The sequence below is a fragment of the Phoca vitulina genome, unplaced genomic scaffold, assembly GCF_004348235.1.
Source record: "Phoca vitulina isolate PV1807 unplaced genomic scaffold, GSC_HSeal_1.0 scaffold104, whole genome shotgun sequence".
Taxonomy (NCBI): domain Eukaryota; kingdom Metazoa; phylum Chordata; class Mammalia; order Carnivora; family Phocidae; genus Phoca; species Phoca vitulina.
In genome coordinates this window covers 701,892-772,223 of record NW_022589807.1, presented here as the reverse complement: position 1 = coordinate 772,223, position 70,332 = coordinate 701,892, and the positions used below count along the sequence as shown (strand labels likewise).

At 51.8% G+C, this 70,332-nt stretch overlaps 1 protein-coding gene across 3 annotated transcripts; it reads left to right on the top strand.

Moving 5' to 3' along the window:
- The first annotated feature begins 18,946 nt into the window (after positions 1-18,946).
- BICD2 (BICD cargo adaptor 2) lies at positions 18,947-58,726 on the top strand. Of its 3 annotated transcripts, none has more exons than XR_004298549.1 (8): positions 18,947-19,267; positions 43,397-43,609; positions 49,635-49,787; positions 51,112-51,546; positions 52,101-53,093; positions 53,209-53,360; positions 54,667-55,140; positions 56,622-58,726. XR_004298549.1 is itself a non-coding variant. In XM_032397806.1 (8 exons), exons 1-8 carry the CDS (start codon positions 19,028-19,030, stop codon positions 56,625-56,627), a joined length of 2,403 nt encoding a protein of 800 aa, XP_032253697.1. In that variant the 5' UTR covers positions 18,947-19,027; the 3' UTR covers positions 56,628-58,726. The 3 variants fall into 3 exon arrangements, 2 of the variants coding, with proteins under 2 accessions (XP_032253697.1, XP_032253695.1); XM_032397806.1 differs by having other exon boundaries at positions 54,667-54,877; XM_032397804.1 differs by having other exon boundaries at positions 54,667-58,726.
- The last annotated feature ends 11,606 nt before the right edge of the window (positions 58,727-70,332 follow it).

The window sequence follows — 70,332 nt, the reverse complement described above, 5'->3', positions numbered from 1 at the left end:
GTTGGGCCCCTGGGGTTCGTTATCATTGCTATCAATATTCTTTTTTTTTTTTTAAGATTTTATTTATTTATTTGACAGAGAGAGACACAGCGAGAGAGGGAACACAAGCAGGGGGAGTGGGAGAGGGAGAAGCAGGCTTCCCACGGAGCAGGGAGCCCGATGCGGGACTCGATCCCAGGACCCTGGGATCATGACCTGAGCCGAAGGCAGACGCTTAACCGACTGAGCCACCCAGGCGCCCCGCTATCAATATTCTTGAGTGTTCCTTCCCAATTAAAAGTTTCATACTTCTCTCTGCTTTCCAAAATCTAGACAGAAGATAACTGGGAAAATGTAGAAAACTAGGTAATTGGGGGACAGAGAGAGCGAGCTCAAACACTATCTGCCCCCCTAAAATGGTCCGGCAGAGACTGCTCATTTGATTTATTTTTGTTTCCTTATTATGTCTGTAGTCTTCAAAAATGAATCATACTCCAGCTGCACTTATTAAAACCGTCACAAAAACACTGCATTTTATTTTAGCTTAAGAGTAAATGTGTAGTTTGGGGCTTTAAAGTAATACAGAATGGAGTCTTGCTTTGTGATGCTCTTCAAAGCCAAGCGTGATGCTCCTGCGCCGCATGAGGCCGGCCATTAGTGCATCATGTGGAACAAGTTCAGTTATGGGCACGTCAGGAAGGAAGGCAGCGAACAGTGTGCATCCCAGAAAGAAGGTGCACACTACTGCAGAATTCATCTAGAATTCTTTTATGGAGGTTCGACATTAAAAATGGGATATATTAACCTGTAGAAAGATGATTGTTCAACCTAAAAATACTCACAATTTATTTCCTATACTAGGGTCTGCCAAAACCTAATTGCACACGCCTCTTGCTCATTTTAGGCATTTAAACAAAAGTACTAAAGCTGTCAGATTTTAAAAGCCATGCCTAATTTTAAAACTGTGCTTAGAACCTAGATCTCTCGGGGCACCTGGGTGACTCAGTCGTTAAGCGTCTGCCTTCGGCTCAGGTCATGGTCCCAGGGTCCTGGGATCGAGCCGCGCATCGGGCTCCCTGCTCGGCGGGAAGCCTGCTTCTCCCTCTCCCGCTCCCCCTGCTTGTGTTCCCTCTCTCACTGTGTTTCTCTCTGTCAAATAAATAAATAAAATCTTAAAAAAAAAAAAGAACCTAGATCTCTCTATATAAATACTTTTATTTTTATTTTATTTTATTTTATTTTTTAAAAGATTTTATTTATTTATTTGACACAGAGAGAGACAGCAAGAGAGGGAACACAAGCAGGGGGAGCGGGAGAGGGAGAAGCAGGCTTCCCGCCCAGCAGGGAGCCCTATGTGGGGCTTGATCCCTGGACTCCAGGATCACGACCTGAGCCGAAGGCAGTCGCTTAACCAACTGAGCCACCCAGGTGCCCCAATACTTTTATTTTTTTTTAAAGATTTTATTTCTTTATTTGAGAGAGAGAGTGAGTGAGAGAGAGAGTGAACGAGAGAGAGAGAGCGCACAAGCAGGGGGCAGAGGGAGAGGGAGAAGCAGACTCCCCACTGAGCAGGGAGCCCGATGCGGGACTTGATCCCAGGACCCCGGGATCATGACCTGAGCCCAAGGCAGATGCTTAACCCACTGAGCCACCCAGGTGCCCCTATATATAAATACTTTGAAAAGTAGAAATATGAAACAGTTTTAAAAAGTCATGTAGAAATTAAAGTTAAATTAAAATTCAGTGTGTAAAGAATGATTTCTGCTTCCAAGATGGAGTAACACAAGAACAGACAAACTGTGAAACAGTTGTTTCTGACACCAGTTCTCGGGTGAAAATCAGCGACTGCAGCGCACTGGGGAGACACCCAGCGTGCCCCCTGGGAGGCAGGTGGTCCACCTGGGTGGGGGCAGCCACTCCCCGGGGGCTCACAGGGTAGAGGGCAGGGAGGGGGAGAGTTCTGAGGATGGAGGGTCACCTGGAGCGCTGAGCTCCGGGTGGCGTGTGAGCAGAGGAGCTGCCGCACGGGAGCCGGGGACCATCACTGAGGTGTGCGGGGCTGGGAGCAGTCCCGCTCCACCAGGCAAAGGAGAAGACATGCTTCTCCCTCGCCGGGCAGGGTGCTGGGAAGGGCATTCCTCGGTGGTGCGGTAGAAGCAGCCCGGGCATAGAGGTGCTCTGGCCCCACAGAGCACTGCTTCAGGGCAAGCCTGGGAAGTTCAGACTGCGTAAGTGACTCAACGGCATCCCCGAAGAAGCCTCACTCATGTTCACGGGAATCCAAGAACAGCCCTCACCCAACAAGGTGAGCCTTACAGTGTCTGGCATGCAGAGAGGCAGGGAAATATGACCCACCATGAGAAAAAAAGTCAGTTAATAAAAAATGTAAAAATTAAAAATAGTAATGACACAGATATCAGAACTAGCAGATAGGAACATTGAATGAATGATCATAACTGTATTCCTTATGTTCAAGAAGGAGCAAGCATGCGAGGAGGGAGAGGGGAACTATAATCAAGACCCAAATCAAACTATTCAAGATGAAAGTACAATGCTTGGGATAAAAAATACACTGGAGGGGTGCCTGGGTAGCTCAGTCATTAGGCGTCTGCCTTCGCCTCAGGTCATGGTCCCAGGGTCCTGGGATCGAGCCCCGCATCGGGCTCCCTGCTCCGTGGGAAGCCTGCTTCTCCCTCTCCCACTCCCCCTGCTTGTGTTCCCTCTCTAGCTGTCTCTCTCTGTCAAATAAATAAATAAAATCCTTTTTTTTTTTTTTTTAAGATTTTATTTATTTATTTGAGACACAGAGAATGAGAGAGAGAGAGAGCACATGAGAGGGGGGAGGGTCAGAGGGAGAAGCAGACTCCCTGCTGAGCAGGGAGCCCGATGTGGGACTCGATCCAGGGACTCCAGGATCATGACCTGAGCCGAAGGCAGTCGCTTAACCAACTGAGCCACCCAGGCGCCCTAAATAAATAAAATCCTTAAAAAAAATACACTGGATGGGATTAATACGAGATTGGACAATACAGAAGAAAAGATGGGTGAACTTGAAGAAACAGAAGTAGAAACTCTCCAAAGTGAAACATGAAGTAGAAGGACTGAGAACCATCAGTGTGGCATGAGAGCCGTGGGGCAGACTTAGTCAGAGTAGAGCATATCCCGTTGGCGTCCCTGAGCGAGAGCAGAGAAGAGGGGAGCATTATGGAAAAAATAACACACCAAATTTTCCAAATCTGATAAAAACTCTAAGCCAGTAGTTTCAACTGGGGATGATTTTGCCCTTGAGAACATTTGGCATGTCTGGGGCAACTAGAAAATAGCATTGGCACCTGTGTTGGTGGGGTGGGCAGGGGGGCTGCAGCTTGCCCTGCAAGGTGTAGACATCCCCAGGCTCCACAATGTCCAGACTGGACCCAGAGGTCTGAGAAGCTCAATCAGCCCCAAGCAGGGGGAAAAAAAAGAGAGAGAGAGAGAGAGAGAAGAGCCCAAGGCATGTCATAATCAGATTGCTCAAATTAGTGACAAAGAGAAATCTTAAAAGCTGTCGGTAGGAAAAATGTGTTATGTACACAAGGATGCAGATAAGAATGACAGAGTACTTCTCCCAGAAACAATGCAAGCCAGACAAGCAGTGCAGCAATCCTCAAAGCCCTGCAGAAGTTTGGGGCTGTCAACCTGCATTTCTACACCAGCAAAAGTATTTTGAAGACGAAGTCAAACCAAACCCTTTTTTGGACATGGTAAAACTGAAAGAATTCATCCCCAGCAGACCTGTGGCACAGGATGTATGGTTTAAAGTTGGTCAGGCACATTTCTGCAAAGAACACATCCAAACGGCCAAAAGACACATGGAAAAGTGCTCAACATCACTTGGCATCAGGGAAATCCAAATCAAAACCTCAGTGAGATACCACCTCACACCAGTCAGAATGGCTAAAATTAACAAGTCAGAAAACAAAAGATGTTGGCGAGGATGCAGAGAAAGGGGAAACCTCCTACACTGTTGGTGGGAATGCAAGCTGGTGCAGCCACTCTGGAAAACTGTGCGGAGGTTCCTCAAAACATTGAAAACAGAGCTACCCTACGACCCAGCAATTGCACTACTGGGTATTTACCCCAAAGATACAAATGCAGTGATCTGAAGGGACACCTGCACCCAATGTTTATAGCACCAGTGTCCACAATAGCCAAACTGTGGAAAGAGCACAGGTGTCCAACGACAGATGAATGGATAAAGAAGATGTGGTGTATATATACAATGGAATATTATGCAGCCATCAAAAAACACGAAATCTTGCCATTTGCAACGATGTGGATGGAACTAGAGGGTGTTATGCTAAGCGAAATAAGTCAATCACAGATAAAGACAAGTATCATATGATCTCACTGATATGAGGAATTTGAGAAACAAGACAGAGGATCATAGGGGAAGGGAGGGAAAAAAATGAACCAAGATGAAACCAGAGAGGGAGACAAACCATAAGAGACTCTTAATCTCAGGAAACAAACTGAGGGTTGCTGGAGTGGTGCCGGGTGGGAGGGATGGGGAGGCTGGGTGATAGACATTGGGGAGGGTATGTGCTATGGTGAGCGCTGTGAATCATAGACCTGTACCCCTGAAACAAATAATACATTATATGTTTAAATAAATAAATAAATAAATAAATAAATAAATAAATAAAGTTGGTCAGGCAGAAGGAAGCCACACAGGATTGAAGTTTACAAGGAGAGAGAGACAAATTGTGATAGTAATCAGGAGTTTCAGCATTCCTGTCCAAACAACCGAGAGAACGGGACAAATCAGGATCAGGGAGGGCACAGAAGACGTGACCAATATTACCGACCCACTCACCCAAGGGATGTTTGTAAGCACTTCCCCAGCAATGGCAGAACTTCTCAGGCGCACATGGAACTTTTACCAAGAGAGACCATATTCTGGGCTATAAAACAAGTCTCAATACATGTAAAATAACTTAAATCATGTGAAGTGTGTTCTCTGATCACAATAGAACTGCATTAGAGATAAATATTAGAAAGATATCTGGAAAATCACCAAATACTTAGAAACTAAATAACGCACTTCTAAAAACAACCTGTGGGTCAAGGAAGAAATGATAAAGGAAAGTATAAAATAGTGTCTTCCCCTACTTGTGCTCTCCCTCTCTCTCTTTCTCTCTCTCTCTCATAAATAAAATCTTAAAAAAAGAATCCCAACAGGGGTTTTTGTAGAAATTAACAAGATGATTCTAAAGTTCAAGAAAATACAAAGGACCTAGAATAACCAAAACAACTTTGAAAACTAATAACAGAAAGGGAAGAGTTTGGCTCAGGTCATGATCCCAGGGTCCTGAAATCGAGCCAACATTGGGCTCCTTGCTCAGCAGGGAGCCTGCTTCTCCCTCTGCCTGCCCCTCCCCCTGCTTGTGCGCTCTCTCTAACAAACAAATAAATAAAATCCTTAAAAAAAATAAGTGACAGTGGGGTGATGATAAGTGGGAGGGCAGACTCCCCTCCTCACCTCACCAACCCATGACTGTAACATTCTAAGCCTGTACCTCAGTTTCCTCATCTGAAAAATGGGGATAATAGGTAGCCCATAGGCTTTTGTAAGGATTAAATAAGATAAATGCTCGTAGTTTAAAGATAACCTAGAACAAAGTAGATGCCCAACAAATGATCGCTAATTATTATGAAAACAGTAATAGTACAAAGGCGTCGGCGTGTGGCCCATCACATGCAGTCAGGGCGTGGGGGAGTTAGGAGCCCATTGTTAAACTTGCAGGAACACTGCAGCCTGTTGTCACACTTAGCCTCCATTAAATGTTCAATTATATCCAATTACAACCTAATAGATTATATTAAATGCACAAGACTCATCACTTTCTAATTACTTTGTATATTAAGATTCTGTGATTTTGCACTCTAAATACGACCCCCGCAGCCAGTTTCAGGCTACTGATGGCAACTATACTAATGAGCCCCGGGAAGAGATGAGCGGCAGCAACCGTTAACGCAGCTTCCCCACACAATAAATACACACAAATAACCTCGAGAGCACAGTAATGCTAAAAAGTAGCGAAGTAATTAGTAGTATTTAGAGTGCAAAAATCACAAAATCCTACAAACCAGGGCTTTCCTTTCTAACAGGAGAGCACGTTGGTAAATATCTACCAGCATACCACCTGATAATCTAAATTTTTTAATTTTTAAAAAACTTTTTGAGATAAAATTAATATAAAAAATTTGTACATATTTAATATGTACATTTTGATGAGTTTGGACATAGGCACACACCTGGGATATGATCACTGCAAACAAGGTAATAAACACATCCATCACCTCCAAAAGATTTCTTGTCCTCTTGCTTTTTGGGGGGAATTAGTGTTTTTTTTTACTTTTTAAAATTTAAATTCAATTAATTAACGTATATTATTAGTTTCAGAGGTAGAGTTCAGTGATTCATCAGTCTTATATAATACCCAGTGTTCATTACACCACGTACCCTCCTTAATGTCCATCACCCGGTTACCCCATCCCGCACCTCTTTCCCCTCCAGCAATCCTCAGTTTGTTTCCTATGATTAAGAGATTCTTGTGGTTTGTTCCCTCTCTGGTTCCGTCTTGTTTTATTTTTCCCTCCCTTCCCCTATGATCCTGTTTTCTTTCTCAAATTCCTCATATCAATGAGATCATATAATTGGCTTCTCTCATATTGACTTATTTCACTTAGCATAATACCCCCTAGTTCCATCCACATCATTGCAAATGGCAAGATTTAGTTTTTTTGATAGCTGCTTGATATTCCATTGTGTATATATATATCACTCTTCTTTATCCATTCATCTGTCGTTGGACACCTGTGCTCTTTCCACAGTTTGGCTATTGTGGACACTGGTGCTATAAACATTGGGGTGCAGGTGCCCCTTCAGATCACTGCATTTGTATCTTTGGGGTAAATACCCAGTAGTGCAATTGCTGGGTCGTAGGGTAGCTCTGTTTTCAACGTTTTGAGGAACCTCTGCACAGTTTTCCAGAGTGGCGGCACCAGCTTGCATTCCCACCAACAGTGTAGGAGTTCCCCTTTCTCTGCATCTTTGCTGACATCTTTCGTTTCCTGACTTGGCCATTCTGACTGGTGTGAGGTGGTATCTCATTGAGGTTTTGATTTGGATTTCCCTGATGCCGAGTGATGTTGAGCACTTTTTCATGTGTCTGTTTGCAATTTGTATGCCTTCTTTGCAGAAATGTCTGTTCGTCTTCTGCCCATTTCTTGACTGGATTATTGTTCTTTGGGTGTTGAGTTTGATAAATTCTTTATAGATTTTGGATACTAGCCCTTTATCTGATAAGACATTTGCAAATATCTTCTCCCATTCTGTCTGTTGTCTTTTGGTTTTGTTGACTGTTTCCTTTGCTGTGCAAAAGCTTTTTATCTTGATGAAGTCCCAATAGTTCCTTTTTGCCTTTGTTTCCCTTGCCTTTGGCGATTTGTCTAGCAAGAAGTTGCTGCGGCTGAGGTCACAGAGGTTGCTGCCTGTGTTCTCCTCTAGGATTTGGATGGATTCCTGTCTCACATTTAGGTCTTTCATCCATTTTGAGTCTATTTTTGTGTATGGTGTAAGGAAATGGTCCAGTTTCATTCTTCTGCATGTGGCTGTCCAATTTTTCCAACAACATTTGTTGAAGAAACTGTCTTTTTTTCCATTGGATATTCTTTCCTGCTTTGTCGAAGATTAGTTGACCACAGGGTTGAGGGTCCATTTCTGGGCTCTCTATTCTGTTCCACTGATCTATGTGTCTGTTTTTGTGCCAGTACCATACTGTCTTGGTGATCACAGCTTTGTAATGAGTTTGAAGTCAGGAATTGTGATGCCACCAGCTTTGATTTTCCTTTTCAACATTCCTTTGACTATTTGGGGTCTTTTCTGCTTCCATACAAATTTTAGGATTATTTGTTCCAGATCTGTGAAAAAAGTTGATGGTATTTTGATAGGGATTGCATTGAATGTATAGAATGTTCTAGGTAGCATAGACATTTTAACAATATTTGTTCTTCCAATCCATGAGCTTGGAGCGTTTTTCCATTTCTTTGTGTCTTCTCAATTTATTCCATGAGTGTTCTATAGTTTCCCGAGTACAGATCTTTTGCCTCTTTGGTTGGGTTTATTCCCATCTATCTTATGGTTTTTGGTGCAATTGCAAATGGGATCGACTCCTTAATTTCTCTTTCTTCTGTCTCATTGTTAGTGTACAGAAATGTAACTGATTTCAGTGCATTGGTTTTATATCCTGCCACTTTACTGAATGCCTGTATGAGTTCTAGCAATTTTGGGGCGGAGTCTTCTGGGTTTTCCATATAAAGTATCATGTCATCTGCAAAGATTTTCACTTCTTCTTTGCTGATTCGGATACATTTTATTTCTTTTTGTTGCCTGATTGCTGAAGCTAGAACTTCTAATACTATGTGGAACAACAGTGGTGAGAATGGACATCCCTGTCATGTTCCTGGCCTTAGGGGAAAAGCTCTCAGTTCTTCCCCATTGAGAATATTTGCTGTGGGCTTTTCATAGATGGCTTTTATGATATTGAGGAATGTTCCCTCTATCCCAACGTTGTTAAAAGTTTTAATCAAAAAAGGATGCTGTACTTTGTCAAATGCTTTTTTTTTTGAGAGGATCATATAGTTCCTGTCCTTTCTTCTATTAATGTAGTGTATCACATTGATTAATTTGTGGTTGTTGAACCAACCTTGCAGCCCAGGAATAAATCCCACTTGGTCGTGGTGAATAATCCTTTTAATGTACTGTTGGATCCTATTGGCTAGTATCTTGGTGAGAATATTTGCATCCATGTTCATCAGGGATATGGGTCTGTAATTCTCCTTTTTTGGTGGGGTCTTTGTCTGGTTTTGGGATCAAGGTAATGCTGGCCTCATAAAATGGGTTTGGAAGTTTTCCTTCCATTTTGAGTTTTTGAAACAGCTTCAGAAGAATTATTAATTCTTCTTTAAATGTTTGGTAGAATTCTCTTGGGAAGCCATCCAGTCCTGGACTCTTGTTTGTTGGGAGGTTTTTGATTACTGCTTCAGTTTCCCTCCTGGTTATGGGTCTGTTCAGTTTTTCTATTTCTTCCTGGTTCAGTTTTGGTTGTTTATATGTCTCTAGGAATGCATCCATTTCTTCCAGAGTGCCTAATTTGTTGGCATATAGTTGCTCCTAATATGTTCTTATAATTGTTTGTATTTCTTGGGTGTTGGTTGTGATCTTGCCTCTTTCATTCATAATGTTATTTATTTGGGTCCTTTCTCTTTTCTATTTGATAAGTCCAGCAGGGGGCTTATCAATCGTATTAATTCTTTCAAAGAACCAGCTCCTAGTTTCGCTGATCTGTTCTACTGTTCTTTGGGTTACTATTTCATTGATTTCTGCTCTAATCTTTATTAATTATCTTCTCCTGCTGGGTTTTGGCTTTATTTGCTGTTCTTTCTCCAGGTCCTTTAGGTGTAAGGTTAGGTTGTGTATTTGAGAACTTTCTTGTTTGCAGAGAAAGGCTTGTATTGCGATATACTTCCCTCTTAGGACCACCTTTGCTGCATCCCAAAGGTTTTGAACAGTTGTATTTTCATTTTCATTTGTGTCCATGAATTTTTTAAATTATTCTTTAATTTCCTGGTTGAAATTAAACTAAAAATTAAATTAAAAAATTAAACCCATTCATTCTTTAGTAGGATGCTCTTTTGCCTCCATGTACTTGAGTTCTTTCCAAATTTCCTCTTGTGATTGAGTTCAAGTTTCAAAGCATTGTAGTCTGAACATATGCAGGGAATGATCCCAGTCTTTTGGTACTGGTTGAGACCTGATTTGTGACCCAGTATGTGATCTATTCTGGAGAATGTTCCATGCGCACTTGAGAAGAATGTATATTCTGTTGCTTTAGGATGAAATGTTCTGAATGTATCTGTGAAGTCCATCTGGTCCAGTGTGTCGTTCAAAGCCCTGTTTCCTTGTTGATCTTCTGCTTAGATGATCTGTGCACTGAAGTTAGTGGGGTGTTAATGTCTCCTACTATTACTGTATTATTATCAATGTGTTTCTTTAATTTTGTTATTAATTGATTTATATAATTGGCTGCTCCCATGTTAGGGGCATAAATATTAACAATTGTTAGATCTTCTTGTTGGATGGACCTTTTAATTATGATATAGTGTCCTTCCTCATCTCTTATTACAGTCTTTGGTTTAAAATATAATTTGTCTGATATAAGGATTGCTACCCCAGCTTTCTTTTGATGTCCATCAGCATGGTAAATGGTTCTCCACTCTGTCACTTTCAATCTGGAGATCTAAATGAGTCTTTTGCAGACAGCATATTGATGGGTCTTGCTTTTTTATCCAATCTGATACCCTGTGTCTTTTGATTGGGGCATTTAGCCCATTTACATTCAGACTAACTATTGAAAGATATGAATTTAGTGCCATTATATTGCCTGTAAGGTGGCTGTTACTGTATATTGTCTCTGTTCCTTTCTGGTCTATGTTACTTTTGGGCTCTCTCTTCGCTTAGAGGATCCCTTTTAATATTTCTTGTAGGGCTGGTTTGGTGATCACAAATTCTTTTAGTTTCTGTTTGTCCTGGAAGCTTTTTATCACTCCATCTATTTTGAATGATATCCTAGCTGGATAAAATATTCTTGGCTGCATATTTTTCTTATTTGGCACCCTGAATATATCATGCTAGTCCTTTCTGGCCTGCCAGGTCTCTGTGGATAGGTCTGCTGCCAATCTAATGTTTCTATCCCTGTAGATTAGAGACCTCTTGTCCTGAACTGTTTTCAGGATTTTCTCTTTGTCTCTGAGATTTGCAAGTTTCACTATTATATGTGAGATGTTGACCTATTTTTATTGATTTCGAGGGGGTTCTCTGTGCCTCCTGGACTTGGATGCCTATTTCTTGCCCCAGATTAGGGAAGTTCTCTGCTATCATTTGCTCCAATGTACCTTCTGCCCCCTCTCTCTTTCCTCTTCTTCTGGGATCCCAATTAATTCTAATATTGTTTTGCTTTATAGTATCACTTATCTCTCGAATTCTCCCCTTATGATCCAGTAGTTGTTTATCTATCTTTTCTCAGCTTCTTTATCCCCAATCATTTTGTCTTCTATATCACTAATTCTTTCTTCTGCCTCATTTATTCTAGCAGTTGGAGCCTCCATTTTTTTATTGCATCTCATTTATAGCCTATTTTATTTCAAATTGATTAGATTTTAGCTCTTTTATTTTTTTATTTGACAGAGAGAGACACAGCGAGAGAGGGAACACAAGCAGGGGGAGTGGGAGAGGGAGAAGCAGGCCTCCTGCCAAGCAGGGAGCCCGATGCGGGGCTCGATCCCAGAACCCTGGCATCATGACCTGAGCTGAAGACAGACGCTTAACGACTGAGCCACCCAGGCACCCCTAGCTCTTTTGTTTCTTTAGAAAGGGATTCTCTAGTGTCTTCTGTGCTTTCTTCAAGCCCAGCTAGTATCTTTATAATCACTATTCTGAACTCTAGTTCTGACTTACATAATTATGTCCATACTGATTAGGGCCCTGGCAGTCAGTACTGACTCTTGTTCTCTTTTTTGAGGTGGGTTTTTCCATCTTGTCATTCAGTCCAGAGAAGAATACATGAATGAGAGAACAAAATACTAAAATGGCAACAATGACCCCAGAGAAATATACACTAAAGAAATCAGGTGAGACCTGAAACCAAATAAAATAAAATAAAATAAAAATTACAAATTAAAAAAAAGAGAGAGAATATAACCAGACAGGTGAACAGAACAGAGCAATACACTGGATCCTGTGTAATTTGGTCTCTTTGTTAGGAAACTAGATCTCAAAATTGTAAAGAAAGAAAAATTTACATATGTACAAAAATAAAATTAAATAAAAGGATAGAATGTAACTGTAAAAATGAAAATTAAGAGTCAAAAAAAGAAGGAAATAAACAGGTGAAGAGAACAAAGCAATACACTAGCTTCTGGATGTATTTTGGTCTGTTTGTTAGAAGAAACTGCATCCCAAAATTGTAAAGAAAGAAAGGCTTATATATAAAAAATAAAATTAAGTACAGTGAAAAGATAGGATGTAACTATAAAAATGAAAATTAAAAAAGACTTTAAAAATAGTTGATAAAATAAGAAATTAGTTGAAAAAGGAAAGAGAAAAAAATTAAAACTGAAAGACTAAGGAATCATGGGGGAAAAAAACATGAATTCTATATACTATTTCCCTCTAGCACTGGAGTTTTGCAGTTCTGTGTGATCGGTAAACTTGGTCTTTGCTGGATGTTCTTGCTGATCTTCTGTGGGAGGGGCCTGCTGCTTTGATTCTCAAGTTGATTTGCCTGAGGTGGAATTGCACTGCCCTTGCCAGGGGGCCAGGCTAAGTAATCTGTTCCAGATTGCTCTATGTGGCTTTTGTTCCCTCAAGGCCTTCTGCGCAACTTCAGAGGAAGAGAATGAAAATGGTGACCTCCCAATCTCTAACCCCAGAGCTGAAAGATCGTGCCCCCTACTCCTCAGTACATCCTTAGGGAAAAAGAGCCAATCATTTCTGTCTCTCTGGTCTCTGTCCCCATTCCATTCTCACCCAGCCTGTGACTGAGCATTTCTATCTCAGGCACGTGACCCCCTTTCCAGTCCCCAAACCTTGCAGGCTCCTGCGGGGTGCACCCATGCCGCTCCTCCCGGGGGAGGAAGGGGAGTCTCACTGTGGTTCTGCTGCTTGCTGGGCCTCTGTTTGGAGAGCGGTCACCAGACTGTGCCGCGGTTCGAGGTTTATGGCAACCCCAAGCTGAGAGCCCACTCCTGGGCTCGCTGATTGCAGCCAGCTTCCCCGCTCCGATACCTGGGAGCTCTGCCACACTCAGGCACCTCTGGTCTTCCTGTGACCCTAAGGATCCTGAGACCACACTGTCCCGGCGAGGGTTCCGCCCTGAGCAACGTCCCTCACCAGAGCCGACTTCTGAAAGTTCCGATTTTGTGCTCTGCTGCTCTATCACTTTCCGGTAGCCTACTTACAGAGCCGCCCTCCCCGCGCCGTTTATTTTCCTATATACCTCCTCGGATTCACTTCTCTGCACCTCTTACCTTGCAGAAAGTGGTCGCTTTTCTGTTTGTAGAGTTGCAGCAATTCTTTTCCTAGGTCTCTGGTTGAGTTCGCAGGTGTTCAGAATGCTTTGCTAGCTATCTAGCTGAGTTCCTGGGACCTGACGAAACTAAGGTCTCCTACCCCTCCTCCATCTTGGACTCCTCTCTATTATTCTTGTTGCTATGGACTGAACTGTTTCCCCCGAAGGTCACATGTCCAAACCTAAACTCTTGGTTTGACAGTAGAGAAGAGCCTAGAGGAAGTGATACAGGTTAAATGAGGTTACTAGGGTGGGGCCCCAATCCAAAAGGGTCAGTGCCTTTAGAAGAAGAGGAGGAGGAAGAAGAAGAGGAAGAAGAGACACCAGAGTTCATCCTCTGCCACACGAGGACACAGGGCGAGCTTGCCACCTACAAGCCAGGAAGAGGCCTCGCCAGAACCCAACCGTGCTGGCACCCTGATCTTGGACAGCCTCTTGGACTGTGAGAAATAAATGTTGTGTGAGCTGCCCAGTCCGTGGTGTGTTGTTCTGGTGGCCCAAGCTGGCGTGGACATTGCTGGTGTTGGGGGCATGCTTAGTAGGGTGCAGTGTTCCCGCAGGAAGATTTCCCCTTTCCCTGCTGCTCTCCCTCCTGGCCCCTCCTCCGGCCCTCCTCCTCCTGCCCCCTGAAAACCCTCCCCCTAGGTGGGTCCCCTGCCAGGTCTGCAGGCGCGGAGCCGCGTGCGGTCAGCAGAGGGCGCCGGCCACCACAGTCCCTAAGGTTGACTTCCAAGTCCACCTACGCTCAGGAGTCCAGAGAGACTTTCTCCCTTCTGTTCTTAATATTGTCCTCAGGAGCACAAATTTAAAATTTGATGTAGTGCACTTTATCTATTTTTTCTTTTTGCTTGTGCTTGTGGTGTCACATCTAAGAAACCAAAGTCACTAAGATTTATACTTAGGTTCTCTTCTAACAGTCATAGCTTTACTCTTCCATTCAGGTATTTAACTTCACATAATAATCCCATTTAATTTCACATCTGGTGTGAGGCGGAGTTCCAACTTCATTCTTTTGTGTGTGGATTTCCTCTTGTCCCTAAAGATCTGCTGAAAATCAATGCACCATAAAAGTGTGGGTTAATTTCTGTACTCTTGATTTTATTCCATTGATCAGTTTCAGAAAAAAAAAAAAGCCAGCTGGCATTTTGATAAGCACTGTGTGAAATCTATAGATCAATTTGAGGAGTATATCAGAGCTTCAAAAGGCAAAAGGGGCCCTGTGGAGGAGCGGAGGTTCTTGCAGACAATCTCCACTGTTGGGTGATAATTCCAATTGGATGCCCCCCATCAGAGCTGTCCTGACTCAAGCAAGAGGACCCCCGCCCCTGGTCACCTGAGAGCAGAGGTGAGGTCCTGGCAGGAAAGCCCAAGGGACAGAGGTGTCCACTCATCAGTCAGAAGCCAGACTGAGAAAGGCGCCCAAAGCAGCTCCAATCCCAGGAGCTATATCAACCGAACAGCCATGGTAATATTAACTCAGCAACTTTTACCAACTGTACTGTCCTCCTTCCAGGAACAAGAAAGTTGTGTAAGTCCTAAAGGTGGGGGAGGATATTTATTGCTACACTGATGTATTTGTAAAAGACCAGAACCAACCTAGTGTCCATCGGTGGAGTGGAAGTATGGCTCACCTACACCACAGAGAAGTATGCAGCCGTAAAAGTGTCTGCTGAGAGGAACCAGTGAGTATCATACACTATCGCTTTGTTTAAATGAGAAAAAATCTATGTCTGTATACCTCCTTGATATACAGGGGCTTACTTTTCTCTGTGTATTTCTTTCATGTACAAATATGTGTAATTTTGATGTCATTAGTTTCTTTTATCTCTTGACAGAAATGAGCGCTTTGGCTTTTTTAAAAAGATTTTATTTATTTATTTGAGAGAGAGTGAGAGAGATCACAGAGGGGGAGGGAGAGGGAGAAGCAGGCTCCCTGCTGAGGCTCGATCCCGGGACCCTGGGATTATGACCTGAGTCGAAGGCAGACGCTTAACCAACTGAGCCACCCAGGTGTCCCAGAAATGAGCACTTTGGATTAAGACTTTGCTCACTGGGGCGCCTGGGTGGCTCAGTTGTTAAGCATCTGCCTTTGGCTCAGGTCATGATCCCAGGGTCCTGGGATCGAGCCCCGTATCGGGCTCCCTGCTCCGCAGGAAGCCTGCTTCTCCCTCTCCCACTCCCCCTGCTTGTGTTCTCTCTCTTGCTCTGTCTCTCTCTGTCAAATAAATAAATAAATAAATAAATAAATAAATAAATACTTTGCTCATCAAATAAAAGCCATACCATATATTCCATTTATATTTCTCAGTTATGTTTCTTCTAACTCTAGTACAATATCACGAAGAGGAGGCTGGTATGGATATGAGCCACCCATCTAATTCAGATCTCACTGGGTTTACATATAGTCACTGAGTGTGTGTTCTGTGCAATTTTATCACATGTGTATATTCATGACACACATCAGAGCAAGATACAGAACATGGCCATGACCACAAGGGTCCCTCATGTTGCCCTTTTATACCCTCACACACCCTCCCCAACCCCGGCAACCACTAATGTGTTCTCCATTTCATTAGTTTTGTCATTTCAAGAGTGTCCTATAAATGGAATCATACATTGCATAACCTTTTGGGATTGGCTTTTTTCACTCAGTGTAATTCTCTGGATATTCACCCAGATTGTTGTGTGTTCCATAGCTCATTCCTTTCATTGCTGAGTAGTATTTCATGGTACAGACGCACCACGGTGTTTTGTTTTGTTTTTTAAGCATTAACCTGATGAAAGATATTTTGGATTGTTTCCGGTTTGGGATTTTTACAAATAAAGCTGCTGTGAACATCTGTGTACACATTTTTATGTGAACACAAGTTCTCATTTCTTTAAGATAAATGTCCCGGAATGGAATTATTGAGTCCTGTGGCAACAGCACATTCAGTTTTATAGGAAAAGGACAAATAGCTTTCTTGAAGGCAGTATGAGTGATTGTTTCTCTGCATCTTTGCCAGCATTTGTTGTCGCCACTGGTTTTTCCCCCCTATTTTAGCCATTCTGATAGGTGTGTAGTTTATGTTCTTTTATTTTGTATATATTTTTTAGATTTAAAAAAATTTTTAAGTAATCTCTACACCCAACATGGGACTCGAACTCACAACCGTGAGATCAAGAGTCGCGTACTCTACCAACTGAGCCAGCCAGGCGCCCCTGCAGTTGTATATTCTTTTAAACGGAAATTCTAAACATGTGCATATTACCTAAAAACCATGACAGCATTTTAAAAAGTAAATTTATGTAGGCAGGCACATGAGAGCAACTGATAAGTGGGATACCAATGGGTTAACTTAAAAGAAGCAGCAGGTCGAAGTATGAGGTCAGAATTCATGTCCACTAGTCATGCATCTATCCCAGTAGGGACAGCCACCTAGAAGTCAAGTGACACTCAGATGGCAGCCTGACACATCAGAGCAGAGACAGGAAAATGATTTTTTTAATGAAGATAATGCCATTCCAACATGGAAACATACAAGAATTTTTATTAAAAGAATTTCAAAATAGATGTAGAAGTCTAGCCCATAATGAGCAGTGTGTGCACCCACTCCACTCTAGCTGCCACCAACAACCACTTCTATCATCAACCTCATTGCCCCTTCTTCTGGAATAAAATAACCTCAAAGCATCCTGTGCTCCACCTGTAAATACTTTGGGATGTATTTATATCCCAAAGGGCATTTTCTTATGTATTAATCACATCTAAAATTAACAATAATTCCTTTTAAAGAATGTTCAAGGAGAAGTAATTCTCCACACTCCCACCACCATTCAAACCACAGTGATTGCACTTCTCTTCCAGGTCTGTGGGCAGTGTGCAAGGTCCTTGCAAGGCCCGGTTCCAGAGTTGAGTGCACCAGGACACTCTGTTTCTTCCCCCACTTAACATTGTATGACGTTCAGTTCCACTTAGCCTCATCTTCTTAACCAGGAGAGCTTGATAATTTTCATATGCCTTTAGGAATACCTTCTTTACAAACCATTTATTTCTTTTGCATATTAATGCAAAAATCTTCAACAAAATACTAATCAACCAAATTCTGCTGCATGTTAAAAGGATTATACACCAGGACCAAATAGGATTTATTCCCACAATGCAAGGATGGTTCAACATATGAAAATCAACCAATATAAGGTGCGCCTCAACCAATATAAGGGTGGCTCAGTTGGTTAAGTGTCTGCCTTTGGCTCAGGTCATGATGGGATCGAGCCCCACATCAGGCTTCCTGCTCAGCAGGGAGTCTGCTTGTCCCTCTCCCTCTGCCCCTCCGCCTACTCATGCTCTCTCTCAAATAAACAAATAAAATCTTAAAAAAAAAGATGGATGGAATTAGAGGGTATTATGCTACGTGAAATAAGTCAATCAGAGAAAGACAATTATATGATCTCACTGATATGAGGAATTTGAGAAACAAGACAGAAGATCATAGGGGAAGGGAGGGAAAAATGAAACAAGACGAAACCAGAGAGGGAGACAAACAATAAGAGACTCTTCATCTCAGGAAACAAACTGAGGGTTGCTGGAGTGGAGGGGGGTGGGAGGGATGGGGGGGCTGGGTGATGGACATTGGGGAGGGTATGTGCTATGGTGAGTGCTGTGAGTTGTGTGAGACTGATGAATCACAGACCTGTACCCCTGAAACAAATAATACATTATATGTTAATAAAAAAGAAAATCAACTAATGTAAGACACTACATTAAAAAATAAAGGGGAAAAAACCCCACATAATCATCTCAATTGATGCAGAAAACCATGTGATAAAGTCCAATACTCCTTTATGATAAAAACACTCAACAGACTAGGAATAGAAGGCAACTTCCTCCATATGATAAAGGCCATATATGAAAAACCCAGTGAACATCACACTCAGTGGTGAAAGACTGAAAGCTTTCTTCCGAAGATCGGGAAGACGACAAGGCTGCCCGCTGTCCCCACTTCTGTTCAACATAGCACTGGAAGTCTAGCCACAGCAATCAGACAAGAAAAAGGAATGAAAGGTATCCAAATTGGACACGGAAAAGTTAAAACTGCAGACGACATGATATTCCATGGAGAAAGCCCTGGGTTCCACACCAAAACCCAAAGAAGCAAATAGAGCTAATAAGCAAGTTAAGCGACCTTGTAGGATAACAAACCAACACTCGGACACTCCGGAGCATTTCCACACACTAACAGTGACCAAGGTGGTGAGGAAATTAAGAAAACAATGCCGTTTACAATAGCATAAAGAAACACTTAAGGATTAAACCAAGGAGGTAAAGGCTTGTAGGCTGAAAATTAAAAAACACTGCTGAAAGAAATGGAAGGAGACACAAATGCGGGGACACAGATTCTGAGTCGCTGGGCCAGCAGGACAGTGGAATGTCAATCGGGCAGCTGGCACCCTGCAGGGGCGAGGGCGGGACTACAGCCCCCACAATACCTCCGGCGGCAGCGACGGAAGCGACGGCGTTGGAGGCCGGCGGCCTAGGCCAGGGCCAATCACCGTCCGGCGGTGTCGCGGGGCACGACGGGTCTTGTAGTGGGCGCGGGGGCGGGACGAAGGCCCTCACAATACCCGCGGAGGCGGTGACGGAGGCAACGGCTTTAGAAGGGGCCCGCCTCGGCGCAGGCCGCAGGCCAATCACGGCCGAGCTGACGGCGCGGGGCACGACGGGCCGTGTAGTCGGCGGGGGCGAGACTACGGCCCCCACAGTGCCTCGCACGGCACGGAGCGCACTGCGGCTGCGCGGGGGCGACCCGGGCGCCGTCGGGCTGGGCGGCGGCGGCGGCGGAGGGGAGCCCGGCCTGAGCCTCGCTGGGAGCAGCGCGAGCCGGCCGCGGGCCACCATGTCGGCGCCGTCGGAGGAGGAGGAGTACGCGCGGCTGGTGATGGAGGCGCAGCCCGAGTGGCTGCGCGCCGAGGTGAAGCGGCTGTCGCACGAGCTGGCCGAGACCACGCGCGAGAAGATCCAGGCGGCCGAGTACGGGCTGGCGGTGCTCGAGGAGAAGCACCAGCTCAAGCTGCAGTTCGAGGAGCTCGAGGTGGACTACGAGGCCATCCGCGGCGAGATGGAACAGCTCAAGGAGGTGAGGGGCAGGGGCGGCGCCGCGCCCCGGCCGAGCCCCGACCCCGGCAGCCAGGCCGGGCGGACCGCCGAGCGGAGCCCTGACCCCGGGCTGGGCAGGTCCCCGGCCAGCCCTGCAGCCGGGCCGGGCCGGGCCAGCACTGCGGCGCCCAGGGTCGGGGCGTCCGGCCCGCCGGGAGGGGCTGCAGCGGCCCGCAGGTGTGGTGGACGGCGCGCGTGCGGGAGTTCGGGCCTCCGCGGGCAGGGGCTGCGGGTGGGGCCGTGTCGCCAGCCTGTCTGCTTCTGGCTGCAGGCCTCGGGCCCAGTGGGATGGTGTCCTCTGCGGTGTTGGGCTTCCCGGGTTGGGGGATGGGGGCGTGGGACGGATGCAGGTAGCCGGCTGGGAGAGGCCCGACCTGGGCCCCCATCACCTCCAGGCAGATGAGCTCTCCTCTCTTCCGTGAGCGCTCTGAGGCTGGGAAAGGGCCTCGACAGGGGCTCGCCTTGAATGTGGTCATCTACGGTAGCTGGCATGCCCCTCGTCTCTCCTAGGCTCAGCTCCGCGACTGCCCCCCCCATTACTTCTCTGGGATGCAGTACTTCTCCCGCCTACTTCCTGTCTTGGTGCCTTGGCTGCCGTCCCGGGGTCGGGTGACAGGTCTGTGGGTGTTTGTCACCGAAGGAGCCTTGGGTCTTCTCTGTGATTTTGGCCCCGGGGTGAGGTGGGACCCCCGGGCTGCCTTCGAGCCTCTCCGGAGAGCTGGGCAGGCCTTCCATGAAGCAGTTCTGGGTGACTTAAACAGCAGCTTCTCTCCCAGGTCTCCCTGACTCCTCAGCCCTGTTGTGCGGGGTGGGCAGGAAGAAGTTGCTTTCTGGGTGGAACATCCAGGTTGGGATCCAGGCCCAGCGCCTTGCTGGTGTGATTGTGGGCTGGAGCCCTAGCTTTTCCTTCTGCAACATTGCCCACCCAGAAAAGACTGGTCTGAGAATGGTATATTAGAAAAGGCCGGGCATGGTCAGGTGTGTGGCCTGTTGGTTTCTCTGACAGCGTGCCCGTTCCCCACCAGACACTTCCCTTGTCCAGGTGGGCTCTTGGCCCTTGGTCTTGGGATCCACCATGCTCGCTGCCTCCCTGACTGCCCACCTCCAGGCTTGTCTGCTCCAGTGGCCTCAGGCAGGTGCCTGTGCTGTTCAGAGCCTCCCTGCCTCACTGGGGACACCAGTAAGGTCCCCTTCTGATAGCGACGAGGAGAGAATGTATTAGCCCGCACAGGTGCTTAGGTCTGTGCTAGGCAGATCAGGTGTTTGGTTAGAATTAGTAAGCCAACCGACGTTGGGGGTGGGGGGCGGGTGGCAACACATGAGACCCGTGGTCCTGTCATCTGCTGGCGGGCCCCATCCAGGTGCGTGGGGTGAGGGGATGCACCTGCAGTGGAGGGAGGCAGGGGGCTGTGAGAATACGGAGCAGGAGTGCCTTTGGCCCCCTTCAGGTCTCTGGTCCTCCCCCCTCCCCTAACTTGCTGAGCACCTCCCCACCCCCTGGCCCAGCAGCAAGCACAGTCCCTTTCTGTGTTGACAAGCTCACACTCATGTCCACTCTAAGAACAGACCAGAACAGACTGTAGCAGAAAGAACCAGTCCCCACTTAGGGGCCTTTCCGTTATCAGCTCTTTACTGTCACAGACACAGATGTTTTGGCCATCATTTTGTGGGGTGTGTCTGGAGGGTGGATCCCAGAGGGAATCAGGAGGATGGTGTGTCAGTCCCCACACGTGTTCTTCAAGTGCCTGCTTGCTTGGTTTGATGTCACCTACCAGCTCCTGCAGGAGCTAGCCCCTTGGTCTTGGACACACAGCCCCACTGTCCTGATCTCTAGCTCCCCCCACTGTGGGTGCGGTGAGTACAGCTGAGCGGAAGCCGAGAAAGGAGCGTCGGAGTCTCAGACACGCTGCGGGAAGGTGGCACCAGGCCACGCACGCCCAGGCCGGCGCAGCCTCTCCTCAACCTCGTTCATCGTAGTCGCCGTCTTACTTGGATATGTTAGCTCTTACTTTATTTAATTTTTATTTATTTTTTTATTTCTTTAAGATTTTATTTATTTGACAAAGATAGAGAACACAAGTAGGCAGAGCGGCAGGCAGGGAGAAGCAGGCTCCCCACTGAGGAAGGAGCCCGATGCGGGGCTCGATCCCAGGGCCCTGGGATCATGACCTGAGCCGAAGGCAGACGCTTAACGACTGAGCCACCCAGGCGCCCCTGTTAACTCTCATTTTAAAAATCAAGATTTAACGAGACATATTTTCTTGGGTCTTTTTTTTCTCTTGTAGAGAGGTGAGCCATTTGTATTCTTTTAACACTTCATTTCTCGAACTAGAGTTGGTTCCGTTGCGGACAAATTGTATTTCAGACAGAGGTGTTTGTGCTCCTGTGCCCAGCCTTTGTAGATGGTCCTGTTTGTGAGGGAGGGAGGCTGGCTGGCTGGTCATAGGTGAGTGGCTTTGTGCCCGGGCCCAGGACGAGTGGGCCCCTGTGGTGGCCTTGCAGCCTTTGTCACTTGGTGCGTGCGTGTCTTGACACCATGGTGTGTGTGTGCATGTGCGTGTGTGTATGGGGCGGTACCCGCTGGCCCTTTTTGCCTAAGCATTTTTGCTAGTGACTGAACCTGGCTTAATAAGGGCCCAATCCATCCCAAGTCCCACTGTGTCCCCTCCCCGCTCTGTGGGGAAGAGAATCGCATGGCCTTTGGTCAGCCAGCCATGTGGTGTCTGCTGTCCTGAGTGGCCACGTCCTCATCCCGCTCTGTACCCTCTGCTGCAGCTTCAGGGGGGCCGGTGTGCTGGGGTCGTAGCTCCTGCCTGCTGGGCCCAGGCAGGTGCCCTGAGTGGGTGGTCCTCGCCTCAGGGATGTGGGGGCTGGAGGGCGTGCCTCAGGCCAGACGGGGGTCCGAGTGTAGGGTCAGCGCCCTCACTGCCTTGGGTACCACCTCGGGATCTTGTTTGCGCGGCGTACTTAGGGCCCGGGAAGCAGCGGGTGGAATCTGGTGAGCTGTGGTGTGTCATGGGCTGGGCACGGTGCCCGCACACAGTAAGTGCTTACTTAGTGCGTGCCAGCTGGTGTCGTCAGCTCCTTCCCTCCACCTCACTCCGGCCTGGCTCCCCTCCCTGCCGTCCCCACAGGAGATTGGGTAGCAGAGCCTGCTGCCTGCGGCCCCGGGCCGGGCTCACCCTGCACTGCGGCCCTGTGTCCGTCTGCCTTCGCTCTCTTGCCAGTCCTGCCTCTCCCAGCTCCCGGAAGGCCCGCCCTCCAGCCCGCGGGCCCTTCGAGGCCTGGGCGCTTCTCGCAGCCACCTCCCCTCCCTCCGGACTTGCCTGAGCCCAGCTCTCAGCGCTGAAGTCCTTCCGGTCCTGCTCAGCCTGAAGGGCCAGGGCAGAGCTGGTGGGGGCTGCTCTGTCTCCTATACTCCCTCCTTCCTTCCCTCCCTCCCTCTCCTACCCTCCTCTCCCAGTGGATGGGGAAACTGAGGTATGGATGGGTGGGGGTGACCACTTAGAACGAGGTCCTCAGGCACCGGGTCCCCTCAAGGTCTTTGCATAGAAGCTACAGCTGTGAGTCAGTTTAGTCCCACAGAGGAGGGTGCTGTGAAGGCCTCCCCATTCGCCACTGACTCCTACAGCCCCCACCCCTACCCTTGGGGCCACCACCTTGTTATGTCCATCCCACAGCTGGGGAAACCGAGGCACAGGGAAGCCGAGTTTTGCTCAAGGCTGTGAGCCTGTCCCTGTTCCTGCCGAGGAGGGAGGGGTGGTTGGAGGCCTCCTCAAGTGTTTTCTTGGGGGTGGGAAGAGCCCCGACTTGGCTAAAGCCTGTGGGGATTGTCCTGGAAGATGGAGCAGAGTCCTTGGGGCTGGAGTCCCCTGGGGGACCCGCGCCTTCCGGGCCGGTGTGCGGCGGTCTGCGGTGGGCGGGAAGGGGCCTGACTTGGGGCGGAAGGTGGGGTCTGGCGGGCCCTGGAGGTGCAGGGGTGGCCGGGCCTGCGGGGTGACAGTTGAGGGAGGCAGCTGCTGGTGAGCAAGGATGGTGACCGGCTGGCTCCCCATGGCTGCACTGCTGGACGCTCCCCACTTTGCTGCCTCGGAACGTGTCGGGCAGGGGTCACAAAGCAAACGTGAGAAATACCAGAGTGTCCTGCGTTGCCTCCATGTCCCCTCCTGTCCCGTCCGTGCTGACTGGCTGTCACGAGATGCTTCCCGAGATGAGCGGCGGCGGGAGCCTGAGAGGTACAGCCCTGGCAGGGAAGGAGGTGCTGCATGAGCCATCCGGGGCCACGGTCTCCACGCTGCCTCCGAGGGTCGTGTGGACCCTGCCTAGCCCTCAGGAGCTGTGTGCCCTGGACCAGCGGTCTGCCCGTCAGGGTCAGGGAGGCTGACTGGCTTTGGGCACCGGGGGCCAGTGCCCCTGGAGCACACGGGCAGGCGGTGGTCAGAGAGAGCAGTGGCCAGGGCCGCACGGAGTCCTGCTGGGCTTCCCTGCCACCTCAGGGACCCGGGCCCCTTGCCGGGAGGGAGGAGATCAGTTTCCCCTTGTCAGTGAGGGGCAGCCGCCCGCAGTGACACTTCCCCACGGTGGTGCACTGGGTGACGTGCCGCTGCAAACATTGGGGGTAGAGAAAGATTGGCTTCTGCTGAGACAGTGAGGTGAAGCTGGCCAGGACCCCGCACGCTCTGATGGGCAAGGCCCTCCGGGGCCCCGGAGCCCTCCCCCGCAGGGTCTGCCGTGGGAGGAGGACCCAGATCCAGGTTGCAGGGTCACGGGGACGCAGGGCCGTCCGGGCTCAGGCAGGTGATAGTATTGAGGAGGTCTGGGGCCCGGCTTCTTGTTTAGATCTTAATACATTTTAAGAATCGTACGTCTGCTTTGGGAGCATCAGAAGCTAGCTGTGCGCGGTACGTGTGCGGGAATTGGGAAGGTGATCGATGGCAAGTACAGCGAGCGGCAGGCTGTTTCTTCTCGCCACCTGTTTTCTTCCCGTGGCCGTAGGGCAGCCGCACAGTACTCCGAAAAGCAGAAAGCAGCAGCTCTGACGGCTTGCGAAGAGACACAGGTTTGTGTTACGCTCTGGGTTGCAGAAAAGCAGGTTTAATTCACGTGAACGGAGACTGGGTTTCCGTGGGTCTGGAAGACGCGGTGCGCTCTGGTCCAGCCACTGTGTTACGTGAAATCACCGTGTGGTTGTGTTTTACGGGTTTGCTTTTTAAAAGGCAGTTTGTCTGCATGGCGCCCCTGCCAAGGGCTTCCACCTTCTTGAGGGGAGGTTTTGAGCAGAACCCAAGCAGGGGGAATCGTGTGGTTGGCGTGTGTCTGCGGCTCCAGCTCGCCTCTTCCTGGGCCTTGCTTCTCTGTAAGCATGACTGTGTGTCGGGCTGAGAAAATAAGGACTCTTTTATGGAATGTAGGTTAAGTGTTTCATAGCATTCACAGCTGAATTTTCCTTGACGTTGTCACGATCCAGTCAGGTCCCGTCAGCATTGGGATTTGCCTGTTTGGCTCAGAAACGTGGCTTCACTGGTGTGTTTGCATCAGGAGCCAAGCAGGGTCCGCTGGGTGCCCCTGGCCAAGGGCCTGTCCTGAGGCCTCCCGCCGTCCTGTCCCCCGCTGGGCCTGGGGCTGCCCTCTCCCACAGGCCCTGCTACTGTCTGTGTGTTCCTTTTTCTTAAAAAGTTGGCAGGACTGCTGCCTTCAGCTGGTCGGTGGCCTGGCTCCTGGGTCGCCCATCCGGCACATTTGTGAGACCAGCCTTCTTGTCCCTCCACTGCCCCCTGGGGCCCCTGATCACCCATCGGGTGTGTCCTGACTGACGCAGAGTGATGCCAGCCCTCTGTGACCCAGGAGAGAGGGGCTGGCCTTGTCCCCGCTCCACAGGTGGGGACCTGGGTCAGAGCGAGGGCTCATGGCCCACGCCGTGTGCCAGCAAGGCTTGATGTGACCCCCAGCAGCCCCCTCCCTGGGCCTCGGTGTCCTCAGGTTAGGCCAGCGCATCCCGGAAGCCCTGGCAGGGATTGTGAGAGGGTGCCCCGGGACCTGTTCTGCAGGCCTCGGTCATTTAGTGCCTGGGGTCCCCTGGGCACGCTCCTCTCTCCATCTCCCTCGCACCCCATCCCGTGTGCACTGGAGCGGTCCAGGCTTGTCCGCCAGCCTGAGGGGCTCCTTGGATGCCCTCGGCTGTGACCCGGGGTGTTCAGAGGCCATGTCGACCCCTGGATGGGGCAGAGCCAGGCAGGCTGTCTGCTGTCACCCTGTCAGCTGGTGCAAAGGCTGGGATTGCAGATGCTCACCGGTTAGGGAGGGCAGACCCCCATAGCAGCCTAGGGGCAAGTTGTCGCCAGCACTGATGTCCCCCGGCTTTGTCGTCGTGGCCAGCCTGGTGAGGCAGTCACTTCTGCTACAATATCTGTTCCAGGAACAGTGGGAGCTGGTCTTGTCCCAGGAAAACAGCAGTCCCAGGACCCCATGTGGGAGCCCACAGGACAGACCTCACGTGTCCTCAGGCTCTTCCTGGATGCGACAGTGTCTCAGACGTTCCGTGTTTGTTTTGGGGAGCACCGGGCAGGTGTTTTGCCAAATGTCCCTCAGTTGGGATTTGTCTCCTGTGTTTCTTGGGCTTGGGGTGGGGTGATGGGTTTTTGGGAGGAGGGTCTCAGCAGTGAAGTGCTCTTCTCCCCACATCCCTGGCTGGGTGTTTGTCCAGGTCTCCTCTGCCAGGGCGTCCCTTCCCCCTTTCCAGACCCTTCTTGGACGGGAGCTTCTACCTACGTTTGGGATTTTTCTGCATGGGAGACCTGTCTCTTCCCCATTTATTTAGTTACCCATCCAGGGGTTTATATTGCTGTTGACTCACAGTTTACATTTGTGTTAGGATCCAATACTGCTTGATTTTGTTGTTCACTTGTTCCAGCTTTGGCCCCTGGTGGCACTTCCATTTGCTCCTGTGGCCCCTTGACATACTCGTAGTCATGATTGTTCCGTCCCTCCTCTTCCTCCCTTCTTCTTTCCCTCCTCCCCTCCTTCCCTCCTTTCTCATCTCGCCTTCTTCATTCCCTCCTTCCTTTCTTCCTTAGCAACTCTGGTGCTGCAAGGCACTCCAGGCTCATCCGTGCCCCAGTGCTGGAATCAGCCACTTCTTCAAGGAGCCTGGCTTCTTTTATCGGAGAGGGTGTTAGAAGCCAAGAACTGGGGGCGCCTGGGTGGCTCAGTCAGTTAAGCGTCCGACTCTTAATTTCGGCTCAGGTCATGATCTCGGGGTCGTGGGATTGAGTGAGCCCTGTGCTCAGCTCTGAGTCTGCTTGAGATTCTCTTTCCCTCTCCCTCTGCCCCTGCCCCCGGCACGCACACACACACTCTCTCTCAAATAAATACATAAGATCTTTAAAAAGCAGCAGCAGCAGCCAGGGTCTGGGTGCTGGGTGCCTGCTGCTGCCGAGCGTCACGGCCTTGACGCCCTCCCAGCCGACTGGGCCAGGAGACAGGTGTGGGTACGGCGGCCCGTGCGCACACACGTCTACAGACATTTCTAGACGGAGCCACCTGTGCGTGTGTCAAGCTGAACGTGGGTTCACGCTGATGTCTCCAGCTCTGGCCCGTCGCCGCGGGCGTCCTTCCGGCTGCCTCCCCTTGCTTATCTGTAACCTCCCTCCAGCAGCGAGACACCTGGCTCCGCCACCCGCCACCCAGCCGTGTGACCGCTCTGTGGGAGCGCAGGCACGCGGGAGGGTCAGAAGTGCGGACCTGTGCCCGTGTCACCTAGAGCGGAGTGCTTCTGTGCCCCGCCTGGTTCCAGATAAGGTGCTTGAGCAAGCACCGTGTTCCCCGTCCCCTTCAGTGAGGTCGCTTCATTCATTTGAAATACAGTTAGACCGCTCAGCACATACTGTGTTCCTTCCTGGGATCCCCCAACTTCTTCAGTGATGTTTTAAAATTTGCCTACATTTTTCTGTGGATATACCCACCCTTTGTTTATCCATTCAGACTGGGCATCTTGGTTGCTTCCAGCTTTGCACGATTATGAATAAAGGTGCTGTAACCATCTGTGTACAGGTGCTTGCGTGGGGTACTTGTACTGGGCGTGGGATCGCTGGATGGAGTTTGTTTAGTTTTGCAAGAAATTCCCAAACTCTCCCGCAGCGGCTGCGCAGGTCTCTGTCCCTGCAGCCTGACTGTGCGTGTCTGCTGCTTGCTGTGCGCATCAGCGTCCGGCGCGGTTGGTGCTCCGGGTTTGGCCTCTCCAGGAAGCGTGAGTGCCATCTTGCTGGCGCCCCCGATGACGTGGAGCAGCTTGTCATGGGCTCGTTTGCTGTCTGTGTCCTTGGTGACGTGTCGGCTCTCATCTGTGGCTCATTTGAAAATTGAGTTGTTTCTTACTGTTTTAGGAGTTCTTGATGTATTTGGGACACAAGTTGTAGTTTGCAAGTAATTCCTCCCCATCTGTGGCTGGTCTCTTCACTCTCGTAGCAGGGTCTTTCACAGAGCGGTTTTAGTTTTCGTGCCATCTTGCTTTTGTGGGTTGTGCTTTTGGTGCTGAGATCTGCATCCCCAAACCCAGGATTGCACCAATTCTTCTGCTGTGTTTCTGTCTGGAAGTTCTGTCATTTTATGTTTAGGTCAGGGCTTGGTTTTGAGTTAGTTTTTGTGAAGGGCATAAAGGTGTGCCCGGACTCACTTTCTTGCATGGGGGTGTCTGGGTGTTGCAGGTTTGTTGAAGAGACTGGACTGTTTTTTGCTCCGTTGTGTCCCCCCCAAGGTCCGTTCACTGTTTATGGGCCGACTGCAGGAGCTCTGTTCTGTCCCGTTGTTCTGTGCAGTTACCCTTTTGATCCTATCCCACTGTCTTGATTGTGTGTTACTGGTTCTACTAGGTTTCCGTCTTTTCATGTGTCCCTCAGCCCCGGGGGTTTTGTTGTGTGACTCTGCTCCTGACAGGGGCCTGCTCCCCAGGTCTTCACCCCTGCGCTGATGAGGTTGGTTGTGGTCACTGACAGCCTGTGATTGTCCTTTTTTAAAATCTTGACAAGAAGTAACAGAATGCACATGGTTAAAAAGAAAAATCACCAGCCCGGTTGGTGAGATTCTTGATAAAAGACCAGTGTGGTACGTCTGTGTCCTTGTGCCCTTGTCCCTGAAGGCGGTCCACAGGGCACGTCTTCATGTGGTTTTCCTTCCCTTGGGGTTCAGCCCAGTGAGGGTTGACTTTATTCCTGATAAACCAGCCCAGTGATCTGCTAAACTTACCAGCCTGTGCATTTGAGTTGTGCATTGAGACCAGCCAGTGGTCAGACCTGAGACCCGGTCCCCATGGGTGTTCCACTGGCTGCCTGCCCCAGGGCCGCTCTGTCTCTCCAGAAGTGTTTGGGTTCAGGTGCCTCCGCTGTCATTTCAGGTACCCACCACCCTCTGGGAACCTCTTTCCAGCCTGTTGGGCCCCTGGGTCTGACCTCTCCCTGTGGCTGCTCCTCGTCGCCGACTTTGGGACAGGTCTGCAGGAACCCACTGGATTTATGGTCGGCCCAGGTGGGGCTCCCACATGCTCTTGCTGCCAAGCACACGTCTTTCTCTGCGCTCTCTCAGTGCCTCCCTTCCACTGCAGGACGCCCTTCTGTGCTGGCACCGGCTGAGGTCTGGAATGCCCCTGTTTTCAGGACCGAGGTGCGGCTGTGAAGCTTGGCCCAGGGCGCAGGGCGGCAGTCGACGGCAGTCTACAGGGTGGCCGCTCACATGACACAGTGCTGGTGCTGTTGTCATGGCCGTGAGGTGGCCCCGGCGGTCTCCACAGGAGGGTGTCCTGGAGCGGAGACGTGGGCCATGTGCACACTGCGTTTGTCACAGCACAGGCGGGCCTGACCGCCCCACCCCTCTGGACAACCTCAGGTGTGCGGGGTGGAGGGGCAAGGCTGGGAGACCAGACAGTGGGAGCCCCTCACGGCAGATGATCCTGCACCGGTTCCTGGGGGGCACCTGGCACTCACCCGGCCAGGGCCAGCAGGACAGGATGCCAGATGTGGGGGCTACTCTGAGACCCACCGTCTCGCCTTGGCCACAGCTGCGGTCACGTCTGTCCCCAAGTTCGCAGGCTCTGGGTCCTGAGGTAGGGTCTCTGGCCACTTGCTGACCATCTGGCTTGCCGGGTGTCCCTTTCCCGCGCGGCTAGTAACAGAGAAGACGTGCTAAGATTAGAGGTGTAGCGAGCCCACACAGGCTGCTGTCCGGGTGAGCCCCGGCCATCGGGGGGCACGGGGCAGATGGGGGCCAGGCAGCCACCCTTTGTGCCGTGGCCTAAGGCTGCTCAGCGGGGCTCGCGGTGGCCGGCCAGCAGTGCGGGAACACAGGGGCTTGCCCCCGGCCCTGGGACTGGCCTCTGGGTCCACCCAGGTCCCTGGGGACCGCCCCAGCCCTGAGGCTCAGCTGGCCAGAAGCCTGCCTGCTGACACTGAGGCAATTAGGGAGTAATCTTCTCTAAATGCACCGATTCTGGCTAAATCCCTCCCGCCCAGGAGTGGATTCCCAGCTTTCTAAAAGCAGCTTAATGTTTGGACGCTGCCCAGGGCAGCTGGGGTGTGTGGTTGGCGATGGGACAAATGTGGGTGGATGGGACGGGCGGGGGTGACAACCATCCTTCGGCAGCTGCATTCTGTTCCCATGTGGGCGTCAGTCCTCAGGTCTGGTTCGTCTGATCCCCACAGCCAGTGTGCAGGTGCTCCGAGGGAAACTGAGGCCAGAAGCCACAGAGTGGGAAGGGTGGGTCAATGGAGGACAGATGTCACACATGGTCCACTTGGGCCTGGGACAGGGATGGGCCCTTGGCACGCTGGTATGATGGGTGAGGGTTGTCAGCTGGGCAGAGTTTGTGTGAGTGTGCCCACAGCCTCCATCTGCCCCCCGTTCCCAGGAGGGGGCCCCCAATGCCAAGAGGAAGTCCCTGTTCCTGGGAGGAGACTCCCAAGTCCACGAGGGGGCTGCCCCCCTTCCCAGGGTAAGTTCCCAATCCAAAGAGGAGGTCTGCTCTCTAGCTGCCTCAGAACCACCCCCCCCACCCCGGAACCCATAGCACCTCAAGCCTTCCCAGCAGACCGCCTAGCCCCCGTGTATTCACTGGACCTGTTGTCCCCACCCACCGACTTCTCGTGTGGGCCCATCACCCCTGCAGGGTCACCATGTCCTCCCTGGCCTCTGGGCCATGCATAGGCATTTACTGAGTATCTGTCACTTGCCAGGCGTGGGCTCGCCTGATCCACTGAGTGGGTGCACACCTGGTGCTAGGTATGGGGTGCCCCGGGCCCACTGGTGTTTGCATTTCCATAGGCCAGGCCTGCCCCGGCCTACACTGTGTATTTAGGGGTTCGGGCCCTTCCTTCCCCAGCTCGACTCTCTGTCTGTGAACCGAAATGGTAAGAGTACTGGTCTTCGGGTGGTGTTGGACTGAGGGAATTCACAGGCTCCTGCTGGCCGTCCCATGTCTCCCACTTGTTGGGATTCACTGTGAGGTGGGGCTGAACCCTTCTTCACGTGGTGGGTTGCATTAATCAGGGTGGGATGGATCTCGAGGGATGGAAGATTCCAGAGCGTCTCTGGCTGCTACCCAGATGATTCTGTCTTGTAAGCAGCCCTCATTTTTGACATGGGTGCGTAACTCATCTATAAGGAGATGAAGAGTTGCTTGTGCTCCCATGGCTGCCCCATCAGGAGGGTCACCAGCAGTTGCCTTTGCACCACCTGGCCGCAAGGGCCCTGCTGGCCTCTGCAGTGATCAGGTTCTCTTGCAGACCTTTGTGTTAATGGTTGGCTTCCTATCTGAGTCGGTGCCAAGTCGGTGCCTGAGTCACCACCCCTCCCCCTTGGGGATGTAGGGGTTACCAGTGTGCAAGGCTCTGTGTGCATCTGCACGCTCGCCTTTCCTGGTGGTTCCCATGAGTGGAACCCATCTGCCCTTGTCCAGGACAGACACGCACAGATAGCCGCCCTGGTCCCCTGGCAAAAAGGCCAGGCCCTCCTCGGGCTCTGCCGCTTCAGTTACCCAGCGCCTGGGGGTGCAGGGCCGTGCGCAGGAGGGAGATAATCTCCGTAAGCCGTGTGAAGTGGGGCTGAGGACCAGCGTGACCAGCCTCAGCCAGATCTGGGGATTAACAGGCACTGCCCCAGTAACCACAACACTCCAGGTCCGACACCCCAAGACGGGGAAGGGCCGCCTAGCAGGTGTGCGTGCACCTGTGAACAGATGTTTCTGGCTCCCCAGGTGATTTTGAGGCAAGGCAGCTAAATAGGGCCAGGTGTTGGTTCTGCCCTCCGATCTCTGCCTCTTTCCTGCCTTCTCTGGCGGCCGTCCCTGGGAGGTGATAGGGAGTCACTTGCTCTCGGAGTCTGGTATCTCTGGCCTGTGCAAGGAGAGCTTTCCCATGAGAGAAGCTAATGGGCTCCCGTTGGCACAGACGGTGAAGTGCTCAGGGCTTAGGTTGCTTCCTGAACCCCCCCCCCCCCCGCGGGGCCTCTCCCGTCTGTGGCATCTCCTCCCTGGACCCCGTCAGAGCTGGAAGGGTGCAGAGGCCTGGTGGGGGCTGGGGGGTTTGGGAGCTGAGCCACCCCGCTGAGCAGGGCTGTGGGCTGGGCCTTGGAGCCGCTCTGTTCCGGGTGCTGCGTGAGCTCCGCTGGTGCCTCGGGGCCTTCCTCGGGGACAGCTGTCCTGTACGCACCCCTTGGTTGCTGGCTCCAGCCCTCTCATGCCCCTCTCATGCAGCCAGTCCTTTGTTGACTGGTCATTTGGAGACACTCCTTTGTGAAGAGCCTGTTCGGGACCGTCACCAGCGTTTCTGGAAGGTGTCTGCCTTTTTCTTACTGATGCATTGGAGTTACCTGGACGGATCCTGCCGTCGTCGGGCAGTGAGTGGTTCTGACGCTGGTGCAGCGGGAGGCGCGGCTGAGGGGCGGGGTGGCCCAGAGCCCCGTGGTGCTCTCCTGGGGACGGCTGAGGCCTCCGCCTCTCAGGGCCTTACTTTCTTCCTCCAAAAAAACGTGAACGCGAATCCTCCTGAGAACTTTGAGACTGGCATTAAGTGAAATGATATGGTGAAGGCACTCATGTGAATGGTGGCCAGTATTGTTACTGTTATGGGTCCTTTAACGGGAGGGGACCTCACACACCCATTGAGACGGCTAATCAAAGACAGCAAGTGTTGATGACGCTTGATGCGGAGAAATCAAAACCCACACTTGGCCGGTGGAAAGTAAGACGGTCAGCTGCCTTGGCAAATGGTGTGGCGGGTCCTCGAAGCGTTAAACACAGAGTCAACACGCGACCTAGCGGTTTGCCCCTGTGTGTATGCCCAGGACACCGAACACAGCGTCCACACAAATGCTCCATGAGTGTTCAGAGTGGCATCGTTCTGAGCAGCCCCGAAGCGAAGTGAAGTGAAGGTACTCGCCACGCGTGGGTGAACCTTGGAACGCGACGCTTCCAAGGGCTTCCAAGAGGCCAGTCACAGCGGTCACATCGTGGGAGGTGCCCCTTCTGTGAAGTGTCCCGAATAGACAGACCTGCAGGCACAGACGTACACTGGTGGTTTTTAGGGTCTGGGGCAGGGGAGCCAGGGAGCGACTGCCGGTGGGGGTGAGGTCTTCTTTTTGGGGTGATGAGAACGTGGCAGTCGTGATAATGGTCGCACCACCCTCTGAATATGCTAAAATCCACTGATTTGTACCCATGGAAAGGGTGAATGTTACGGCATGTGAATTACACCTTTACAGGTTTTTAGGAGGTGAGGGCGAGAGTCTTTCTGCTTGCTAATGGTCGGGATAAATTTCACCGCTGCTCTGCCGTGACCCCAGAGGGTCTGGGGCAGCTGTCTCCAGCCGTGTGGTGGTCCTGCCTGCGTGGCGTGGGGCCCCCCCTCCTGCTCCGGCTCAGTCCTCCCACCAGAGTTGCTGTCCTTTCCTATGACTAAGTCTTGGGGTTCTAGTTAAGGTAGTATCCAAGGGTTACTGTGTTTTGATGTTGCAACGATAAATTGTTTCTTATTACGTCTCCCTACCTAACAACTTACTTTGAGAGGATCGGAGATCTGTCAGCGAGCTTTCTGGAGGTGTTCCTCGTTGCATTTCCTGGGTGAAATCATCACCTCTCGTCCTTTCTTCCGTGTCTCCCAGCCTCTGTGACGTGTGGGCAAGGGTTCCCTTGCCTTGTCCTTTCCAGGGGTGGGACCCCAGGGCTTGTCCGATACTTACTAATGCACTCGCCCTTGGTGAACGCCAGCGCTCATCCGTCGAGATGGACTTACTGGCGCGCAGATGCTCTTGCTATGATGTCAGGAAGAAAGCTCCCACGCCCATTTTGTAGAGCTTTGGCCGAGCAGTGAGGCCGGTCATCGCGGGCGCATCCTCGTGTGGGCGGGGTCCTTGCCTTTCCGCACTTACTCTGTAGGTGGCAGGAGTGAGTGTAGCTGCCTCCCGACACGCTGTCGGGCCAGCTGTGCAGGCTTGCTCACGCTGATCCCTGCCGGGCGCCGAGTCGGTATTGTTAGAACTGCACTGTGTTGGTGCTGCTGGTTTGGCGTTCCCGGTGAAGCGTAGCTCTGTTTCCTGGGGCCTCCCAAGTCTCTGAGCGCGCCTTCGGCGTGGGTACCCTTGGGCCCCCTGTGCAGGGAGGATTGGGGGAGCTCCTGGATGAGCATGTCCACTGAGCCCAGGGTGCCCGCCCCTCTCTCCTGTCTCGTGCTGGGACTGGATGTGGTGGTGAACAGCGAGGCTCTGGGGTCCAGCCCCGGCCCTGCCCCAGCGAACACATCATCTCAGGACTGAGGGGCAGGTGCCCCACGCAGACCACCACCCTGGCTAAAACCATCGCCAGGTGGAAAAAAGACACCAGCTTAGTTGCTTTTGCTTTTTTATTTTGCTTTTGGGCTTTTGCTGTGGCACTTCCCTTTCTGAGACTTTTGTCTGTTTACTTTGTTGAGTCTCTGTGTTTCTTTTTATCACTGAAGTGTATTTTAGCGCATCCCCTTCCCCGGCACAGTACCGTTTTGGCAGTGATCCCCAAGTGCTGACAGGAGATGTTTCTGTTTTTTGTTAACTCGATTTTCTGGTGTCTGTTCTGTGTGGACTCTTTGGTACAGATATTAGTGAAGACATCAGTTTTCATGTGTTGGGGTGCACGCTAATATATTTTTAAATAGACCAGTTTTGGATTTATAGAAAACTTGAGAAGCATCTATTTTTATTCTGCTCTACCCAGGCACACAACATGCATGTGCGACTTTTTCTGTTGAGATCATTATGAGGTCAGCCCATCCTGTCGTCGTACCGTTTCCTTTGGGAAACTCTCTGATTGGAAGGAAGCTTGTGCCTTTCATCCTGCTGTTGCGTCTTCTCGGTGTTGACGCCAGTTCCGATTGACTTGCATAGTGCTAAATGCCCCCAGACTCTGGATCTTTGTCCAGTTGATACGTTCTTGCAGTATTGCGTATTTAGTGCCAGGCTGTTTGCGCCGTGAATGCCGTGTGGATAGGACTGATTGTCTGCAATGGAGACTTTACTCCCTTAGTGTTATAAAATCTTTATGCCGTAACAGCACCACCGGGCTTGTATCTGTACCCAGTTCACGGCCTCAACCCTGCTTGCGTTTAATGAGGCTCCTGTGGGGCTGGTGGGCTTCTGCAGGAGGACCTGACCATGCGGAAGTGCCTGAGTCACAGTGTCGCCCTGGAGTCCCCGGATCCCCGTGACTTGAGTGACTGCAGCAGCACCGTGGCCCACGTGTACCAGTTGTGACGGGAGTCTGTCAGTTGATCCGTATCTGTTGGGCACAGGCTGCTGGCTGGCATTGGACTTGAGTTGCTCTTCTTCCTTGTGGCTCCCACGGCTGCTTGCCCTCCCTCGGGGCAGAAGCAGGTGGCGAAGGCGTGACCCCTCCACCCCCACGTGCTGCTTGGCCTGCGTGACCCACTGGAGGGCTCTGCGGACACACTTGCTCTGAGAAGCTGCTCTCCAGGGCAAGATTCTGGTAGACACCATTTGAATGGAAAAGAGGTGAGGGACACCTTAGGGGCTCCTCACTCTGCTCGAGACCATTGGTGAAGCGAGGGAGTGATTCTGGCCATTCTGAGGTTCCCGGAGTGCCAGGCTCTGGGCCCCCAGCTGGGACAGAGTGGTCTGGGGGCCCGGCAGTGTCTGTTGTCTTCCCAGGCAGACAGTAAGCACGCCAGAGCTGCGGGGAGGGGGGCAGGGGGACAGGTGGCTGGCAGGACTTGGGGGTTCAGCTTAGTGGCCCTTCGGGGAAAGGGGGGTGCGCCATGTATGGGTGAGTCTGGGTCAGCCCAGGAGTTCCAGCACCGGGGGGGGGCTGAGAATCCTAGATCCCAGCCTCACTGTGGAAACGGCTTCCTGGACCTACGCCTTCCCTCCCCTGGTTTTCTCTGGCTTGGCGTGTGCTGCGCCCGCTGCCTCAGACGGCCAGCCTGGTCTGGGAAGAAAGCTCCTCCAGAGCAGCCCCACCTGGAGGCCTGCTTCCCGCTGCCGCTTCTGCCCCGCTGATGCAGGCCCTTGTCCAGGAAGCCAGGCCCCGCCTGGGGTCAGGAGCAGGCTCGTTCTGTCTCTCCGTGCAGACCTGTTTCTGGGCCCCACGTACGCGTGTCAGAAACTAAGGGTCAGCCTCTGTGGCCAGGGCGGATGACCTGCTGCTGATCGTTCTCTTTGGGGGGCAGACGGCGAGGCCACCGCAGAGCAGATGAACTGCCCTCTGGGGCCACATGGGTGGGGGCAGTCCCTTGGGGGGTTGCTCTTCTAGCTCGACGAGTCCTGTTTCTCCCGGGCCTGGTCCCACCAGCTGCCTCAGCACCGGGCCGGGCATGTTGTGCACAGCCCAGTGTGCCATGGGCACCGCCCCGCTCGTGCCCACGCTCCTGCCGGCAGGGGAGGAAGGGGCTTCTTGTCCAGGGCTCCCCCAGGCCTGACCGGCCTCGGGGACAGCCCCTCCAGCATACACTTAGAGTTCTCGTAGAGCAGGCACAGGAAGTGGATGCCAGGTGACGAGGAGGTGCTGGCTCAGACCGGGGGTCCGCAGACAGCTGCCCCAGGGCCACGTGGGGCCACCAGCTGGGGCTCATAAACAAAGTTTCACTCCTTTGTGTTGTTGTGGCTGCTTGCACCCCACAGGACGGAGTAGGGAGTCGTTGCCACAGACCCCACGCCAGTGTGATGGTTAATTCTGTGTCAGTTTGGCTGGGCTAAGGGACACCCAGTTGTTGGGAAACAGGACTTTCGGGTGTGTCTCTCTGGAAGGGGTTAGCATGTGATTCTGTGTGGGCGGGCGTCATCCAGTCCCTCTGGCCCCGTGGAGCAAAAATGGGAAGGGTGAATTCTCTTTCTCCCTGAGCTGGGGCGTCCATCTTCTGTCCTTGGGGCTTCAGACACCCCTTCTGGCTCTCCTGGGTCTGTCTGCGGCTTGCAGACAGCCGACTGGGAGACTTCCCCACTTCTGTAACCGCCTGAGCCAACTCCTGTAATAAATCTCTTGTGTCTGTACCGATGTGTTCTCTGGGGAACCCTGACTGGTACGGATTTGGTACCAAGTGTGGAGCTGCTTGGGGTCTCTTCCTGTTTTCCCCTGTCCCCACCCTCCCATCTTTGTCCCTGTGCTGGATGACCCACCCAGAGGGGCTGCCTGGCTTCTCCCTCCGGGTGGGGCAGGGTCCAAGATTGGGGCCTCTGTAGGGACCTCATATCTCCTCGAGGGGCCTGTGCCCTGAGCTGGGCCGGTTAGGGACAGGCTGACGGAGCCTTTTGCCTGGAAGGTGCACATACCCCCTGCGGGCAGCAGGCTCTCCGTCCCCAGCTGGTTGCTGACCTGTGTGTGGACCTGGGACCCAGGGACCCTCTCTGAGCCCTAGCTCTTGTGCCCATGGCCTCAGCACAGTGGCCCCAGCATCCTACCGGCTGCTTCAGCTTCCCCATTCAGGTGTGTTCCGGTACAACTTCACTTGCAGAACCAGGCCTGGGCAGATGCGGCTGGCTGGGCTGCAGCGTGCTGACCCCGGGCCGGGGGTGCTTCTCAGGGGGTCAGCAAAGCTCTTACCCCACATGGACTCTGCTTCTCTGCCCTGCTTTTGTCTCTGGATCTCAGCCTCATCGGGGTAGTGGGGGCCCGGTGGGGGCCCGGTGGGGGCCGGGTATCTGGGGCCCCCATGTACCAGTGGGGACTGTTGGGGGTCTCGGCATGTTGGTGCCGGCTGGAAATGCTGTGTGTGCGTGTGTGAGAGACGAATCTCAGACTGCAGCACACTGGGACTGGTGTGATTGCAACCAGGCAAGTGAGGAAGGTCTGGCCAGGGACCAGCCTGGAGCTGTCCCCCACCTCCTGTCGCCTTGGCTCCTCTGGGGAGACAGGAGAGTGGGGACACCCCGCGGGCACCCTGAGCTCCTGCCCAGCCCCCTGCGGGAAGCCCTGGGCCAGACTCTCCCCCACCCTGCCCCCCCCCACAGCCCTCTGCCTCCGCTGGGCCTTCCTGCCCAGGCCCTCCCCGCTGGAAAAGCACCGTGGCTCCTAAAGCTTTGGGAAGAGCTTGACACCTCCCGCCCAGGCTGTGCACATGCTGCTTCCTCCGCTCCCCCTGGCCCAGCCCGGGGACCCTCCACACTGGGCAAACCCAGCCCCCTGCCCCTCGCCAAGTCTGGCCCTGACTGCAGGTGTCTGTGGTGTCCACAAGGGCAGGGATGAACTTGAGGTAGGACTGGTTGTGACCTCATGCCTGGGCTTGCGAGGCCATGTTGGGGCTCGCCAGGCTGGGTGTGCCCCAGAACCCATGTCAGGAACAGTGTCGCCCCGCCCGTGGCCAGGGCAGCCCCTGGGGGAACCTCACACCAGCGCTGCTGCTGGTACCTCCAGGGCCACTAGCTCAGAGCCTTGATGTATGTCTTGGGGTCCAGGAGGGCACCACCTTTCTTCCTCAGAGCAGCCAGGGATGTTTGGGGACCCTCCAGTGGACACTGGCCTGGGAGGGGCACGGCAGGGCAGGGGATGCTTTGAGGACGCGCGTGCCCACCGCTGGGCACCGCCGTCCGATGGTGGACGCTGCTGCTCTGTGCGCTTCCTGGGACAGGGAGGCAGGTTTCGAGGTGGTGCACGGAGCGGGAGAGGTTGCTTCGGTCAGAAGAAATCCAGGGCTGAATGACCGGGGGCACGGCCTTCACGTCTCAGACCGCCAGCCTCCCAGCCTGTGAGCTGGGGCAGCGAGCACAGGGTCGGGGTCTCCCCACTGGGGCAGGAGGCCTGCGGGAGGACGGCTTCCAGGAGGTGGCACAGGGAGCGCCTGGATCGGAAGCGCGGTGGGCGTAGGAGCTCCCCCTGCCGGCCTCCCTGCGCCGTTTCAGCGCGGTTTCGCAGCTGCCGCAGGTACTCCTGCCGACTCTGTGTGAAGACCTAGGGGCGGATGGCGTGCCTTCTGTCAGGTGTCTGCTCTACTCTTCATCAGGAAGCTGCCCGGTTGCGCGATCCGCGGCCACACCGTTGTCCTCGCCCGTGGGTGGGCAGTGCGGGCCGGCCACGCATTCTCCTCCCCAGTCCCTGATTCCTGCCCGTGCGCGTCTTGGGGGGGTAGCTGCTCAGTTCCTCTGCTCATGTTTTATGGGGTTGTTTCTCTCACTGAGTTTTGAGAGCTCTTATATTTTGGATGGAAGTCCTTTATCAGATGTGTGATTTGCCTAGATTTTTGTTCAGTCTGTGCCTGGTCTTTGCATTGTCCTTTTTTTTAAAATGAAAAGAGTTCTGGAGATTGTTGCACAACAGTGTGAATGTCATCAACGCTACTGAACTGTCCACTTAAAAATGGTGAAGGCAGTGAATTTTGTGTTGTGTATTTTACCTCAATTTAAAAAAGTTTCCTGATTTTAAACAAAACTTGCTGGTGAATTACTTGTTTTATCATTGTCGTTTGACTTTCTTCCCGGCGGTGCTTTTTGTCTAGGAGGCTCATGTTGTCTGCTGTTGACGTCACCGTGTCAGCTTTCTTACTGTTGCTTGGTGTGTCTGTGTTTGTTTACTTTCAGCTTTCTTTATCCTTATTTCTATTCCGTATATGTATCAGTAGCATATAGCTGGAATTCGTCTGGGGATAGTTTCTTGTATCCAGCTTCAGAATCTTTTTTTAGATTTATTTATTTATTTTAGAGAGAGAGTGGGAGAAGGGCAGAGGGAGAGAGAGACTCTCAAGCTGACTCCGTGCTGAGCGTGGAGCCCTATGCAGGGCTGGAACTCACGACCCTGAGTTCAGGACCTGAGCTGCATCCAAGAGTCGGATGCTTAACTGACTGCGCCACCCAGGCGTCCCTGTTTGGTTTTTTTAATCTGATCACTGTAACATGGGTTCCCAGTGTCTTCAAAAATCACGTGTATTTATTTATGTTTCTCACCGAAGTATGTGAAAATAAAGAATTTAGATTGCCAAAAGTGCTATTATTAATTTTATAAAGACCTTAAAAACTCAATAGAATTACCTTTTTTTGCTTTTTTTTTTTTTAACCCCTTTTACCTATTTCCAGCTCTTTGCCTAACCACTAATAACCACTAATCCATTCTCTGTATCTGTGAGCGTGGCTTTTGGTTTTTCTTAGATTCCACATATAAGAGAGATTGGGCAGTATTTCTTCCTGATTTACTTCACTTTGTCTAATGCCCTCGAGGTCTACCCTTCTCTGGTCTTTCAAGCAGCAGAAATTCTTAGTTTTGAAGTCCAAATTACCAGTTTTTTAAATAGGTCATGTCCAAGGTCACAAATATTTTCTCTTGTTTTCCCGTGGAAGTCTTATACTTTGAATGTTTAAGCTTATGACCCATTTTATTTATTTATTTATTTATTTTAAAGATTTTATTTATTTATTTGACAGAGAGAGACACAGCGAGAGAGGGAACACAAGCAGGGGGAGTGGGAGAGGGAGAAGCAGGCTCCCCGCTGAGCAGGGAGCCCAATGCGGGACTCGATCCCGGGACTCCAGGATCATGACCTGAGCTGAAGGCAGTTGCTTAACCAATTGAGCCACCCAGGCGCCCTTATATTAAGTTTTGAAATAGAGAATTTGAGTATTCCTGCTTTGTTTTCAATATTGTTTTAGCTATTTTGGGCCCCTTGCAATCCCATATGAATTTCCATTTCTGCAAAAAAGGCCATTGGAATTTTGATAGGGATTGCATTGAGTCTCTAGTTAATCTTTAAAAGGACTTAAATAAGGAGAGCAAGTCTTTTATATTTGTTCCATAATTATAATTTTGGTGCTTTTCACTCCTCCTAAATCTGGATTTCCATCTGGTATTGGTTTTCTTCTGCCTGAAGGATTTTATTTAATGTCTGTAATGCAGGTCTGTAGGTGATAAATTTTTCAGCTCTTGTCTGAACTCTGGAGTTTTCACTGGGTGTAGCCCTCTCGTTAATAGGTTTGTTTTGTTTTCTCAGAGTGGTTCCACTGTCTCCTGACTCGTCAGAGAAATCTGCCGTCATCTCATACTTGTTTCTTTTCTCTGGGTGATTTTAGTGTGTCCTTTGCTTCACTGGTTTTAGGCAATTTTGTGATACGCCTTGGTGTAGTTTCTCTCATCGTGCTTGTGCTCAGGGGCGGACGAGCTGCTACCATCTGTAGATTTATAGTTTATATCAAATTTGGAAATTTTTGAGCCATTATGGTTTTCAAGTACTTCGTTTATCCTCACCCTACCTCTTCCCTGGGACCCTAGTTACCCATGTTTGACCCCAGCTCACTCTGCTCTCTCTGGTTTTTCAGTCTTTCTTTTTCTGTGTTTTGTTTTGGGTAGTCTTGGTGCTGTTTCTTCAAGCTTATTAGTCTTCTGTGTTGTGTAACTGGCTGGTAATCCCATCCGTCGCCCCCTCGCGTCACTCCCTGTCCTTCCATGCTGCGTGTCTTCTGGGTCACTGCTCCGCACGGGCCGTGTGTGCTCTGCGTCCTGAGCCTGCTCGTCTCCTGGCTCTGCCGGGGCGATGGTGAGTTCTCCCCATTGTGGTGGACCAGTTTCCCTTCCCTGCTGCCGCCAGTTTCACGGAGTTGGGAGCTGGTGCCTTTATTCCTGTGTGTTCTCAGGCTTTGTTCTGGGACAGTTTGCTGCCGTCGGGTTGGCCCGTCAGCTTTGTTGGTCAGGACCAGGGAGCGCTGACCGGCTCCACGTCCCTGCTCACTGCTGGCGGCTCTCTCCCGGGTTTGCACTGAGTGTGCCCTCTGTCCGCGGTCGGCCCCTCCTGCTGCCCTGTCCAGCGTCTTGCAGCACCGCCTCCTGCCCGAAGGTCTGCTGGCCTGCCCACCATCGTCTCTCTCTCTCAGCACCAGGGCGGGAGGTCCTTCGGTGGGGACGGGGGCTGTCACGAAGCTCACCTGCGCTGCCCCTCACTCTCTGGTGCTTAGTCACACAGAGTTCCCTGTTAATGGTAGCTTTCGCACACAGGAGCCAGACCCAGTCGCTGTGACTGTCTCATTAGCTCAGCAGGAGGGTCACGCCTCGGTGCTCGTGGGCTGGGCTGGGGACTGCACGGAGGTGAAGATTCGGGCTGAGGCTGGCGGGCCTAGACGTGTGTGCGTACGTCTGCGTGTGTCACAGCGTTTAGCCGTCTGGCCTTGGGACAGCCTCTGATGATCGACCCAATGCCTGGTGAGATGTCCGCACTCCAGCCTGGGTTCAGGAGTGTGTTGTGCAGCTGGGGGTCAGGGCTGCCACCCAGGTTGGGCCAGGTCTTGTGTAGACATGAATCTGTGCTTTGTTTGGTCTTTTATTTGGGACCGGGATGGAGGAGGACAGCATCAGGAATCAGAGCTGAGCTGACTTGGTTTGAAAGGAAACTGGCATTTTCATGGAACGGGCCGTGGGGGCAGCTGGGGGCAGACGAGCAAGACCTGTCCTCGGGAAGGAGAGACCCCACTTCATTTACCAGTCCCCTGCTGGCTTTCTACGTTTTGATATATTATATCAGAAATGGTCCTGCTCAGTAACACCCTTATCTTTATGCATATTTTCCTAATTGTTTTCTTGGACGGAATTCCTAGACTTCATATCAAATAGCAAATAAGCGAAAATGCGCTTGTTTCTCTCAAGACCTAAAGACATCAACTACTTTCTTCTTCGGTAGCCCTCCCCGGATTTTGTTTTTCTTCCGTGAGCCGGGAGCCCTGTAGAGAGTCTGCATGGGGTGGCCATTGGGAGGGGGGCCGCTGGGGAGGACACACACAGGCCCATGGGGGTTGCGTCCTGGTGACTGGGGCTGTGCCAGGTGGTCAGATGGGGGCACTGGATGGGGGCCACAACCCGCGCAGGACCTAGCCCGTGGACTGGGTCGGCTGCACCTGCCATGTTGTGCTCACCCATGGGGTCTCCTCCCTGAACCTGGGCGCAGTGCCCCCTTGCCTGTTGCAGCCCAGAGCCCTCCCTGGGTCTAAGGGTGGGGATGGCAGCATCCTCTCCCCTCTTTCTGGTACTTTCTGCTCTCTGCCCAGGCCCTGGTCTGTCGACTGGTTCTGAGTGTCCTGGTTCACGCTCCTGTCCCATCACTCGGCCCAGTCCTGGGCTCACACCCTCCCAGGCCTTCCTGGTCTCAGTGGCCTCCCAGGATGGGTGAGCAGAGGGGTCAAGATCAGGCAGTGGAAGGGTGCATCCCTGAGCCTCGGTTTCTCCATCTGGAGTGGGGCAGGGGGGTGCTGTGTGGGCCTCAGACCTGTCCTGGTGGTAGGGTAGGATTTCCCTGCCTGGCCCCTAGGTCAGCAGCCTGACTCCGGAAAGGGGCTGTGCTGCTGGGGGCCCCATACCCACCTCATCTCTCTGGGCCCCTAGCCAGTCCCTCAGCTGGGCCCAGGTCCTTCCCTGCCTGGCCCTGCTCGGCCATCAGCCCCACCTAGCTCCTCCCTGCCCCTACCTCACCTGACCATTGGCCCTGCAGCCCTGTGTAGCCCTTAGGTGTCCAGTACCCCTCAGTGGCCAGTGGCCCCTGTCCAGCTCCCCCCCGTGTCCAATCATGTCCTTCCTCAATATCCAGCTCCTGTGCACTTGCACGAGCAGTGTCCCCAGAGGGAGTCCTGCCACGGGGCTAGCCAGCGTCGGCCTCCCTCTTACAAGCATCTGGTCTCTGCACAGGCGTTTGGACAGGCACACACGAACCACAAGAAGGTGGCCGCGGACGGCGAGAGCCGCGAGGAGAGCCTGATCCAGGAGTCGGCCTCCAAGGAGCAGTACTACGTGCGCAGGGTGCTAGAGCTGCAGACGGAGCTGAAGCAGCTGCGGAACGTGCTCGCCAACACACAGTCGGAGAATGAGCGTCTGGCCTCCGTGGCGCAGGAGCTGAAGGAGGTAATGGGCACGCCCAGTGGGGAGGGAGGGCAAGCGTCTGCTGCCCTGTGGGGAGGTGGGAGGCTGCGCTGCCGCCCTGAGGTGGGGTGGGCGAGCGACAGGGACAGTGGGTGCAGCCCGGAGCCCGTGTGAGGGAGTCCTGGCCATGGCCTCGGGACCCCTGGGTTGTCATCCAGAAGGGCAGGGGGCCCTGCTCTCTGCCCTCTGTTTACTTGGGGGGCAGAGACAGGTGACCAGAGGGACACATGGTTCTGAGTGCCTCACTTCCGATGGGAGGCTACGGAGCAGTCAGGATCCCATAGGGCTGGTTTGGGACAGAGCCCAGGGGCTGGCAACAGTGGGGAGCAGTCACCCCCCTGGTTGGGGGTCAGAGATCATGAAGGCCTGTGGGTCTGGGAGGAGCTTGGCTTGGATGGGATCGCTGTACGGAGCGGAGCCAGAGTGCATGATTTCACTTCCTCCCACGGGATCACCGGCTTGGGATGGAGGGAGGGGCCGCCGGGGAGGTGGGTGTGAGCTCACTGAGGCGGTCTCAGCCCTGCAGCTTCCAGGCTTGTTCCACTCTCCTCCTCCTCCAGAAGGGCTTGTCTGGGCTGTCGGGAAAGCCCCGGTGACCTGCTGACTCCTGGGTTTGGGCGCCAGGAAATGAGCTCAGCCAGTCCCGTGTGAGAGCAGGTTTGGTGGGGCCGGGATTCCTGCTGTTGGTGCTTCAGGAGGAGACCTGCCGCTCCCCACCCCACGCGCCCTCAGCCGCCTCTTTCTCTCAGGGCCCTGCCTCTTGCCCCACAGGTCCCGCTCAGACCAGGGGCCCAGCAGCGTCCCCGCCCGAGTCAGCCCCATCTGTACCCTGTTCCTGAACTCTGCTGCTGGTCCGGCCTCGGAGGTGGCCATCCCCTCTCCTCCTCGAGGCCGGCACCTAAGGCTCAGGCCTGGCTGAGGAGCCTGAACCCCAAGAACACAGCGCCAAGCACTGTCCCCAAGAAGTGCGGCCCTGTGCCTGCCTTCATGTGACCCGCGCTGCAGGCCGTGCGGGGTCACCCCAGGGGACACTCCGCTTCCGTGAGGATAGCTGTACCCCCCAGGGCCTGGTCCGGCTGCGCTGTGTCCTCTGACCAGACCCCCCGAGACAGGCGGCTTAAGTGTGCACCCCCCATGCCAACTTCCCGGGGCATTGATGGCCTGTCATGTGACCCGTGTAACAGATGTACCCAGCACACGGGACAGCTTCAGCTGCCCCAGAGCTCATCCCTGTGATTCTCTGGGCACCTCACAGGTGGGGAAACCAAGGAGCGTGCCTAGGGTCAGGCCGGCAGCTCTAGGTCCTGACCTCTGACATCAGCACTGTAGTGTGACCTAGTGCAGCCCAGCTAGCATCTGTTCTGGGACGTGGCCTGGAGCCTCATTTTGCAGATGGAAAAGCAGAGGCCCTGGGAGCTGGGCATGGCCGCAGGTGGCTAGAGGCAGTCAGGTCTCGTGCCCACACCGAGGCCTTCCAGAGATTCGCTCTGGGAGGCAGGGTGGGGGCTGCCCTTGAGAGGCGGGACTGGGTTGGTGAGGAGTCAGCCTCATCTGCCCGGTGGGGCCCTGCCCGGTGATTTTTTCGTCCTGGTGGACCCTGTCCTTGCTGCCCTGGTGGACCCTGTGTGTCTTGGGACCTAGAGTCCCAGCAGAATTCTGTGCCCCCTGCCACCTAGGGCAGAAGCCAGGAAAGGCTTGATTGCCCAGTGGTGGTGTCTGGGCTGCCCAGAGCCGGCTGGAAGGAAGCCAGGCGTCTGGTCATGAGCTCAGGCGGGAGCAGCCTTGCCAGGGGCCAGGTGGGCTCTTCAGCGTGGGGTGGCTCCCAAGCCAGGGGATGGAAGGTGGGGGGACTGTCTCATGGGCAGACAGCCTGGAGGCAAGAGGAGGGGACGTGGGTATGTGGACGAGGCAGCAGGGGTGGAGCCCCACACGGGAGGAGGAACTGGGAGGCCTGGGTGGGTCTTGAGGGAATGGACCCCGTGAGGAAGTGCACATCCCTCCTGGGGAGGAGGGCTGGGCCTGACTTGCCCAGGGTGTGACATGCAGCCCCCCAGGAGGTCAGGGGAGTCGGGGAAGTCGTGTCTGCAGAGGGGCAGGTGTTCCCTGGACAGCCTGCACGGGGCGGGGGGGGCCTCACTCCATCCATCCTTGGCCTCTGCGGTTACACACGGAGAAAAAGTACCTGCCCAGGCACTTTGGGGGTCCCTGGACATCCAGGAGAAGGTGCCTCCGGGTCCCAGGCAGGCCCACCTGCCGCCCCGTCCTACCCCGTTTCAGAGCTGGTCCTTCTCCTGGTGACAGCAGCTGTAGGCACGGGCTTCCTAGGGACTCCAGTAAAGGAGGCCCGCCCCGCAGGCTTCTCAGCTGCCATGTGTCCAGCACAGCTTTGGAACCTTCCACGTCCCTGCAGAAGCCACAATGCTTGGCCCATCCCAGGACTCTGGTCAGACCAGCTGCAGTGTCTCCCTCGAGACAGCGGGTCCAGCCTGGGGCGTCGCTTATCACCTCCCTAGAACCCCCTGGGAGAAAGGCAGTGGGAAGTACAGCTGGGGGCCTGGAGGAGAGAGCCCGCACCTGAGAGATCCCTTTGTGTCCCTCTGGCTGGCTTGTATGGTTGTCACAGGCCCCTCAGTGAGGCTGGTCCCTGGGTGCCCTCTCCTGATGCCCCTGCCTGGCTCCTCCTTCCCCTACCAGCCAGAGCTCCTGTGGCCGTGGCCCAGGCTGCAGGACCCAGGGCCCAGGGCATCACCGCTGCTCTGGAACCTTCCAGGCAGAGAGTCTCCCAGCCACGACTGCTCTAGTCTCCCCCCGCCCCCCAACACACACACACACACACCCCTGGGGTGCCTCAGTCCTTCTTGGGGTGGACAGGGAGGGTGGGCAGAGCCCTGGCTGGAAGGACAGACGCCTGGCTCAGCCCTGACCTGCCGGTGCCCCCTGCCCTGACAGCGCTTCTCTGTCCATGTGAGGACAGCCATCTGGTCCAGAGTGAGTCCCGTCTGCGGTTCCTCCATGGCCTCTGCGGGGCTTCCTCACTGAAGGGGGGTGTGCTGGCTGGCTGGGCTGGGGGCTCTGAGGGGCATGGAGAGGGTTTGCCAACAAGGAACCTGAGGTCTGGGGTCCCCGGGCGTCCACCTTCTCCACCTGGCCTGCACCCTGTCGGTGCCCATCATCAGGGCTGCCGTCGACGGGCTGCCTGGGAGAAGATGCTTACTTTGGGGAAAACCAAACCACATGGTGGCCCGTTGGAGCTTGTTTGAGCCCTGCTAGGCGGAGGTGCCAGGTCTGCTATGGGACCAAAATGCAGGCGTTTGGACCCTATAGCATCAGCAGACAGCACCCTCACCTGCCACATGGTGTCCTGGGTGCACTTGTGAGCTTGGTGCCCCCGACCTCGCCTCCCACGGGACCCCGTGCCCGTTGTCAGCCCGGGTGCTTATGATTGGAGGCTGTGTTGACATTTCTGGCCACGGAGCAAGGCGAGATGTGACTCCTGGGGACCCACATGGGTCTTCCCATGGGCCCGTCACCCTGAGTTGGGAAGGTTGAGTCTGTCCCGGCCGTGGGGGGAGCTGCCCCACGGGCCTCTTTCTGCAGTCTGGAGGGTGGATAGCTAGCTGCGGCCTTCAGGCCTTGGCTTCCACCCTGCCCGGTGGCCATGTCAGGTCACGCCACGCATGGTGGGCACCCCCTGCACCCAGCGTGAGAGAGGGCGGAGTGGGCAGGGCGTTTCTGGCAGAGGGACGAGCAAGCACTTGCTTGGTGTTCATGGGAAGAGAGGAAGTGTTCTGGGTAACAGTGCACACTCGGAGCAAGCTGGAGCTGGTGGTGTGTGTGCTCTCCGCGGATGGTCTTCCAGGATGTGTTGTCTTTCAGTCAAGGACACGGACTATGTGCCGCCTCAGCTCAGCAGGGGTCCCACGTGCAGCCCGGTGCTCGGGTTCCGGGGTGCAGAGGGTGTGGGAGGCCCGGGGCAGGCAGACAGGCTGGCCTCCACTCCCCTGCCACCTCCTCTTTCTGTCCACCTCCAGGACTTGTTGAGCTTTAAATAAAGCCCATTTAGAAGGATAGGAATGTGTTTTGCTCATGGCCATGCTCCCGGTGTCGCTTCCTGTGTCCTCCCATGCTGAGTGGGCAGTTGCTCCGAGCAGGGGCATCAGGCCAGGGTGGACTGAGCCACGGGGCGGGGGGGGGGGGGGGGCACCCAGCCTGCTGGAGCCACGTGGACGTCACGGTTCTTATAAGTCAGTGACCCTGGTGGTAGTGAGGGCTCTCTAGAGCCGCACACCCGGGGAGGGAGAGAGTGGTTTAGGGTAAGGAATTGGCTCATGTGACCATGAGGGCGGTGGGCCCGTGGCTGGAGACCCAGGGAAGAGCTGATGTTGTAACGAGTCTGAAGGGGTCTGGAGGCAGAATTTCTCTTTCCGGAGAATTCTAGTCTTTTCTTTAGGAGTTTGAACCGATTGGAGGAGGCCCATATGGAGGGTGCTCTGCTTCACTCAGAGTGTGCTGAATTAAACGTCACTCTTGCCTTTACCCAGCATGGTGGCGTCTAGGCTGGCGTTTGCCCAAATACCTGGATGTGGGGGCCTCGCCACGTTGACGCTGATGTTAACCGTGATAGTCGGGCGGTAAACAAGGGTGGTGTGTGTGGAGCTTTGTCAGGGATTTCCAGCTGCCACTCTGGATCCACAGAAGTGAGTGACTCTGTTTCCTCACATCGCCACTCGGACTGTGTCATTTTGCTTATTTTTGCCTGTTCAGCAGGAGTTTTGCTTTCCTGGTGAGCCTTGCTTTTTCTCCAGCTGTCTGTTTCTTCTGGTGTCGCTCTCGGCCACCGCCTCGGGTCACTTTGCCGGAGACTTATGTAGTGAACAGCTGTCAGGAGTGCTTGCTACGGAAGGACACCCCCTTACTGTTGCTTTCATGTTTTCCTTCTTTCTCTCTGGTCCTGTTTCATTTATCAATCCAGCGTTGCTGTCATGTGCATACCTGCATGGAGTGTTGGGGTCTTATGTGCAGAGCTCCAGCACAGTGGAGAGGCCACTGTGGGCCTGGGGGCACCAGATGCCACCTGGAGTGTGGAAACCAGGGAACAGGTGGGGCATAGGCTGTGCAGGGGTCATTTCTGCCCCCCGGGGCCGTTGGCCATGTCTGGAGACCGTTCCAGTTGTCACAGTGTGGGAGGGAGCTGCTAAACATCCTGGAACATACAGGACGGCCCAGAATGTCACAAGGACTGAGGTCGAGGGACCCAGCCAGGTCCTGGCTCAGGGCGCCGGGTGGCAGCTCACACGGGGTCTGCCTGACACCTGAATCCTCAGGGTAGCAGCTTCACTCAGATAATCCACATCCCTTACAACTCACTCACTTCACGGGTACATAGGTTTATGCACCGTCCCAAATCCACTTCTGGATACTCCCGTCACTCCAGAAAGAAACCCGTTCCCCACGCACCCCACATTCCGCCTTCTCTGTGTGCGGATTGGCCTGTTGTGAACACTTCCTGTGTGTGGGATCATATGGTGCGTGGCCATGTGTCTAGTTTCTTTCATCACGGTAGTGGTTCAAGGTTCCTTCGCGTTACGGCACGTGGCGGCCCGTCATGTCAGTCCTCATGGCTGAACGACACCCACTGTGTGAATGTATCACATGTCGTTTATGTGTGTGCCGGTCAGTGAGCTTTGGGTTGTTCCCACATTTGGCTACTGTGACTAGTGCCGTTGCTTCTCGGGGTGCCTGCCGAGGAGGGGCACTGCTGGGTCAGATGGCGCTGAGCTGTTCCAGCAGCTGCGGCATGTGAGGGAGGGACTGCTTTTAGCCCATTTTACGGATGAAGGAACCAGGGGTCAGAGCAGGCTGAGAGCACACTGCCTGGGCTGTGGCTCCCCCTGGGTGGCCACACCGGGCTCCGTGCAGGCCTGGGCTCAGAGTCCCAGCTGCGTGGCCTCCAGCGCCGGTGGGACCAGCTGGGACCAGCTGCCCACGCCCACCTTCCTCTCTGCAGATCAACCAGAACGTGGAGACCCAGCGTGGCCGCCTGCGGGATGACATCAAGGAGTATAAGTTCCGAGAGGCCCGCCTGCTGCAGGACTACTCGGAGCTGGAGGAAGAGAACATCAGCCTGCAGAAGCAGGTGTCTGTGCTCAGGCAGAACCAGGCAAGTGTCCAGGCTGCGGCCCCGGCCCCTCGCTTCGCAGTCTCTGTGGTCCACGGGTGTTTCCCTGCCTCCTTCCCCACAGCCGAGCCCAGGGCCGCCCAGCGCACTGCTGTGGACTGGGGGGTGGGGTGACAGGGCCCGGCCTCTCCTGGACCACAAGAACGAGGTCTCTGCCTATAGGATTGGCTGACCGTGGCCTGGCCAAGGTGTCCCAGTCAGCAAAAGTGGAAAAAAATACAACAGGTGATGCAGAGGGGACACCCAAACCGCAAGAGGCAGGATGTCCTGCTCCATCCCTCCCACTTCCTCAGTTTGCCCGCTCCCTTGTCTGTGTGTGGTCCCGGGCCTTGGTAGCCCCCCGGGTAGAGCCGATGGGCATTGAGGAGCAGTAGGGAGATGTCCGAGCTCTTATCTCCTGCGCTCGGATAACCCCAACAACAGGTGGGGTGAGAAGGGTCACCTCTGCTGGTGACAGGACGCCCACGTGATACCCCTGGAGGTCTGCACCTGCCGCCTGCCTCTCCAGGGGTCACAGCTCTGCAGGCTGGGGACTGGGGGACCTTTTCCCAGGAACCCCAAAGCTCAGCGCCCTGGATGTTTAAATCTTGTGTGGGGAGGCCTGGGCCTGTGTGTGTATGTCGACAGAAGGACACGGGCTGCACAGCAGGCCACACAGGGAAACTGAGTCAGGTGGTGGCGTCCAGGCCCCTCCCCGGCCTCCCCTCCCCTGGGCCGTGACTCCTAAAGACCCACTCAGTCCTGCACCGAAGTGGTTTGTTCCTTATTTCTTGCACCAATATAACAGAATGATAAGAAGTATCTTTAGAAATTTCCCATAGGCCCTGAGCCCCCACTGCAGGCACCTCCGTCCCCCTGCAGACACGGTTTCAGTCCCTGGGACTCTGGATTGTCTTCCCTTCCCACTGGGGTGCCTCGGGGTCTGGGTGCCGGGAGCGCTCGACACGTCCCTCCTCCGCAGGAGCGGTCGTACTTTTGTTTGGAAATAGGATTAGAAGTGATGGTTATCACATACGTGTCGATACGTGTTTCATGTTTCTTAGAATATTTAACTGACTCCTCGTGTTCGTGACATAGCTTTGTAGAATTCACGGCCAGTGTGCGCGTGGTGACGTTTTGCGCGACCCGACCCAGGTGCGGCAGGGGTGTCGTGTCTCCGGCCCTGCTGCCAGCGGTGCTCGGGTCCCGGGTGTGGGTGTGCACCTCGTGCCCAGAGCCCCCGAGCGTCGGCCAGCCCCTGCTGTGGCATCCGCACGCTGGTGTTTCCCCCTCGCACGGGCACAGCACAGTGTCGCTCTCTTTCCAGGTGGAGTTTGAGGGCCTCAAGCACGAGATCAAGCGTCTGGAGGAGGAGACTGAGTACCTCAACAGCCAGCTGGAGGACGCCATCAGGCTCAAGGAGATCTCGGAGCGGCAGCTGGAGGAGGCGCTGGAGACCCTGAAGACGGAGCGGGAGCAGAAGCTCAGCCTGCGCAAGGAGCTGTCCCACTACATGAGCATCAACGACTCCCTCTACACCAGCCACCTGCATGTCTCCCTGGAGGGCCTCAAGCTCAGCGATGACCCCGAGGCCCTGGCCAACGGCTTCGAGCACGGCGGCCTGGCCAAGCTGCCACTGGACAACAGGACCTCCACGCCCTCCAAGGACGGCCTCGCCCCACCCTCCCCCAGCCTGGTGTCCGACCTCCTCAGTGAGCTCAACATCTCCGAGATCCAGAAGCTGAAGCAGCAGCTGATGCAGGTGCGGGCGGCCAGGGTCTCACAGCGCAGGGGCCTTGGGGCTGCGTGCACTGTCCCCGCCTCCAGCCCCGCCCCCCAGTGCTGACAGATGCCGGGCCTTTGTCCATGTGCACCCCCTCTGGAGTACTAGTGTTGATTGTAGAGTCCGTGTTGTTACCCAGAGCAGAGGTGTAGAGCTGCAGGCAGGTGCCCAGAGGAGGTTCCTGATGATGAGGGGGCAGTTTGGGCCCGCCCCAGGGTTCCCCAGGTTTGCTCGCGCCCTTTCATGGGGTCCACGTGCAGCCTCCCGCGCTGCATCCTGGGGACGCATCACGTCAGGGTTTCCTGCCCTGGACAGAGCAGAGTCCTGGGGTCTGCACCACGACCCGTCTCCAGGGAGGGGCCCACCCAGCTGCGCAAGCCTCCAGGCAGGGAGGGCCCACCGAGGCCCCACACCAGCACCCCCATTGCACACGTCACAGACCTGCAGCGTGACAGCCGGGGCACAGGCGGGGTCACCACTGGGTCTGTCCCGGGGTCCTGCAGGCTGCTGACGGGCCTCCTGTGCTTTTGCAGATGGAGCGGGAGAAGGTGGGCCTGCTGACAACGCTGCAGGACACGCAGAAGCAGCTGGAGCAGGCGCGGGGGGCCCTGTCGGAGCAGCGCGAGGAGGTGAGCCGCCTCACGGAGAACCTCAGTGCTCTGCGGCGCCTGCAAGCCGGCAAGGAGCGGCGGACGGCCCTGGACAGCGAGAAGGAGCGTGACAGCCATGAGGACGGTGACTACTACGAGGTGGACATCAATGGGCCTGAGATCCTGGCTTGCAAGTACCGTGTGGCCCTGGCAGAGGCAGGTGAGCTTCGCGAGCAGCTGAAAGCCCTGCGCAGTGAGCATGAGGCTGGCGAGGCCCGGCATGCGGAGGAGAAGGGCCAGCGTGAGGCCGAGAGCCAGGCGCTCGCTGAGAAGGTCTCCCTGCTGGAGAAGGCCAGCCGCCAGGACCGCGAGCTGCTGGCCCGGCTGCAGGCGGAGCTGAAGAAGGTGAGCGACGTCGCTGGTGAGACGCAGGGCAGCCTGAGCGTGGCCCAGGATGAGCTGGTGACCTTCAGCGAGGAGCTGGCCAGCCTCTACCACCACGTGTGCATGTGCAACAACGAGACGCCCGCCCGCGTCGTGCTGGACTACTACCGGGAGGGCCCGGCCGGCCCCGAGGCCCGTGGGCACCGCTCGCCCGTCCTGCCCAAGGGGCCGCCAGCCACGGAGGGCGGGCCGGGGGACAGCAGCCCTTCGCCCAGCCCCTCTCTGCCCTCGCCCCTGAGCGACCCGCGTCGGGAGCCCATGAACATCTATAACCTGATCGCCATCATCCGTGACCAGATCCGGCACCTGCAGGCGGCCGTGGACCGCACCACAGAGCTGTCCCGGCAGCGCCTGGCCTCCCAGGAGCTGGGCCCCGCTGCGGATAAGGACCGGGAGGCGCTCATGGAGGAGATCCTCAAACTGAAGTCACTGCTGAGCACCAAGCGGGAGCAGATCACCACGCTGCGCACGGTGCTGAAGGCCAACAAGCAGGTGTGTGGCCGGGCGGGGCTCCTCCCTCCCTGGGCCTCGGACGGGGACCCGCGGAGGCAGGCGGACCCCTCCCCATGTTTCTCAAGCCCCTGCCCTTTGTGTGTCTGACCCCCAGACGGCCGAGGTGGCCCTGGCCAATCTGAAGAGCAAGTACGAGAACGAGAAGGCCATGGTGACCGAGACCATGATGAAGCTGCGCAACGAGCTGAAGGCCCTCAAGGAGGACGCCGCCACCTTCTCCTCCCTGCGCGCCATGTTTGCCACCAGGTACCGCCCGTGGCTCCTGCCCGTGTGGGCCGGGGGGTCAGGCCGTGCGGGGGCTGCATCCTGCCACTGGTGAAGGCCCACGGGCTGTTGCCTGCAGTGTGGGCCGCACCGCTGCAGGAGGGAGGGGGCTGGCAGCAGAGGCTGAGAGGCCAGGGCCCAGGGCCGGCTGCAGGCACCAGGTTTGAAGGGGGTGTGGGCTGAGGCCGACACCCGGCAGACAGGGAGTTAGCCCCCCAGAACGCAGCAGGGAGTCTGTAGATTCACAAGGAAGGTGGCCTGCCCAGCAGTGGCGGGGTCCTGGGGTGCCCCGTCTGACCTGCCCATCGGGGATTAAGCTGGGGAGGGCAGCCAGCTGTGGACGTGGGCATCCAAATGCCTCCACCAAGAAGGCAGAGCAGGAGGCTGCTCGGGGGGCCTGGTTTCGGGTGTTTGCACTACCCAGAGGGCTGGTGTTGGGCAGGCACCAGGGACGGGACCTCGGTGGTCCAGGCAGGTCCTTCTTGAGGGCAGGGAGGCAGAGGCTGTGGGTTAGATGGGGCTGGAACCAGATCAGGGTCTGCTGCTCCTCGTGCTGTCAGAGGGGCAAAGACAAGGAAAGAAAGTTCCAGGCTTCCCTGAGGGCTCCCTGGTCTCCTGGCAAAGATCTTGGGAAGGACCCCACAATCACTCCCTCACCATGTGGGCGGCGTGGTGACCCTCACTTCCGCAACCTGTTCCATTTAAGAACTTGGCTTCTCAAATGCAGCTGAGAGCACAGACTTGCAGTTGGGCCCTTGGCCCCCAGAGAGGGAGGCCCGTGGCGGGTGGAGGGGAGGGACAGGTGTGCCCACCGCTGCCTCCCTCAGGGACACACCTGGAGGGGGTGTTTCTCTCCCAGCTCCACGGACAGAGGGGGCACAGGTCCCAGTTAAGCAGAGGACTGAGGGGGCACGTCCACACGTGCCTTTCCCAGACTCTGGCTGGCCATTTGGTGACCTACTGAGCACCTACTGTGTGCACACACCGCTCCGGAAACAAGCCAAGTCCTGCCTGTGGGTTTAGCCGTGAGGGCCGGGTGCCCCTCGGCCATCTGGAGGCCCGCACGGCCGCTGCCACCTCCCTTAGTGGAAACCAGCTGGGGAGCCCTTCCCAGAGGAAGCCGAACCGCCGAGGGGCAGCCGCCACCTTCCAGCCCAGCGAGCAGGATGCCGCTGAGTCCCCTCGCCCTCTGCCCGCCGGCCAGGCCCTCCGGGCGGGTCCTCAGCCACGGGTGCCGTGTGCTGTGCCGGCTGCTTCAGCCGCGCTCTCGCCTCTGACGTCCCCGCAGGTGTGACGAGTACATCACGCAGCTGGACGAGATGCAGCGGCAGCTGGCCGCCGCGGAGGACGAGAAGAAGACGCTCAACTCCCTGCTGCGCATGGCCATCCAGCAGAAGCTAGCGCTCACCCAGCGGCTGGAGCTGCTCGAGCTGGACCACGAGCAGACCCGGCGGGGCCGCGCCAAGGCCGTCTCCAAGGCCAAGCCGGGCACCCCGAGCGTAAGTCACACCTGCGCCTGTGCCGGCGACAGGGCCGAGGGCGCCGGGCTCAGCACCCAGGTGCTCTGCGGCGAGAAGTATAACGTCTGCTGCGATTAGGGCCCCGGGGCCTCGGCTGCAGCGGCCCTGCGGCACGCCGTCTGCCCGCTTCACCTGCACTAACCCGGCAGCAGTGGGACCGCGGTGCTAGGCTGCTCTTAACCGTGACTAATGCACAGAGGGACGGATTTGGCCGAGGCGGCGTGCTGTTCCACCTGGACCCTGTGAGCTCTGTGTCTGTTCTCACCCCTCGGGACCGCCCCTCACAGCAGCTACTCGGGGGGGGGGAGAGGGTGTCAAGGTGGGTCAGAGCCGCGTGTCCTTGCGCACACGGGGTTCCCAGTGTCCCGTTGGCTCCTGCAGGGGGCGGGGGATGGGGCAGGACCCGAGCTGAACTTGCATGTCCCTGCATGTGTCTGATGTGGTGGCGCCGCCCCAGCCCCGGAAGCAGTGTTAGAGGTTCCGGCCCGAGCGCCAGGCACAGCGTCAGAGGCCGCGCGGAGCTTGGCACAGTGTACAGAGGATTTCTTTGCGGTTTATGCGGCATCTCACTGCACATCACATTTGGGACACAATTCCCTCCCCCACGCCCAGAAGAATAGCAGCCCCGAGCCCTGCGTCCTCCAGCCTGGGCGCAGGGCACTGCTCGTGGGGCACGGAGCTTAGCAGGCTCAGCCTCTCTCTGAGGCTGCATGCCTGTCTGCTGACCTGCGAGGTGACACACTGGCAGGCCCAAGGCCTGGGGTTTTTTCGTGAGAAAAACTTAAGTGCCTGGCCAGACCCTTTCCTCACAGGAAGCCCATCCTTTCGTACTTAGGGTGTCCCAGCCTTCAGGGCAGGTTTCTTCACTCTGTGCTCATCATCAGACCCCCCAGAACAGGGCTCTGGAAACCCCCAGCGGATGGGCTGAAACGAGGGACTCCCACATCTGTAGCCAGAGCCCAGCCTAGGGTGGGGAGGGAGCCTCGCACGGCCCTGGGCCTGTTCCAGGACGCACGCAGGAGGTGGATGGTTCCCCCTCGTCAGTGCGGTTCCAGACGTGGGACGGGCAGCAAAGGCAGCTGTAGGACTTTCCGTTCCCAGAGCTGGCATCCACAGGCCACCTGAGGTCCCATGTTCAGAGGCAGGACTTTGCAGTATTTCTCTTCCTGTTGCCCGTGGGGGCTGCAGGACACGAGGCATCCGTCTTTTCCCTGAAGGGCTCCTTGCCTGATCTCTCCGTGGCCCAGAGGGGGTTTGCGTTGCCCCTCATACAGCTCTCGCCTCGGTTCCCAAGCGCATCTCAGTCCCCACCAGACTCCAGGCACTGCACAGACTGCCTTGGGTTTGGCAGACAACCGGAGTGGGGAGAGGTGGGCCAGGCCGCGCCAGCCCCCAGCTCCAGGCTGCTTTGCTGGTGGGCTGTCGGGTCTCGGATCCCCCTCCCGCCCTGAGGAGGGGTCAGTCCGTCCCCTCTGCAAGCAGGTCTTCCAGGGGCATGGCTGCCCGACGGCCCCGCATGCCGCTTCCGCCCGCCACCGAGCCTGCCACGCAGCTTCTCTCCATACTTGCAGGGGTCTTCCTGAGGCACCGGGGCAGGTGGCCCTCCCTAACACATGCAGGTCTTCTCTGCCGCCGACTAACGCACCACGTCCTCACCCAGCCAGAGCCTCGGTTGTCTGAGTGGTGCCGGTTCTAACGCTGTCTTGTTTTCTCCCGTTTTCAGCTGTAGAGTAGCTGCCGGGAGGACTTGGCCGCGGCCCTGTCACACTGCAGCCCCTCCCCCTCCCGTGGGCCCACGCAGAGGAAGGAAGGGCAGCCTAAAAGTCCACTTAGAAACGTGTTTGGATATGCCACTGCAGTTCTTTCCAAGTTAGCATTCCCTGAGTGTTTAATGGCAGAGGCAAGAAAGCTTTAATGTTGAGAATGCCACCAGCTGCTGCCTGGAAGGCCTTTGCACAGCGCCGAAGAACCCGCCTGGACAGCGGCCACCAGGCTCGCTCAGAAACCCGCTAGAAACGCTCGACACCGGGCCTCCCTGCTACAGATGCCCTTTCTTATCCGATCAACCTGTGCACTTTTGATATTTTGATATTATATTTGCTTCCTTAATCCCTCCCATAGAGACGGTCTCAGATGCCGTGGTCTGTCTCGTGGTCCTGTAGCTCTGTCTTAGCTCCCGCCGTGTTGATCTGACATCAGCACGTGGCACGGATGTGTTTTCCTAGCGTGTAGCTCTAGACTGTTTAGATGAAGGCCTCGACCCGGCAAGGAGCTCAGCGAGACGTATCCACGCTGTGGTTCAGCAGCCTTTTAGGTTGTACGGCATTACGGTTCATGTTTGAAATTACAGATTTTAAATGCCATGTTCATTAAGAAATCCAGGGTATTTCCGATTCTGGGGTTTTTCATATCGTATTATTATTATTCTTAGGAATAGTTCAATGTAACAAGAAGAAAACTTGACCTTTGCTCTGGTTAAACAGTAATAGGCACTTGAAAACAAAAAGATAAATTATTGAGTGAGTAGTATTACCTACAAATTCCAGAATCTTCTGGGTTTTAGGACATTGTGAAGCATGACTGATTAACAGAATTTTATACAACTGTACCAGTGAAATTCCAAATTGGAATTGTTTTGTTACTCTGGTTGTTGTGCCAAATTGTGGTACACTTAGAAAATCCTACAGTCGTCGATTTTTAGGGTGTTCTATTTCGACGCCTTTTTGTTAGTAATCATTTGCCAGTAGTGCCTTCATCAGTTAAGGGAGGTGTCCCAGCGTAGTTTATGCTCTCAAGTGGACGGTGAAGAGCTAGTTGGGAATGTTGAAGGCCAGGGTGGACCAGTAGGTGTGAACGGGCGCACACCTTCATACCCGAACCTGGGCATCTTCATTGAGGGAAAGAAAACAGCAATTGTGCAAAATTCTGTTAGTCAGTGATTCTTTACCATGCAGATCCTTGCAAATTCAGGGGCTGAGAAAAGGAAAGTGAACACACACACGTTGAGTGTGCTTTGGGAACCAAATGGACCTGAGGGACAAGCTAAGCAAGCGGTGCGAACAACATGCCACGTTTGTGAAGAGCGGGAGGCAGGGGCGCCGGCACTGTCGGCCTCGTGCGGTGGGGTGAGGGCTAGCCATAGTATTCTTTGCAAATGTGAGGAAGAGAGGTTCTATATTCTCTTGCTTGGTGTAACTAATCACTGTTAATTTCAGGAAACAGAACTCGACAAAGCCCCTCAGCAATCCAGGGCTGCGTCCTGTCGGGTTTGCTGAGGGAGGCTGTGCTTATGGTAAAATTGGTACTCACAGAGGAAGAAAGTGTCCTCTCTCCTCCAAAATAAAGGACAAATTACAATAATGTATAAGTAGCAAGAATAAAAGAATTCTGTTTCCTGGAATAAGCATTTCTTATTCCTAGTTGTAGGGACCCCTATTTTTACCTTCTATTTCAGTGTTGATTCATAAGAAATAATGTTACATTTACGATAACTTCATCTGTATGGGGTATTTATTTGCAATGATGTCTGAGTACTGTATTTTTTTCTGTGCATTACCTTAGTGTCAGAATGTTGTCTTTATTTTAAGATCATATGCATGTTCTCCTGCCAAGGAACCTTTACACAGACCCAAACAGACAAACAAAAAATGCCTTCCGATTCTGAGAAAATGAGGCAGAGCGTGGAAAAGGAGTAGGAAGGAGCAATCGGTCTCAACTTGGGACACGGGCGTATGGCACGAATGTCTGCAAAGCCAGTGCACATAGGAACAGTGGGCCTGGTAAAGGTCATGTCGGTAGGACCAATAAATAAAGAATAATACAAAAGCACAAAACTTGTCCTCTGTGGCTGCTCTGACCCCTGCTCCAGGTGACTGTGGGTCCAGCAGTGCATCATAATTCCAGTTTCTAAAACAACAAAACCAGCCTGTCAGTAACTCTGGTGGTAGGAACTGGAAGCAGCCTGGGGCCCATTTCAGGAGGTGCGGACGGGAGGGGAGGTGTGGGATGCCTCCGGCAATGGGCCTCAGGTGTCGTGAGCACCCAGCAGTGTGACACTGAGAGCACGTTGCCTTCATACTGTCCTCTCTCAAGAAGCAGAGATTTGGATAATGTGGGGGTCCTTTGCTGTTCAGACTCTTGCTCTGTGAACTCAGGGATGAATCGATTCAGGCAACAAGAGTTACCTGTTTGTCAGTGCAAAGCCACATTCACCTGTAGGAATGTCTGTGAGGCATGCTGAGCTTGTCCTGGTGTGAGCTTAGGGGCAAATCCTGGCTTAGGGGACAGGAGGTCCTGGGGACACTCTGGCACTGTTCCTTCTGACAGCCTCAGTCAGGCCCGAGGGACTGCCTAAACCTCAGGGCAGCTGTCTGAGGCCAGGGTCTCACTGCCCTGGCCTCTTCCCAGGACACCTCCCTCCACCCAAGGTCTCCCCTTGCCTTGTGGTCGCTGCAGGGCTCCTTCCTCTCGTGATGCGTGTCTGGCTTGAGTAGCAGTTGCTGGAGCCCGTGTTCAGCTTGAAACCTCTTGAAAGAGACTCATTTTTCTAACTCAGTAGCTAAAAGGAATCTTCCTCCCCCGCTGGCCTGTGCCGCCCCACCAGGCCCCTGGAAGAGGTGGAAAAGACAGCCCGTGACAGATCTGGAGGAGGAGGGGATGCTGTCAGTGGGCTGGGCAGGGCAGGTGCCATCCAGCCCTTGGCTGCCACCATGTGAGTAGCGCGTTGTGGCTCTGGCCCAGTCCCATCATTTGGGGTGTTTGACTCACAAGCACAGATGCTGAGGCCTTCTCTACCCCCCAGCATGCTCTGGATTCTTGCATGCATGGTTCTTCATTTCAGGGATGGAGTGGGAGTCTCCTGAATGGGGGGAGAGGGCGGTCATTTGGCACTGAAAGGCCTCCTGCTTGGCCTTCCTTTCCAAGAGGGAATGTCTCCATTCCTACCTCCTCCTCTGCCTGCAGTGGTTTTCACTCCAACCCCTTACAGGTTCCCAGAGCTGGAAACAACAGCGTCAGTTTGAAGATAGACCTTTGGTTGAATTGCCCCCTTTCAATGGCTCACTTACCTTGACAGAGTTCTCTCTGAGCCTCAGTTTCCCCTCTGTAGGTTAGGGATGATAGTTCTTGACTCAGAGGTTGTGAAGTTTTATCAAGCTCTAGGTAACTGGCATGCGGGGTGCTCAACAGCTGACTTGATGATGTGGTTCTTGCTGCCACTGTCATCATCCCCCAGGTCTGGGGTACCAGGCCGTGGAGCTAGGCCTTTGTCCTGTAGGAGTGTGAATTTAAGTCAGCTTTTAACCAAAGTGTAATTTGCATTTAGGAAATGGCACCCATCCCAACATACAGTCACCATTTGCACACAGTGAACACCGATTGTATGACCCCCCCCCCCCTTTTTTGTGCTTTTTGAGGCAGACAATAATGGGATGCCTCTGTCTGCCAGTCCTGGTGAGGCTCTAGGCTGCCTCCCGCCCTTAGGAGCCTCCTGGGACAACAGATGTGCCTATATCCTGATGTCACCTGGCATGGGATCTTGGCAGGGATGGGCTGCCATCAGATTTTCCTCTGTACATGCTCACCTTTCAGTTGTGTACAAACAGTGGATCTGGAAGGGCTGTGTGTTACCATTTTGTCAGATTTCTTATGGGCAAGCACACTGGCTCTTGTGAGTTCATCTCATTCATCTGTGAACCTTGCTTTTGTAAACTCAGGTCCCTAAGGTGGGGGCATTGCCTCCCCCCCCCCCACACACAGAGTTTCTCCTAAGCAGGAAAAGGCGATGCCACAGTACCTCACCCACAGAAAAGGTCTCCCTGCATTGATACCGTGAGCACACCCCTTCCTGGGCCTCCTAGGAGGGGAGAACAGTAGAATCACACACACACATGCCAGGATCCCTTTTGTTCGTTCATCTTACTCTCAAGTAGGGAATTAAGATTTATTTACCCAAAAGTGTTCAGAAGAGTGCAAAAAAGTGCAAAAAAATGCAAACTGCACACTCTGCACCCACCATCTGCATGAGAAGCAAACGAGGGCAGCCCTCAGAGCTCTCATGCACTTTGCACCCACTCTTCCTCCCAGGGGTAACCCTGAGTCTGTCTGTGCAGGCCGCTTGTGTGTATTTCTGTACATTATGAAGTGGAAGCATACAACAGAGATCCAGAGCTGGGATAGATTTACTTGCCAAATTGCATTGATTTCTCACACCATGATTGAGCTGTGCAGTCATAAGTGACTTGCTTTAGAGTCAAAGATCTATCAGTTGAATGTAAAAGAATGGAAAAAAAAAATTCCATGCAAACAGTAGCCACAGTACTAATATCAGACAAAACAGACTATAGGACAAAAATTGCTTTGAGAGACAAGGAAGGACATTACATAATGATAAAATAGTGAATTTACCAAGAAGATACAACAATAATAAATACATATGCACCAAACAACAGAGCCCAAAAACATACTAAGCAAAAACTGCCAGAATTGAAGGGAGAAGTAGTTCAACAAGAGTTGGAGACTTCAGTACCTCACTTTCAATAATAGAACAAGACAATATCAAAAAGGAAGAAAAATACCAGGTCAATAAACCAGCTAGACCTAATACATCTACAGAACATGCCAACCTACCACAGAATACACATTCTTATTAAGTGCATATGGAACATTCTCCAGGATAAACCACATATTAAACCACAAAACAGTAAAGACTGAAATCATACAAACTGTTGTTTAATGATAATAGAATAAGGAATAATGAAATGTGGGAAATTCACAAATATGTGTAAATGAAACTATACTTAATAATCAGTGGGTCAAAAAAGATATAAAGAAGAAAAGATCTCAAATCAATAACCTAATCTCTCACCTTAAGAAAATAGAAAAATAGAATGAACTAAGCCCAAAGCAACCAGAGGAAAGGAAATGGTAAGAATTAGAGTGGAGATATTGAAATAAGCAGTGGGAGGAAATGGAGAAAATCAACAAAACCAAAAGTTGTTTTTTTGAAAAGATCAGCAAAACAACAGACCTTTACACCAGGAAAAAAGAAGACATTACTAAAAATCAGAAGTGAAAATGGGAAAATTACTTCTGATTTTACAGAAATATAAAGGATTACAATGAAGTACTATGAATAGTTATACACCAAGAAATTAGATAACCTAAACCCGAATGCATCAGAGAGAAGGAAACAGTAAATAGAGCAGAGATGAGTGAATAGAAAAATCAATAGAAAAAAACGAAAACAAAATTATTTCCCAGAAAAGATCAACAAATTGACAAACCTTTAGCCAGACTGAAAAACAGAGAAGACTCAAATTACTGACCTCAGTGATGAGAGTGGGGATATTATGACCTGACATGAATAGAAAGGATTATGAGATATTATAACAATGCTAACAAATTAAATAACCTTGGTGAATTGACAGGTCCCTTGAATCACACCAACTACAAAAGCTGACTCCAGAGAAAATAATCGTACAGACATATAATGAGAAATTGAATCAGTACTCAAAAATCTTCCAACAGAACCTCTAGTTTCTGGTCCAACTTGTAAGGAGCTTAGAAGTCATCACTTTGTCCTAATAGGTGAAAAGCTGAACAAATTAAAAAAAAAAACCACCCTTCTTGGATCTGTCAGAGAAGTGAGGTCACAGGGCACACCACTGTCCCTAAAATTAGAGAGACAGATACAGAGAATTACAATTTACCAGAGCAGTTAAAACCTGGGCAGGAAAACCTGAACTGTAATTGGCAGGTTGCTGAAAGCTCAGTGTAGTGAGAAGTCTGGGAGGGCCCAGTCATAGAGGACCCTCACACTTATGTGAGTTTTACCTCCAGCAGCTCTACGGGATTCTCACTGAATGTCAGAGAAAAGTCCCTTCAGTCTTCTGTCCAGCAGCAGAAGGGGAAAAGGAGCCATTTTGAAATATCCTAGAGTATTCTGCCTTAACCAGCCTTCCTCTCAGGACAAACTACTTTACCATGGCCTAGGAGACCTGGGGGAAGGGAAATACCCAACTCCAGTCCCCTCTGGCCATACTTTACTACTTGAAGGGGTGAAAAGAAGAAAAAAACTGTGAAGCACTTGTGAAGTTCAGAGCCCAAGGGCACAGGTGCTCTAATCACAGACCTAGTTGTAGGCCTGTAGAATCCTTCCTCTTCCGTGCACCTTACCAGTATATTACTAAGGCATATTTACACTGGTTCCCTTTCCCCAGTGCATCGCAGTCTGGCTTTCAACAAAAACTTAAACATAATAAAACTAAGAGAAAAAAAAAACAACCAAACACACTCTATAAAACAGAGTATCAGAACCAGATTCAGATATAGCAGAAATGTTGGAAGTATCAGATCAGGAATTTAAAATAACTTTGACTAATATTGAGGGCAGTAATGGAAAAAGTAGACACCATGTAGAAACAGATGGGTAATATAAGCAGAGAGATGGAATGATCTAAGAAAGATTTTAAAAATTCTGGAAATAAACCACTGTGACAGTAATAGAGAAAGCCTTTGATGAGCTCATTAATAGATTGGACACAGCTGAGGAATCGCTGCGCTTTGGGATATGTCAGTACAAATGTCCAAAACTGAAGAGCAAAGAGAAAAAAAGAATGGGAAAAAAAAAAAAAAACGTAAAAGAATATCACTGTGGGACAACAACAAAAGGTGTATCATATGCACAGAGGAACACCAGCAGGAAAAGAGAAAGGAAGAGAAGCAATATTTGAACCGACAGAATTTCCCCAGATTGTTGAACACCAAACTACAGCTCAGAGAACATTGAGGGGGACAATACCAAAATAAAATTACACCTAGGCACATGATATTCAAACTACAGAAAATCAAATACAAAGAACCCTAAAAGAAGCCAGAGAGGTTGGGGGGTGGGGGGGTTGGGGGAGTTTTACCTGTAGTGAGTGAAAGATAAGAGTTACATCTGACTTCTTAGAAACCATGCAAGCAAGAAGAGAGTGGAGCGAAATATTTAAACTGGTTAGAGAGAAAAGACCAACCTATAATTCTGTATCCTGTGAAATTATCTTTGAAAAATAAGACAGACATAAAGACGTGCTCAGACAAAAATTGAGGGAGTTTGTTGCCAGTACACCTTCCTTGCAATAAATGTAAAAGTTTTTCAGAGAGAAGGAAAATTGTATAGGTCAGAAACTCAGAACTACATAAAGAAAGGAAGATTGTTAGAGTAGGGATAAATAAAGGTAAAGTAAAAACCCCCTTGTACTTCTTGTTAATTGATCTAATAAGTTTGTTCAAAATAATAATAGTAATTTTTTTATGATTACAGCATATGCATAAATGAGATGAAAGCAATGCTACAAGGGACAGGAGGTAAGAATTAGGAATATTTTGTTATTATAAGGTACTTGCACTAATTGAGAAGTGGCATGGTATTATTTGAAAGTGGACTTGCATAGGGGTGCCTGGGTGGCTCAGTCGGTTAAGCATCCGACTCTTGATTTCGGCTCAGGTTATGATCTCAGGGTTGTGAGATTGAGCCCCGCATCAGGCCCCATGCTGGGCGTGGAGCCTGCTTAAGATTCTCTCTCCCTCCCTGCCTCCCCTCCTAAAAAAAAAAAAGAAAGAAAGAAAGTGCAGCCAGTTAATTGTAAATATATTTTGCAAATTGTTGGGCAACAACTAAAAGAAGTTTAAAAAAAGCATAACTGGTATGCTAAGAAAGAAGACAAAAATCGGAACAAAGAACAAGGGCAATGATTAAGAGTCAGTGGTCTAAATACACCAATTAAAAGACAGGCTGTCAGAGTGGATCAATAAACAAAGACCTTACTGTATGCTGTCTGCAAGAAACCCATTTTAAATAAGCAGACACACATAAATTAAAAGCAAAGGGATGGAGAAAGATATGCCATCCTAATACTAATCCAAAGAAAGTGGGTGTAGCTATATTAATTTCAGACAGGGCAAACTTCAGAGCACAGAAAGTTAGAGGATAAAGATGGGTTTTATATAAGGACAGAGGGATCGGTTCTCCAAGAATATAACAATCCTTAACGTGTAATCCCCTAACAACAGGGCGTCTGACTATGTGAGGCAAAAGCTAGTAGAATTGCAGGAAGAACTTGAGAAATCCACTATTATAGTTGAAGATTTGAATACCGCTCTCTCAGAAATGGACAGATCCGATAGGCATAAAATCAATAAGGACATAGTCAAACTCAACAGCACCATCAGTCAACTGCTTATAATTGGCAACTGTAGACAGCTTCATCCACCAACCTCCTTCTGAAGCTCACATGGAACATTTACCAAGATCGACTACATTCTGGTCCCCAGAACACATTAACACATTTAAAAGAAGAGAAATCATGCAATGTATGCTCTCAAAACACAATGAAATTCAACTAGATTCAATAATAAGATAGTTGGAAAATCCTAAAATACATGGGGATTTGCAATAGACTGCATATGTCCTCCAAAATTCATATGTTGGAACTTAATCCTGAACGTGACAGTATTGGGAGGTGGGGCCTTTGAGAAGTGAGAACGTCATGAGGGTAGAGTCCTGATGAGTCAGATTAGTGCTTTATAAAAGAGGGCCGAGAGAACTCGCCTTTTGCTGTGTCCTCAGTGGGCTCTCACCAGACACTGAATCTGCTGGCACTTCCCTGCCTTGGACTTCCCAGACTCCAGAACTATAAGAAATAAATTTCTGTTATTATAAAGCACCCAATTCCATGTTATTTTTTTTAAATAAGGAAATCTCTTCAAGGGTACTATACTCTCAATAAAAACAAACAAACAAATGAAATCCCCTCATTAAAACTTACTGTGCTTTGATACTGTATCTAAAAAGTCATTGACATGTCCAAAGTCATAGATTTTCTTTCATGTTACCTTGTGGGAGTTTTATGGTTTTGTGTACAGTCCATGAAAGATATAATTGATAAGCTGAACTTCATTAAAATTAAATGGTTAAAAGAATTAGAGGATAAGCAACAGCCTTGGAGAAAATATCTGGTAAAGGGCTATTATCCAAAGTATACAAACAATTAAAATTCAACAATAAGAAAACATAGGATACTAAACTATCAGTGGGTCAATGAGGAAATCAAAGAGGAAATAAAAAATACATGCAGATAAATGAAAATGAAAATGAAAACACAATGGTCCAAAATCTTTGGGATACAGTGAAAGCAATTCTAAGAGTGAAATTTACAATAATACAGGCCCACCTCAAGAAATAAGAAAAATCTCAAATGAACAATCTGATCTTACACTTAAAAGAACTAGAAGAACAAAGCCCAAAGTTAGCAGAAGAAATAATAAAGAGCAGAAAAGATGAAATAGAGACCCAAAAAAATCCCAAACCAAAAAACAATAGAAAAGATCAAAGAAACCAAGAGCCGGTTCTTTGAAAAGAGAAACAATCTTGATAAACCTTTAGCAAGACTCATCAAGAAAAAAAAGAGACTCAAATAAATTGAAGAGAAGTAACAACCGATATCACAGAAATACAATGGATTATATAAGACTACTATGGAAAATCATGTGCCAACAAATTGGACAACCTAAAAGAAATGGATTCTTAGAAACATATACTCTTCCAAAACTGAATCAGGAAGAAATACAAAATATGAACAGACCAATTGCTGGTAATGAAATTGAATCAGTTACCAAAAAACTCCCAACAAACAAAAGTCCAGGACCAGCTGGATTCATAGCTGAATTCTACCAAACATTTAAAGAAGAGTTAGTTCTCCTCAAACTATTCCAAAAAATAGAAGAGGAAGGAATGCCTCTAAATACATTCTAGAAGGCCAGCACTACCCTGATACCAAAACCAGTCAAAAACACTACAAAAAAGAAAACTACAGGCCAATAACACTGATAAACATAGATGCAAAAATCCTCAACAAAGTATTCACAAACTGCATTCAACACTACATTAAAAGGATTATACACCGGGCACCTGGGTGGCTCAGTTGGTTGAGCGACTGCCTTCGGCTCAGGTCATGATCCTGGAGTCCTGGGATCGAGTCCCGCATCGGGCTCCCTGCTCAGCAGGGAGTCTGCTTCTCCCCCTGACCCTTCCCCCCTCTCATGCTCTCTCTCTCTATCTCATTCTCTCTCTCAAATAAATAAATAAAATCTTTAAAAAAAAAAAAAAAAGGATTATACACCATGATCAAGTGTGATTTATTCTGGGGATGGAAGGGTGGTTCAATATTTGCAAATCAATCAATGTGATACATGGAGTTAAAACAATAAAAATCGTGATCATCTGAATAGTTGCAGAAAAAGCACTTGACAAAATTCAACATCCATTCATAATAAAGACTGTCAACAAAGTGGGTTTAGAACATAACTCAAGATCATAAAGGCCATATATGAAAAACCCACCACTAACATCATACTCACTGGTGAAAAGATGAAAGCCTTTCTTCTAAGGTTAAGAACAAGACAAAAATACCCACTCTCACCACTTTTATTCAACATTAGTACTGTTAGTCCTAGCCACAACAGACAAGAAAAAAAAATAAAAGACATACAAGTTGGTAAGAAAGAAGTAAAAGTTTTGCTATTTGCAGATGACATGATAGTATATATAGAAAACCCTGGGGTGCCTGGCTGGTTCAGCTGGTAGAGCATGATCCCAGGGTCATGAGTTCAAGCCCCATGTTGGGCATGCAGCATCCTTAAAGGAAAAACAAACAACCCTAAAGATTCCACTAAAAAACTATTAGAAGTAATAAGTGAATTCGTAAGGTTGCAGGGTACAAAATTACTACACAGAAATTTGTTGCATAATAACAAAGTAGCAGAAAGAGAAATTAAGACGATTTCATTTACAATTGCACCAAAAAAAAAAAAAAATTCAAATACCTAGGAATAAACTTAACCAAGGAGGTGAAAGACTTGTACTCTGAAAACTTTAAAACATTTATGAAGAAAAATTGAATGGGGCGACTGGGTAGCTCAGTTGGTTAAGCGTCTGCCTTTGGCTCAGGTCATGATCTTGGTCAGGGTCCTGGGATCGAGCCCTGTATTGGGCTCCCTGCTCAGTGGGGAGTCTGCTGCTCCCTCTCTCTCTGCCTCTTCTCCGCCCCCCCCACCCCCCGCTCATGCACATGCAAACACACTCTTTTCTAAATAAATAAATGAAATATTTTTAAAAAATTTAAGATGACACAAATGGAAAGATAGTCCATTCTCATGGATTGAAAGAATATTGTTAAAATGTCCATAGTACCCCATAGTATCTACAGATTCAATGCAATCCCTATCAAAATACCAACAGCATTTTTCACAGAACTAGAACAAATAATCCTAAATTTTGTATGGATCCACAGAAGACCCTGAATAGCCAAAGCAATCGAGAAAAAAGAACAAAGCCTGAGGTATCACAATCCCAGACTTTGAGATATACTACAAAGCTACAGTAATCAAAGCAGTATTGTACTGGCACAAAAATGACCGATGGATCAATGGAACAGGATAGAGACCCCAGAAATAAAGCCACACATATATGGTCAATTAATCTACAACAAAGGAGACAAGAATATACAATGGGGAAAAGACACTATCTTCAATAAATGGTGTTTATTGGACAACTACATGCAAAAGAATGAAACTGAGCCACTATCTTACATCACACACAAAAATAAACTCAAAATGGATTTAAGACCTTAATGTTGGACCTGAAACCATAAAACTCCTACAAGAAAACACAGTAATTTCTCTTATATTGGTCTTAACATTTGTCTAGTTATATCTCCTAAGGCAAGGGAAACAAAAGCAAAATTAAATGATTGATACTACACAAAAATAAAAAGCTTTTGCACAGCAAAGAAAACCATCAACCAAGCAAAAAGGCAACGTACTGAGTAGGAGCAGGTATTTGCAAATGATATAACCAATAAGGGGTTAATATCTAAAATATATAAAGAACTTAGGGGTACCTGGATGGCTTAGTCAGTTAAGCGGCTGACTCTGGATTTCAGCTCAGGTCATGATCTCAGAGTCCTGGGATTGGGGCTCTGCACTCAGTGGGGAGTTTGCTTGAGGATTCTCTCCCTCTCCCTCTGCCCCTGCCCTCGCTCTCTCACTCTCTTTCTCTTTCTCAAATCTTAAAAAAAAAAAAAAAAAAAAAAAAAGAACTTATACAACCCCACATCAAAAAAGCCCCAAGTAATCCTATTAAAAATGGGGAGAGGACCCAAAAAGACGTGTTTCCAAAGAAGACATGCAGATGTCCAACAGACACATGAAAAGATGCTCAACATCACTAATTATCAGGGAAATGCAAATCAAAACCGCAATGAGATATCACCTCACACCTGTCAGGATGGCTAGAGTAAAATATATAAGAAATAATAAGTGTTAGCAAGGATGTGGAGAAAGAGGAACTGTTGTGCACTGTTGGTGGGAATGTAAATTGGTGCAACCTCTATGGAAAACAGTATGGAGATTCCTCAAAAAATTAAAAAGAGAAATACCATAGGATCAAGAATTCCGCTGCTGGGTGTTTACCCAAAGAAAGCAAAAACAATAATTCTAAAAGATATATGCACCACTATGTTTATTGCAGCATTATTTACAATAGCTAAAATATGGAAGTAACCAAAGTGTCCATGGATAGATGAATGGATAAAAAAACGTGTTGTGTAGGGGCACCTGACTGGCTCAGTTGGAAAAGTGTGCAACTCTTGACCTCAGGGGTGTGAGTTCAAGCACTATATTGGGCATGAAGCTTACTTTAAAAAAAAGGTGTGGCATATGTATATACAATGAAGTATTACTCAGCCATGAAAAAGGAGATCTTGCCATTTTGACAACATGCGTAGACCTAGAGCGTGTTAGATTAAGTGAAACAAGTCAGATTGAGAAAGACATGCCATATGATTTCACGTATATGTGGAATCTAAAAAACAAATGAACAAAAACAAACAAAAAGCAGAAACAGACCCATAAATACAGAGAAGAAACCAGTGGTTGCCAGCGGGGAGAGGGTGGGAGGATGGGCAAAATGGGTGAAGGGAAGTGGGAGATACAGGCTCTCAATTATGGAATAAATAAGTCATGGGGATGAAGGGCACTGCACAGGGAATATAGTCAGTGGTGCTGTAGTACTGTGGTGTGGAGACAGACGGCAGCTACACTCGTGGTGAGCGCAGCATAACGTATAGAGTTGTTGAATATGTTATGTTGGACACCTGAAACTAATGTAACGTTGGGTCAACTATACTTCAAAAACAAAAAAAAATGAAGGAAAACTGACCCAATTTAAAAATGGGTATAATATATGAACAAACACTTCACAAAAAAAAGATATATAAGATGGCTAATAAACTATGAAAAGACGCTCAACGTCATATCGCATTAGAGAATTGCAAATTAGAACGAGATACCACTACACACCACTAGATTTCGGCCATCCAGTATCTGTGTGA

Coding starts and splice junctions, on each gene's coding strand:
- BICD2 (XM_032397804.1), top strand. CDS start 19,028: ATGTCGGCGCCGTCGGAGGAGGAGGAGTACGCGCGGCTGGTGATGGAG. Junction 19,268..43,396: donor AGATGGAACAGCTCAAGGAG/GTGAGGGGCAGG, acceptor GTCTCTGCACAG/GCGTTTGGACAGGCACACAC. Junction 43,610..49,634: donor TGGCGCAGGAGCTGAAGGAG/GTAATGGGCACG, acceptor TCCTCTCTGCAG/ATCAACCAGAACGTGGAGAC.